The sequence below is a fragment of the Cololabis saira genome, chromosome 16 (genome assembly GCF_033807715.1).
Source record: "Cololabis saira isolate AMF1-May2022 chromosome 16, fColSai1.1, whole genome shotgun sequence".
Lineage (NCBI taxonomy): Eukaryota > Metazoa > Chordata > Actinopteri > Beloniformes > Belonidae > Cololabis > Cololabis saira.
The window spans coordinates 2,830,449-2,902,518 of NC_084602.1; the positions used below are offsets into that span (position 1 = coordinate 2,830,449).

The 72,070-nt window shown below is 43.5% G+C and overlaps 2 protein-coding genes across 4 annotated transcripts; one reads left to right on the forward strand and one right to left on the reverse strand.

Moving 5' to 3' along the window:
• The first annotated feature begins 1,705 nt into the window (after positions 1-1,705).
• Positions 1,706-33,892, forward strand: LOC133462060 (uncharacterized). Of its 3 annotated transcripts, none has more exons than XM_061743170.1 (20): positions 1,706-1,920; positions 4,166-4,442; positions 5,195-5,318; positions 6,057-6,193; positions 10,388-10,557; positions 12,374-12,569; positions 14,690-14,934; positions 15,645-15,730; positions 15,822-15,883; positions 19,427-19,665; positions 20,725-20,911; positions 21,781-21,822; positions 22,947-23,067; positions 23,868-24,009; positions 25,147-25,296; positions 26,448-26,550; positions 28,876-29,285; positions 29,377-29,497; positions 31,746-31,815; positions 33,173-33,891. In XM_061743170.1, exons 3-20 carry the CDS (start codon positions 5,195-5,197, stop codon positions 33,505-33,507), a joined length of 2,940 nt encoding a protein of 979 aa, XP_061599154.1. In that variant the 5' UTR covers positions 1,706-1,920; positions 4,166-4,442; the 3' UTR covers positions 33,508-33,891. The 3 variants fall into 3 exon arrangements, with proteins under 3 accessions (XP_061599154.1, XP_061599155.1, XP_061599156.1); XM_061743171.1 differs by having other exon boundaries at positions 29,380-29,497; XM_061743172.1 differs by lacking the exon at positions 1,706-1,920 and having other exon boundaries at positions 4,278-4,442; positions 33,173-33,892.
• A 4,321-nt stretch (positions 33,893-38,213) lies between these two features.
• On the reverse strand, positions 38,214-51,380 carry im:7136021 (uncharacterized). Its single transcript, XM_061744059.1, has 4 exons — positions 50,575-51,380; positions 42,302-42,505; positions 40,517-40,727; positions 38,214-39,674 (listed from the first exon to the last, which is right to left on the reverse strand). Exons 1-4 carry the CDS (start codon positions 51,275-51,277, stop codon positions 39,422-39,424), a joined length of 1,371 nt encoding a protein of 456 aa, XP_061600043.1. The 5' UTR covers positions 51,278-51,380; the 3' UTR covers positions 38,214-39,421.
• Between the last annotated feature and the right edge of the window lie 20,690 nt (positions 51,381-72,070).

Consider the following 72,070-nt stretch of genomic DNA (forward strand, 5'->3'; position numbering starts at 1 on the left):
GACCGCAGACCAGACCCCCCAATGCTAAACATCTGTTTCTGCCCATTGTCTTCTCTCAACAAATTGTATGTGTATTGCTAATTAATTTAATTGGAAGAGCCAGCTTCAAGGAAAGTTACCTTAAGGTGTCGCCTTTTTCCCCCGTTTCCTCTCCAACAATATGTGTATTGTATTTCACTTCTAATCTAATTTAAACCTTTTGCTCTTAATCAGAATGAGATTACTTTGAAGAGAGAGCTTAGACAGTTTTGAGCTTCAATAATTTCATTAAATCCTAACAGATATTTGAGTTTTCTTAAACTGTAAACCATGATCAGCAATATTAAAATAATAAAAGGTTTGCAATATTTCAGTTGATTTGTAATGAATCCATATGACCTTTTTGTTTTTGTAATTGCATTGCAGAAAATCACAATATTCTAATTTTCTGAGACAGTCCTGTATAAATACGGAACAATTCCGTTTTTCCAGGGACGGGTGCAACCCCCCCTCCCGGCCAGCAGGGGGCGGCCGACGGGCGGCGCACACCGGAAGGGAGCAGCACTCAGTTGGCCCTGGGTTACAGCAGCATTTGTAACCTGCGTCAAGCCCGCACGACTGTCAAGACGACAGGGCGTGGCTGCGACAGCGCTTCCGTTTCAGCAGCCGTCCACCAAAGTAAAAGCGCTCAACCGAAAGACCTCGGACATGTATGTTGGTTTTCCTCAGTCTTCAAAAGGTTTAATCCGGATCAAATTGATCCGGATTTAGTAACCCTTTTTTTTTGCTATCCAGGATCACGTAATCCAGCTTACTTTTGAGCCGGTTTTTCAAAGCAACATCAGATTGGATCAATCTGATCCGGATAGAAACTTTTCAGGATCACCAAATCTGGATAACCAGTGCTCAAATAGGGTAGGAAACACAATGTAGAACTATAGATATGTAAAGAGCAACAAGTAGAATAGCCAGTGTGGGGTCAATAAAGTTTATTTGTATTTGAAACGAAAACACACACACACACACACACACACACACACACACACACACACACACACACACACAAAAAACACCCTCTTCTGGCAGTCCGCTCATCTGAGACCTACAACAAATAAATAAAAACATTACTCACAAACACTGTACATTGAGGATATTTTGAACAAGTTTCAAATACGCTTTGCATGCCTTAACTACCTGAGAGCAGAACCACAGAAAGCATGCAACATAACCCTTGCCTGTATTGTCCTGCACAACATCGCTACCAAGCGCAATGTCCCTGTCTGTGCTGACAATGCTGCACCTGAGCCCCTTGGAGACCCTGACCAACCTCCTGCATTCTGCCAGAACGAGCAAACAGAATATATATATATATATATATATATATATATATATATATAAACTAAATTGTATACAATTTTGACTAAAATATACATACACATACATACACACACACACATACATACATACATACATACATATACATGCACACATATACGTACACATGTCCATAAGTACATGCCCATGTGTATTATACCTGTGTTTTATATGTATCAAAACAAAGGTATACCTTTGTTTTATCACCTTTGCATCATGATTTTTTACAACCAGTTTGGATATAGTGGAGAAAGAGAAAAAAAACAATGCTGATAATGATTTACTTAGCATCTCACATTTATTTTGAAATGTGCTCTTCCGGAAGCGAAGACGTGCCTGCTGGTAGCTTCATAGTCTGCGATGAATCAAACGCTGCATTTAGCCACTTATTTGGCCTAAAATGCATTTATTTTGAGAAAGAGTAGTTATGCTTAGTTTAAAAAAATATATATAATTAGTTTAAATTGAGCATTAGAGTAAAAGCGATGCAGAGAGTGGCTGTGTTTGCTTGAAAGTTGACGGTGGTGTAACGACGATTGTTGTTGACTGGACTGGCTCGTTCTGCTGGTGAGTGAGTCCAAGAACCACAGTCTGCTCCTCCAACATCCACTTTTCTTTTCTCTTTTTTATTTACATCAGTTCAGATTCTCTACAGCTTTAAAACAGTCAATGCTGATTGAATATTTAATAGCTTGAAATCTGATACATCTAAATAAATGAATACATAAACTATTTTATAAGTGGGCAAATAATGCATGATCTATGTTCTAGAATTTGTAATTTATTGGCACTAACAAGATAGATTAGAATTTGTAATTTATTGGCACTAACAAGATAGATTACAAAAAAAATGATTTATACATTTTGAAACCCCTAGCTAATTTATAAGTAAACAACGTGTGTGGAAAATTGGCCTGATTGATGAAATGGTTGTTAATGAAATGTTGTAGGTTTGTCTCATCATCTCCATGTGCTGGAACACATGGAGATCATTACAGGCAAAGATAAATCAATCGGAATATCCTCACTCTTGACTCCCTCAATATGTTATATCCAGTACTCGAGTTGTAAAAAAGAATCAGGGGGGTGGTGGATTGTATCCTATGGGGACAGATAATTTGTGCTGATTACAAATAATATAATATATTACAAATAATAGCAGTGACCAAAACAGCTGCAGAAATACTGCAGGAATGACATAGCAGCAGTTAAATGCAGCCTTCTGTAAGCTTTAAATATCCACTGGGCTTACATCAAATACATCAAAACACAACAATAAAAAACACTTTTCTGAACTTATCAATATGACTCTGTCCTTCACAGGATAAGTAACATGGATCACTGCAAAAACTCACAATCTTAACAAGAATATTTGTCTTATTTCTAGTTAAAATGTCTCATTTTAGTAAAAAAATCTCATTACACTTAAAACAAGACTCATCACTGGAAAAAACAAGATTTTTTTGCTTGTAATGAGAAGATAAATCTTGTCCCACTGGCAGATTTTTCTACTTATTTCAAGGAAAAAGGACTTGAAACAGGTGAAAATGGTCAAATAAGTTATTTTTCTGGTGTTATTTTTCTGGTGATGACTCTAAATGTTGAAATAGCAGTAAAACCACATTCAGTCCGATCTCTTTGCTGCATGTAAACGTACTCCCTCAATATGTTATACAGTTGCTTCATCGTCCCATTCATCACTTATTGTGTGGAAATCTGGGGAAATACATACAAAACAATCACAGACCCCATTTTTATCTTACAAAAAAGAGCCATTAGAGTTATAAACAAGGCAAGGCAAGTTTATCTGTAGAGCACAATTCAACACAAGGTAATTCAAAGTAAATAACAAATATAATGAAATAAAATGATAAGAAAAGAGGTAAAATAATAAAAAGCACAAGTTGTTAAAAAATAAGGGCAGTAGAGTACAGCAGGTAAGTATTTAATTAAAGAGTAATGTTTTTATCCTGATTTAAAGGATCTACAGTTGCAGCAGACCTCAGGTCTACAGGGAGTTTGTTCCACCGGTGAGGAGCAGAAGAACTGAACGCTGCTGAACCTTGATGGTTCTGGTTCTTGGGAACAAATAGATTATTCATTAATTCAAATGTGCTTAAATTCAGAGATTTAGTGGACCTTAAAACAGCACAATTTATGTTTAAAATCAACAATAAAACACTTCCTGACAGCATTCAGCAGCTCTTCCAAAGCAGAGTTAGAAATATGAACTAAGGGGACGTTTATGTTCAGGAAAACAAAGAACCAACGTTAACCAACGATGATCTCAGTGACAGGATTAATCTGTGGAACAGCTGAGATACAGAAATGAGAATGTGGAGCACGTTATTACAATTCAAAAGCACCTATAAATACAAAATGATTAATACATATAAAACAAAGGTATAATACACGTATATATATAATATATATATATATATATATATATATATATATATATATGTATGGAATGATATTTAGTAATGACGTGGGAATATGCTGTATATTTGTGTAGTTATTTTGTTTACTCAGGCAACTTCTCATGGATTTATTTATGTATTTTGTTTCATTCTCTAAATCCTAAATGCACTAGTTTTTAAAAGCTAACTTTTTTTTTTGTTAAAAGGGTAGTCGTCATAAGCTTTGGCTTCAGTCTGCACCTTTTGGTCCTTGGTTTTTAGTTAAAGTTGGGGATATATACCTATAAAATTATATTTTTCTATTATTACACTGATGATTTACACCTGTACTTATTATTTGTGGAAATTGAAAGGGCCGGATTTAACCTGCCCCCGTCTCTGCTCCACTGCAGGTTGTTCCAGTCATGCCTAACTGTCCAGTGCTTTTCCCTGCGCTGATCAGCTGCTGCTGAGCTGGCCTGACCCCGACCCCGACCCTCGTCTCTGCCCTGGATATGAGCTCACCCTTCTGTCCTGGACCCCGAGCTCGGCCTTCTCCCCCCTGGTCCCCTCTGGTCCCCACCAGCTCGCTCTGCAGCTCCTCAGCTCAGCCCCGGCCCTGCCAGCCCCGGCCCTGCCAGCCCCGGCCCTGCCAGCCCCGGCCCTGCCAGCCCCGGCCCTGCCAGCCAGGTAATCCAGCAGTGGCGGCTTGTCAATAGGGGGCGCTAGGGCACCGCCCACCCTAAAGATCGATTTTTTTTTTTTTTGTTCATCATTACATTACAACGTTTGGTATTTTTTTGTTTATGCCCAAAAAAGGAATATTTTGTTGGACACAAGCATAATTAGTGCCATATTTTTGCTTTTCAATATGTTTAATGGTATGAAAACATTAAAGTTTTCAGTTATAATTGCATAAATTGTCTATATTTCTTTGCTTTATATACTGTCTTGGGGTTACATTTGCATAAAAAGCTAAAAACCAAATTCTCATAAATGGGGAAAAAATAAAACTGATTTCATCCGTCTCTGTTTCCTCCCTGGATCTGTTTGGTAATTCTGCCCCACGATGTTTCTGTTTCAGTTCTATCAGCATTCTGGGAGCTGATTGGTCCTTACAGCATCATTAGCTGCTAATACTTGCTGTTGAATCTCAATATAATACTAGTATTAATATGTTGCAGAACTACAGTCATATCATTCATGCAACAGCTGAAAAAACTGTTTTAATAACACTAACCCAAATCAATATCGGAATCGGATCGAATCAAAGCGTGATAATAGATTCTGAATCTTAAGAATGGAATGGAATGGATTGTTGACACTTGACTGGATCCTCCACCACACCGGGACATTCAGGCCAACACACACTCTGCTGGCTTCTCTGCTAAATAATGTCCGTGTTGACGTGTCTCCCTGGTCTCTCACCTCTTCACCTGCAGATGCCGTCCTACAGCTTTCTGGATAATGTGGAGCTGCACGTTCAGACGGGGAAGTTTCCTGTAAATGCGTCCAAGAGCTTAAGGAAGGTTATCAGAACGGCCAGCAAGAGCTTCATCTACAAAGGTAGTGAACCCGGACCAACACGAGCAGGGCCTCCAACCGACACCACTCACTCAGAACTGTGGAAACAAACTAGCCACACTCACTTACCATGCTCCATGGTTGTTGTTTTTTCCGGGGTACGGAAGAGGAAACTCCTTCCGTGTTCATTTCTGACCAATGCAACAGTTGGTTCAGCATGGCTGCTGTAGCTTTGAAGCGCTACAGCAGGGGCGGCTCCACAAATGTTTCCTAGGGCTTAAGAAAACTCAAATATCCTATCTCAAAAAATTTGAATATTCTGGGAATCTTAAACTGTAAGCCATAATCAGCAATATTAAAATAATAAAAAGGCTTGCAATATTTCAGATGATTTGTAATGAATCCAGAATGTATGACATTTTTGTTTTTATTAATTGCATTACAGGAAATAAGGAACTATATCACAATATTCAAATTTTCTGAGACAGTCCTGTGTGTGTGTGTGTGTGTGTGTGTGTGTGTGTGTGTGTGTGTGTATATATATATATATATATATATATATATATATATGTATAAAATTTATTTTTTTTATTATTAGGCTCAGAAATACTTAAAGAAACTCCGACTGATATGAATTTGGCCCAAATGATTTGGGATGAAACGCATAACTGACGATAGAATCTATGTGACCGGCAAGTGTTTCTTTTTTTTCTTTGACTGGTTTCCTGAGGAGCCAGATTAAACATGTGTATCCCGTGTAAGTGCAGCTCTGTGTTGCAGATGGCTGTCTGCTGCGATCCTACCGGGGTCGCCTCCTCCACGTGGTCAGGAGCGAGGAAGAAGCTCGGGAGATCCTGGCCCGTTACCACGACAACAACCACCACGCCGGCCGGGTGCGGGCGGTGAAGGAGATCATGGTGGGTGCCGACCGTGTTCAGGTTTAGGCAAAAACGGTGGTGTTTTCATGTGTTTTGTTCGTTCGTTTACACGAAAACGAAGCTCAAAGTTTCCAAAAACCATCATTTCTGAAAACTCCGGCCAAAGTGGAGATTTGCAAAACCTCCGTCTTCACGTTTGCGTGTAAACGGAGGGAAACTGACATTTAGGCTTCAGAACGTCACATTATGAGACAGAAACGTCACCAGCGTCATGAGTCTAAAGTTCTAAAGTCACACTTAAAGCAGCACTATGTAACTTTTCCACCTTAATATCATATTTCATCATCATCATTGTGATGGAACATCAACTTCCAACAGGTTTAATGAACCTCTGTCATGGTCTGAGGGGTCTGTATCTCCTTCACTGGCACTATGTAACTTTGAGGAGCATGGTAGGAACCCTGCCACACTAAAAAACTACACATTTTTACAGCTTTGACTGCTTTACGGCATACGTCACTTCCCCCTCCTTCCCCATTCGTAGTGGAGACAAAGCTGGGCGGGGCGTGGAGCGCAGAGCTCAGCAGAAGCTGGTGTCATGGCCCAAGCAGCGGAAAAACCCAAGAAAATAAAAGTTTTATCGGAGGAGGTGAAAAAAAGAAAAAAAAAGGAGAGTAACAAGCTAAATGCCCGGACAAGAATAAACATTGGCCCGGCGTTCACTCGCTGGCGTGAGCTGAAAGACGAGGAGGGATGTACAATACAATTGAATAGAAATACAGCACTATCTGGTCTTCACTATCCATCCTGCAAACAACCGCTGAAAACAGAAAAATAGTTTTGAAAGTCCGTCCCGTCTTATTTCATTCACTATCAAAACAAATGCAGCGACAGGGACAGGAGTTTTCCGGCAGTACGCGCTGGTGCTCATGGGAAATGTAGTTCTTTCTGGTAAAGCACTACCGCTTTTGTCCAAAGGAGCCGCCAAACTCAACAAAGACTGAAAGTTACATTGTGCTGCTTTAAAAGTAACTCCACTTCTCTGTCACTCCAAACGAAAGACTCTGGTTCATCTTGGAAGTTACTGGAAGTTACTCGTGTCATTTGTTGATGTTTTTTTCCAGGATTCTGATTGGCTAGCATGACTTTATCTTCTCCTTACACTGCCCCCTGTAGGTTTAGCTGCTCATAGCACCTTAACAGATATTTATGCAGGTTCCTGGAAATGATGGTATTTTTCAAAACGTAGAGGGGGAAATATGAATGAATGAATGAAGTTTATTCAATCATGACAACACAAAAACAACACAACACCAAAAAACATTGTGCACAGCATTAACATTTCACACAAAACCAATAATCATGTGTTGAACAATGATTGAAAATGCATAGGCTGAAGCAGACTGCTTATAAAAGCCTGTCCTACATTACCAACTTTCTTTTTGTGGCTACCGACCTCCAGAAAACCAAAAAGAGAATAGAAAAGCAAAGAAACAACAAAAAAGCAAAGAAACAACAGAAAAGCAAAGAAACATTAACAGATAGTCAATTGCACTTATAAGCTTCAAAAATAGCTTTACAAACCATTTTCTTAAAAACCAAAAGAGAATAACATGTTTTTAAATGTATGTTTGCATCATTCCAGAATGTTACTCCAGTAATGGAGACACGTCTCCTTTTCAGACCTTTTTTAGCTTTTTGTTCAGTAAAATTGCAGACACCTCTAAGATTATATGGAGTTTCCTGAATTGAAAAGAACCTCTGTATTGAATCAGGGAGCATTTTTGATTTGCTCTGAACATAATTTGCATGATTTTTATAATAAAATATCTGTTTTTGTAAATACCAGGCTACGTGTAAACGTGGCCTCAGATGATTTATCTTGGATGAGGCCGACGAGGAGGAAGCAGACCGTGTGCTGTTTATTTATTTATTGTTTATTGTTGGCTTATCTTGAACAACGAAAAATCACCATCAAATTAAAAGTGTCAAAATGTAAAAAAAAAAAACAACAACAATTTAACAGTGTCATCCAGAAATAAAGAACAACAGCAAAATAATGTGTTGGAGAGGGAACAGGAGGAAGCAGAACGCTGATATATATATATATATATATATATATATATATATATATATATATATATATATATATATATATATATATATATATATATATATATCACTGTTTCTTCAGAGTCGGGACAAAACATGTGCACTGTAGAAAAGTCTAATTCAAATAAAAAGTAAAGAAATGTGTAACAATTGGCATGCTTACAAAGTTAGATCAAGAGGAATTCTGAATGCTGATGATAAGTTTAAGCCTTAAAAAAAATTTTTTTTGAGGGTATTTGTTCAAATGTATGACTAGTAGTAAGCTCACCCATGTTAATTATTTTGTCACAGTCAAGGGGTCTCAGTATTCAATTATTAAAAAAAACTTCAAAAACCTCTTAAATTGTGAGAAAATTCATATTAAGTTAAAGATAAGGGTTAAAAGTATTTAAGACAACATAGAGTTTTAACATAAAAAAAGATTTTCCATAAAAATATGGCCATCGAAGTTGTGTCACACTTTTTGTCAACTCCATCATCGTTTTCATTAACCTCATTTAAATCAGATAATAGCATGGTCAGCTATTTCCCTGAGCACCCCTTTTCATTCTCCTGGCTGTGGTGAATGCAGCAGTAGCACACATGCTCTGGTAAGTTTTACATTTTTTGATATTTTAAACAAACAATGTTAATTTTTGCTATGGTCACAGCCAGAAAATATCAACTCCGTGTATCCATTGTGAAAGTTTTAAAAAACATTAGTGGATTAAATTTAAGTATTTTAGTGAAGACATGTTGACAGCTAGCAACTGACAAAAAAGTAGCTAGCTAGCTGCAGTGTATTTTTGCGCAGAGGAAAAAAACATGCCATTTCGTCAACTCCGTCATCGTCAACTCCGTCACTTTTTATCGATGACGGAGTTGACATATCATTTTATTGTAACGTTAATGACAGTTGTTATGACTCAAGATGTATGTTCAAGCAGGAGGAGTAATACTCTGTTCAGTAAAGTAGGTAGCATATCCTCAATAAATTTTAAAAGATAAATTGTTCTCCTTTGTCAACTCCGTCATTTTTTGTCAACTCCGTCATCACGAAATCAGCACAATGAAATGTATATTTTTGTTATTTTTTGGCGGGAATCAAATTCGCTTTTCAGATTTTTGTTGGTACAGTAATAAAGTATCATCAGATAAACATGTTGTTTTGTCTTATTTACTTTTAGAATGTTTTCAAATACTATTAAAATCAAATATGAAGTATGAAAATGCAAATATTTGGGAATTCCTGTACGAAGAACCCTGTGTAATTAAGCCAGAAGTATTTATATTGTATTTTCCTGCCTATTTCAGTGACTTAACACTATAAGAACACAAATCAGAATGTTAGATTCTTGTTGGGATGGAATAATAGTAATTAAACACTTTTTAGTGTCAGTGACGGAGTTGATAAAAATCAAGGCATTGTGGTATATATGTGAATTTGTCAAAAATACATAAATACCTACAGCCTGCACCTTTATTTGGTTAAATAGCTCACATCTTGATCTTCCTGAATATACAACTCATATGAACATAAGGACAATTTTCAAAAAAACAATTTCAGAATGCATTTTGTCCCGACTCTGAAGAAACAGTGATATATATATATAAATTAAAATAAGAAAAGAAAGAAAGGACAAAAAAATAAATAAATACAACACAATTACTAAACAAAGATTAAGGCATAATTAAACTAGCCTCCTACGATAACCTAAACTGAAAAATGTAATTTCCAGTCACTTCTTTGCTGATCCATGACCAGCCATGAATGCAGGGAGTTACATTTGTATCGTATATGATGTATCACATAAGGAACAGAATAATAATAAAAGAAATACATACAGAAGGTAAATTGAGTTCTTTAGAGGTCCTTATTTTTATATTTGTCAAGAATTGTTCCCCTACACACTGATATTTACATGCTTTTAAGAGCAGTGCGTACACAAGGTTGTTTAAAATGTAGTTTTCCTCTTAGATGATATTTTCCTTCTTTATCTTGAAACATTTTTTGATTGTTTTCAGGCATTATTCCTTGCTTTGAACATTATTATTGCTGTTCTAATTTTCACTAAGTCCATAAATGTCAAATGTAATGTAAGGACTAGAGGATAGTTGTGATGGAGGTGTGTGTTTGTCCAGCGGATGTACTACTGGGTGGGAGTGACGGAGTCAGTGAGGAAGTGGATCCTGGCCTGTTCCGTCTGCCAGAGCCGACTCCTGCCGCCCAACCACGAGCCCCCGGTCCAGTTCTGCCTGGTGTACGGCTGCGACGCCTCCAGCTACGCCAACCCTGAGCTCAGCTTCCACCGGTACCAGACCGCCTTCCACTCTTCTGACCCTTCTTTTTCAATTCAAGCAAGAAAAACTCCCCTTTAGGAGGGAAGACACCTGGACCTGGACCATAAGGGGGGACCCACCTGCTGAAGGTGTTATGCTGGGTTCAGTATGCAGGGTTCAGTATGCAGGGTTCAGTATGCTGGGTTCAGTATGCTGGGTTCAGTATGCTGGTTCAGTATGCAGGGTTCAGTATGCTGGGTTCAGTATGCATGCTGGGTTCAGTATGCTGGTTCAGTATGCAGGGTTCAGTATGCTGGGTTCAGTATGCATGCTGGGTTCAGTATGCATGCTGGGTTCAGTATGCAGGGTTCAGTATGCATGCTGGGTTTAGTATGCAGGGTTCAGTATGCATGCTGGGTTCAGTATGCATGCTGGGTTCAGTATGCATGCTGGGTTCAGTATGCAGGGTTCAGTATGCATGCTGGGTTCAGTATGCAGGGTTCAGTATGCATGCTGGGTTCAGTATGCATGCTGGGTTTAGTATGCAGGGTTCAGTATGCATGCTGGGTTCAGTATGCAGGGTTCAGTATGCATGCTGGGTTCAGTATGCATGCTGGGTTCAGTATACAGGGTTCAGTATGCTGGCTCAGTATGCAGGGTTCAGTATGCATGCTGGGTTCAGTATGCAGGGTTCAGTATGCATGCTGGGTTCAGTATGCAGGGTTCAGTATGCATGCTGGGTTCAGTATGCAGGGTTCAGTATGCATGCTGGGTTCAGTATGCAGGGTTCAGTATGCATGCTGGGTTCAGTATGCAGGGTTCAGTATGCATGCAGGGTTCAGTATGCAGGGTTCAGTATGCATGCTGGGTTCAGTATGCATGCTGGGTTCAGTATGCAGGGTTCAGTATGCATGCTGGGTTCAGTATGCAGGGTTCAGTATGCAGGGTTCAGTATGCATGCTGGGTTCAGTATGCAGGGTTCAGTATGCATGCTGGGTTCAGTATGCAGGGTTCAGTATTCATGCTGGGTTCAGTATGCAGGGTTCAGTATGCAGGGTTCAGTATGCAGGGTTCAGTATAGAGGGTTCAGTATGCAGGGTTCAGTATGCAGGGTTCAGTATGCATGCTGGGTTCAGTATGCAGGGTTCAGTATGCATGCTGGGTTCAGTATGCAGGGTTCAGTATGCAGGGTTCAGTATGCATGCTGGGTTCAGTATGCAGGGTTCAGTATGCATGCTGGGTTCAGTATGCAGGGTTCAGTATGCAGGGTTCAGTATGCATGCTGGGTTCAGTATGCAGGGTTCAGTATGCATGCTGGGTTCAGTATGCAGGGTTCAGTATGCATGCTGGGTTCAGTATGCAGGGTTCAGTATGCAGGGTTCAGTATGCAGGGTTCAGTATGCAGGGTTCAGTATGCATGCTGGGTTCAGTATGCAGGGTTCAGTATGCATGCTGGGTTCAGTATGCAGGGTTCAGTATGCAGGGTTCAGTATGCATGCTGGGTTCAGTATGCAGGGTTCAGTATGCATGCTGGGTTCAGTATGCAGGGTTCAGTATGCATGCTGGGTTCAGTATGCAGGGTTCAGTATGCAGGGTTCAGTATGCAGGGTTCAGTATGCATGCTGGGTTCAGTATGCATGCTGGGTTCAGTATGCAGGGTTCAGTATGCATGCTGGGTTCAGTATGCAGGGTTCAGGCCCAGATCAGGGTTTTACTGTGGCCCAGGTGTTGTGGGCGTCCCCCCGGGGACTTTGCCCCGGGGACGTCGTGGTCCCGAGGTCGTCGTGGTCCCAGGGTCGTTGGATCCCGGGAACGGTCCAGTGAAACCCGTCTGGCTCCGTGTTGCAGGTTCCCCAAAGCCGTGGAGCTGCGTCAGAAGTGGCTGGCCGTGGCCCAGAGGGACGAGGGCTCGCTGCGAACACACTCCCACATCTGCTCGCGCCACTTCCACACGTCCAGCTTCACGCTGGGAGAGGACGGCCAGCAGACGCTGTCGCCCGTTGCCGTGCCGACGTTCATGCCCGTGGCGGTGCCGGGGAATGAGGTGACACAACACAACACAGGCTTCAAATCAAATCAAATCAAACTGTATTTATATAGCACCTTTCATGCATAGAATGCAGCACAAAGTGCTTTACACAAAACAATAGACAAACATCGTCAGCAAGCTGAGTTCTGTAATCATTGTAGGTTATACATGTTCTTTTTGGGAAGACCAGAGAGCAGGGAGTTACAATAATCTAAACAACAGATAAAAGCATAAGCACCTCCGTACTGGCCTGAGAGAGAAATGGGCGGACTCTGGCTATATCTTTATCTTTTTGATATGTGGAATAAAAGTGAGCTCAGAGTCAAAAATCAAACCCCGATTTTTAACCGGTTTTGAGGGTTTAAACTCCTGTAACTTGGGTAAAAGTTTCTCTCTCTGGCCTTCAGGACCGATGAGTAAAACCTCCGTTTTGTCCTGGTTGAGCTGTAGGAAGTTCGCTGCCATCCATGACTTGATGTCTAAAATACAGTTAAAAAGGACATCAATTGGTCCAGTGTCATCAGGAGACATGGCCATGTACTGTTGCGTATCGGCAGCGTAACTATGGAAGCTGATGCCCTGTCTCCTGATGACGTCCCCAAGGGGCAGCATGTACAGATTAAAAAGAGTTAATAATAATAATAATGACTTTCAAGAAACTCAACGTCGCTTTACAGAAAACCAGAAAAAAGAACAAACAAAACAAAAACACAACCGGGACAAAACAACAGGGGGGAGGGGACCACTTAATGGGGAAAGACCAGGGTGAAAAGGTGGATTCTGAACACCACCGAGACAAACAGCGGTGGAGCGATAACAGCTAAACATGTCATCGCTGGTCAGATTGGGGAGGGGACCAGAGAAATCTACAGAGTCCGACATGGTTTTGGCGTAGTTACACACCAAAACAATATTCATTCTAGTGACTTCCGACTGGCGAAGACGGGAGTCATTAGCTCCGACATTGATGATAACTTTACCAAATTTACGATAAGTCTTTGCCAGCAGCTTCAAATTTGCTTCAATGTCGCCCGCTCTGGCCCCCGGGATACACCTAACTATGGTCGCTGGAGTCGGCTTCACATGCCTGACTATGGAGTCTCCAATCACCAGGGTCGGCTTCTCAACGGGTGTGTCGCTGAGTGGGGAAAAACGGTTAGACACATGAAGCGGGTGGTGGTGTTCCCTGCGCCCTTTAGGACTACGCTTCCTCCGAACCGTCACCCACCGGCCCTGACTGGCCAGCTGCTCGGGAGCTGCAGGGGAGCGGCTACGCTCAGCTGCTACGGGCCGGTCCGCCGCTAGCTTAGCCTGGTTAGCTGAGGAGGCTATCGGACTATGGTCAAATTGGCAGAACCGGACCTCTAACTGACTGAGCCTCGCCTCCAGCCCTGCAAATAAACTACACTTCAGACACTTACCGTCTTCACTAAAGGAGGCAGAGGAATAGCTAAACATTTCACACACTGAGCAGCAAAGAGGTGAAACGGTGGGAGAAGAGGAGGCCATGCTAAGATGCTAACAGAGGCTAACAGACAGAAAATGTACCGGTGATTGGTGACGATGAAAGTTACGGAAGAGAAAAATGTGCGAGTGTTGAATTAAAGACGGAAGTTTACCAGATATAGTACTATTTTACCAGAAAACAATCTTAGTTTAGACAAAAAAGTCTGGAGAAATCAGAGCATTCAACACCATACAACGGCAACAGACTGCAAACAACAGGAAGTGATGACACAATACGTGACGCAATATATTACCCAGTCAGGATCAGCTTAAATCTAGGAGTTATGAATATGCCTAAATATACAAAACCCGCAGGAGACCACTTAAAGGGAAAAGAAGGTAAGGCAGCTGGTATCAAATTAAGACTCCCCATTGGCATGGCTTCAGACTTGGTCAAATTAATTTTATACCCAGAAAATATGCTAAATAGATCAATAATCAAAACATCATCTACATAGAGACTTATCTTGTTTTCATAATCAACTAGCAGACCCCGTTACGAACTATGGTCGCTGGAGTCGGGGAAAAACGGTTAGAGACGTGAAGCGAGTGCTGGTGGTTCATGTGCCTTTAGAACTTGAACTCGAGCGGGTCGGTGGAACCAGGTAAAGCTTTTCCTTGGCCTGCAGGTGCCCGTCCCCTCAGAAGACCACTTCCTTTACCCCAACGCCCTGGAGGACGCCCTGTCCAGCGCCATGGCTGCTGCGCAAGCCGCGGACCCCGGGGGTCCGGCTGAAGGGGCCGCCAGGGCCCACGAGCACCAGTACTGCCTCCAGGCGCCCGCCCCGGACTTCAGGGCTGCCAAGACGGTGACGGAGGACCAGAGGAAAACCGTTGTGGAGTCCTGCTTCATCACATACAACCACATTGCAAGGTACAGTAATCCCTCGCTATAACGCGGTTCACTTTTCATGGACTCGGTGCTTCACGGATTTACATGTGCATCGTGTTCTGCATTCTGATTGGCTAAACAGTCTCCCCGCTTCTTCACTTCCTGTGTCAATAACGTTGGTTGCTTAGCAACAAGCTGAGAACGGCCAATGAGCTTCAGCAGCAGCTCAAGAACGGGACCCTTTGATGAATCGTTCATTACAGTCTCAGATATAATCCAGTCATGTTGGTTTATGAGAATCTTTTTACCCAGAAGAAAAAAGAGCGACAACAACGACCCATAACTATGTTCTTCCCTGGAAAAACACACCTGCACCGTGGGCTTTAGGAGAAAAAGACGCTACAGAGCGAGTCAGGATGCAGCGGCTCAGAAGAAAAGTGAAATACACACCAGTCACAATTTGTCCTACTGCACTTATTGTATTTTTTTTTCATAATCATTTTTCATTTTCTCCCGTTCAAATCCAATTAATCGGGTCGCGGTGGGGCGGGGCTGATCTCCGCAATTTGAAGCCTTGTATAATAAGTGTAAAACAAAACAAAAAAGGTTGCTACTTCGCAGATTTCACTTATCACGGGTTCTTTTTTGAACATAACCCCCGCCAAAAACCAGGGATGACTGTATCCTTAGCGGAGAAGTGGAAGCGTGCAGCATGACGTGCATGTCAGTGAGCGTGTGCCCTGCGCCCCCAGGTACCTGAGCACCAGGGTGCTCCCCATGCAAGGCAAGAAAAGGAGAGCTGCTCTGAAGAGGATGGCCAAGCGCTTCGACCTCATAGGTGAGAGGGAAGCCGTTTCAGAGTCGCTTCGTCGTCAATACTGGTGTTTGATGGAGATGAAAAGGTTTTGGACGTTTGTGCTTTTTTTCAGACGGAGTGCTGATGTACACACGGGTGTCTCCTCCCCTCAGGGTGCCGCGCAGCAGAGAGGAGGTAACTACCAGCTTGTCTGTTTACAAGGGCCACGCCCCCTGGAGGGTTCAGATCAGCCTCTTAAGCCACAGATATACTTGCTGTTGGTGCTTGCGTTTGCGTCCGTTCTCCTGCACCACCAACTGCAACGTCGCTCCCGTAGTACACGAGGAGAGCGCATCGTACCGGCAGTAAGCAGAGCAAGAGTTAGAAAAGTGATTAAATATTTAGTAGTAGTGGTAGCAGCAGTAGCAGATTAGAACAACAAACAAGTTAACATGTCAACATTGGATGAAGAGGAGATTATAACATTGCTTTGGTTGCGATCTCAGCAAAGGAAACGGCGCCAGCGACCTCTGCGTCGTCACTTGTGGCCAGCTGGTGTCAGACTGGGACCAGCTGGTATCAGACCGGGACCAGCTGGTATCTGACCAGGACCAGCACCACTCGCGGGCAGAGCCAGAACTGCAGGTCGCTTGCGCGTTCAGTGTCTTTTTGAGAACGTGCACGTCGACGCATCAAATGAACGCAGGATACGCGTGATGCGTACACGTTCTGAACTGCAAGTATATCTGGGCCTTTAGGATCCATTAGGGTGCACCAGCGTGCACCGGGCTGCACCAGGGTGCACGCACAGGAAACGCAGGTTTCCTGTGTGGAAGTCCAGCAAGATGAGGACAAGTGCAGAGTCTTGACAGTCTTGACGGGGTCTTACAGCTCGGCAGATGTTTCCAGAACTGCAACAGAATCAGAATCAGAATCAGCTTTATTGGCCAAGTTTGAACATTGTCCAACAAGGAATCTGACTCCGGTTATTTCGCTCACTGTACCCAGATTTAAAAATAGCAAACACTAAATAAACAAATGTGGCACTTATTTACATATATATGATAAAAAAAATGGAAAGGTGCAGCAGTATGAGGTAGACATGATTATTGTTGGAAGGTGTGTTGTTACAGCATATGATAGTGTTATTATAATTACTGTTATTATTGTTATTGCACGGTGATTCGTTTCTCTGAGACTATTAATTGTGAGAGTTCATCAGAGCAACAGCTTGGGGGAAGAAACTGTCCTTGTGTCCGGAGGTTTTAGCGTACAGTGCTCTGTAGCGCCGTCCAGGGGGAGTTCGGGGAGGCCATGGAGGAAGACTTTCGGTCGGCCTCGAGGAAATTCGGACCGTTCGGCGCCTCAGAAGGGGGAAGCAGTACTCTGCCGGCACCGTTTACGGTGCAGGTGGGGAGCTGTTGACCTCGACTGGGGACATTGTCAGACGGTGGAAGGAATACTTCGAGGATCTCCTCAACCCGACACACATGACACTGAGGAAGCAGAGAGTGGGGACTCTGGGGCGTGCTCATCCATCACCCAAGCCGAGGTCACTGAGGTGGTTCGTAAGCTCCTCAGTGGCAGGGCACCGGGGGTGGATGAGATTCACCCTGAGTACCTCAAGTCTCTGGATGTCGTAGGGCTGTCTTGGCTGACACGCCTCTGAGACATTGCATGGAGGAAGGGGACAGTACCGCTGGAGTGGCAAACCGGGGTGGTGGTCCCTCTGTTTAAAAAGGAGGACCGGAGAGTGTGTTCCAACTATAGGGGGATCACACTTCTCAGCCTCCCCGGGAAAGTCTACGCCAGGGTAATCAGCACCTCCAAAACTGAGGCCATGGTTCTCCACCGGGAAAGGGTGGCATGCCTTCTCTGGGTGGGTGGAGAAGTCCTGTCTCAGGTGGAGGAGTTCAAGTATCTCGGGGTCTTGTTCACGAGTGAGGGAACGATGGAGTGTGAGATTGACAGACGGATCGGTGCAGCGTCCGCAGTTATGCGGTCGATGTACCGGACCGTCGTGGTGAAGAAGGAGCTGAGTCGAAAGGCGAAGCTCTCGATTTACCGGTCAATCTACACTCCTACCCTCACATATGGTCATGAACTTTGGGTAGTGACCGAAAGGACAAGGTCGCGGATACAAGCAGCCGAGATGAGTTTCCTCCGCAGGGTGGCTGGACGCTCCCTTAGAGATGATTTTCCTCCGCAGGGTGGCTGGACGCTCCCTTAGAGATAGGGTGTGGAGTTCGGTCACCCGGGAGGAGCTCGGAGTCGAGCCGCTGCTCCTTCACATTGAGAGGAGTCAGCTGAGGTGGTTTGGGCATCTGTATCGGATCCTCCTGGACGCCTCCCTAAGGAGGTGTTCCAGGCATGTCCCTCCTCCCTAGGGAGGTGTTCCGGGCATGTCCCTCCTCCCTAGGGAGGAGTTCCAGGCATGTCCCTCCTCCCTAGGGAGGTGTTCCAGGCATGTCCCTCCTCCCTGGGGAGGTGTTCCAGGCATGTCCCACCTCCCTAGGGAGGTGTTCCAGGCATGACCCTCCTCCCTAGGGAGGTGTTCCAGGCATGACCCTCCTCCCTAGGGAGGTGTTCCAGGCATGACCCTCCTCCCTAGGGAGGTGTTCCAGGCATGTCCCTCCTCCCTAGGGGGGTGTTCCAGGCATGTCCCACCTCCCTAGGGAGGTGTTCCAGGCATGACCCTCCTCCCTAGGGAGGTGTTCCAGGCATGACCCTCCTCCCTAGGGAGGTGTTCCAGGCATGTCCCTCCTCCCTAGGGGGGTGTTCCAGGCATGTCCCACCGGGAGGAGACCCAGAGGAAGACCCAGGACACGCTGGAGAGACTATGTCTCTCTACTGGCCTGGGAAGAGCTGGAGGAAGAGATGGAGGAAGAGCTAGAGGAAGAGATGGAGGAAGAGATGGAGGAAGAGCTGGAGGAAGAGCTGGAGGAAGAGCTGGAGGAAGAGATGGAGGAAGAGCTGGAGGAAGAGCTGGAGGAAGAGCTGGAGGAAGAGCTGGAGGAAGAGATGGAGGAAGAGCTAAAGGAAGAGATGTAGGAAGAGCTGGAGGAACAGCTGGAGGAAGAGATGGAGAAAGAGCTGGAGGAAGAGCTGGAGGAAGTGTCTGGGGTGAAGGAAGTCTGGGCATCCCTGTTGAAGCTGCTGCCCCGCGACCCGGATAAGCGATGGATGGATAGATGGATGGATGGATGGTTGGTTGGTTGGTTGGTTGGTTGGTTGGATGGATGGATGGTCGGTCGGTCGGTCGGTCGGTCGGTCGGTCGGTCGGTCGGTCGGTCGGTCGGTCGGTCGGTCGGTCGGTCGGTCGGTCGGTCGGTCGGTCGGTCGGTCGGTCGGTCGGTCGGTCGGTCGGTCGGTCGGTCGGTTGGTTCGTCGGTTGGTTCGTCGGTTCGTTGGTTGGTTGGTTCGTTGGTTGGTTGGTTCGTTCGTTCGTTCGTCGGTTCGTTCGTTCGTTCGTTGGTTTCATGGTTGGTTGGTTGGTTGGTTGGTTGGTTGGTTGGTTTGTTCGTTCGTTCGTTCGTTCGTTCGTTGGTTTGTTCGTTGGTTCGTTTGTTGGTGCGTTCGTTGGTTTGTTCGTTGGTTGGTTGGTTGGTTGGTTGGTTCGTTGGTTCGTTTGTTCGTTGTTTTGTTGGTTTGTTCGTTCGTTCGTTCGTTCGTTCTGTGTGTTAGCGGGCCCGGGCTACCCGGGATACCTGGACCAACTCTGCTCCGTCTCATCTGCAGGTCAACTCCATCCTGCAGCAGTTCCACGACAACCAGGGCCACTACGGCCAGGGCCTGTGCCAGCCGGCCATCTCCAAGCACTTCTACTGGGCCACCCTGACCCGGGACCTGTCGGGCTGGATCTCCAGCTGCCACACCTGCCTCAGCAGGACCAAGAGGAAGTGGCTGCGCTGCAGTGTCTACCAGTGCAGCAACTGCTGCGGCCCGGTGGAGCGGGGGCTGGGCCTCACCTTCCACAAGTACGTTTGGGGGGGGGGGTGCGCGGACATCACATTTTTAATCATCTCTCCAGTCTCGATGCTCAGCTTCAGACAATTGGAGTCTGGAGCTGACCGTGGCATGCCGTGGCAATTATTCTGAGTCCAAATCCCATGCAGTATATTCCTAAATTGAGTATTCCAAAACGAATAATGCAAACTACAGATCACGTCATTGGCACCCCAGAATGGAGCGCCACCGAGGTGGCAAAGCTCAGTGGAGTGACCTCACCTCTACCAGCCTTATAGGTCTGGGAAATGTACTGTAAATATCCAGTGTGACAGTCTTTGTGAGGAAATATCTATTCTTCTCTTTGCACCTTCAAAACAGACAAACAGTTGTTGCGTCTCTCTCATGGAAGGTGAAGCTCCTAAACCCAAAGCGCGCGCATGATGAGATGAGGTCTCTCCTCCTCCTCCATTTGCACAAATTGATGAAACCAAAACAAACTAAGCAAATGTAATTCATTTGGTAGATAGAGTCCAGTTACTACACTACAGAATAGCCTACAGTTCAGTTGAATGGATGAAATTCGTGCTTCAAACCGGTCACTTACAGTCTCCAATCAGTGCAGTTGGTGCGTAGCAGCCAATGGAAGAAGCCCATATGCTGCACATGCTTGTTGTTGACAAGGCTGTTTATGGCTGTTGAAGAAGAATAACGTTACACTCCCCGAAAAAGTGTGGGGTCTGACACATCCACAGCATTAACCGGCTACTGCCGTTTTTCTACATTAGCCGCCCTGACGGTTATTTTGCACATTAGCCGGCTATTTTGCAAAATAGCCATTTTTCTACATTAACCGTAACATATACATGATCACAGAATTATTCTATTTGGATTTAAAATCAGAATAAACCAGCCACTTACTTCAGAATTAAGTTTAATTCAGAATGGCCATTTTCATTGGGAATTAGGTGTTTACATGGTAATTTTAATAATTTAAAATCGGATTTAATTTTAATTCTGAATTAAAGAGGATTTAAACTCATGTAAAGGCACTGATTGTTGTAGATGCTGTTAACCCTTTGCCCCCCCAGGTTTCCTCTCCACAACCAGGCGGTGCTGACCCGGTGGGTCCGGGCGGTGGGCCGCTCCAACTGGCACCCCCGGCTCTGGTCCTCCATCTGCTCCGCCCACTTCAGCGAGGACTGCTTCCTCCGCGGCGGCCAGGAGGTGGCGCTGCGCCCGGAGGCCGTGCCCACACTCAAGGTCCACGACTCAGCGGTGAGGCTCCGGGGTCTGGTCCGGTTCTGGTTTTGGTCGGTACCCGTTAAAGCCATGGTGTACCCAGTACTGGATTTGAGGGGGGATGAGGGGGGACGGCATCCTCCTCTGAAATAAAAATGTTCCAAATCATCCTCCTCTGAAATAAAAATGTTCCAAATCATCCCCCCTGTAAAACTGCCATCCCCCCTTTCCATCCCTTATGTCATTTCATCAATGAATGTGGTTTTACTGCTATTTCAACATTTAGAGTCATCACCAGAAAAATAAATTATTTGACAATTTTCACCTGTTTCAAGTAAATTTTCACTTGAAATAAGTAGAAAAATCTGCCAGTGGAACAAGATTTATCTTCTCATTACAAGCAAAAAAATCTTGTTCCACTGGCAGATTTTTCTACTTATTTCAAGTGAAAATCTACTTGAAACAGGTGAAAATTGTTGTTTTTTCCAGTGATGAGTCTTGTTTTAAGTGTAATGAGATTTTTTTACTAAAATGAGACATTTTAACTAGAAATAAGACAAATATTCTTGTTAAGATTTAGAGTTTTTGCAGTGATCCATTTTACTTATCCTGTGAAGGACAGAGTCATATTGATAAGTTCAGAAAAGTGTTTTTTATTGTTGTGTTTTGATGTATTTGATGTAAGCCCAGTGGATATTTAAAGCTTACAGAAGGCTGCATTTAACTGCTGCTATGTCATTCCTGCAGTATTTCTGCAGGTGTTTTGGTCACTGCTATTATTTGTAATATATTATATTATTTGTAATCAGCACAAATTATCTGTCCCCATATGATCAAATCCACCACCCCCCCTGATTCTTTTTTACAACTGGAGTACTGGGTGTAACGCTCTGCTGTCTCCACAGACGCCCTCCAGGGGTCCGGCCCGGGGGCCAGCAGGGGACGAGGTGAGTTCCAGCGCTGCTGATGCTCACCGCACCGCTGATCTCACCGCGGTTGGACTGGTGGGACAGCAGCGAAAAAATTTCCCTTACTTTTAAATCGTCATCAAAATGCAGAGAAAGATTTACGACATATTTAAGAGAAAAAGGGAGTCCGTCTCCGAAGTTAGAGATGAAGAAAAGAGGGAGGAGCAGCAGCAGAAAAAGATCAGGTTGACTATTGCCAGAATAAAGGGCCAACTAACTAAATAATGTTAAGTCTAAAAATGTTAAAATTTACTCTCTCAAAACATACACACATAACATTTCACTGGAAATTTTTTTTTTTTTTTAAATACATTTTTATTTATTTAGATGGGATAATGCATATTGATGGCCACCACATAAAGCAGTGTAAATACACCGGATTAGCATAAACCTTTTAATTTATGTAGGCTATTATCTAGCTCTGTGCAGCTCTCATCTAGACCAGAGGTTTTAACTGGTTTTGTCCCAGTCCCACCATTATAACCAAGAAGCAGCTCGGGGACCAACTGCTTTTGGGGATGTTTGTTTTATTTTGCAACCTGCTTTTAAATAAGAGTATGGGCCTATATATGCTATTTATTTGCATCAGTGTCTATTTTTATTTGCACCTTTTGCTATAAAAAAAAAATGAATGAAATCAATGAAAAATGAACAATAGGAAGCCAAGAGGGCTTATAATATTACAAAGTTCACTCTCACTCATTTGACATAATTTGGATGGGTAAAATATTCACAAAAATCATTAGTAAATGGAAAATAAATTGAGTCTAAAGAATAAATATATATTTTTTAAATTATTATTGTTAAATTACCATTTACAATTTCACGGACAACCTGCAATACCGCCACGGATCACCAGGGGGCCGCGGACCACCGGTTTACAATCCCTGATCTAGAACATTACATTTCTATTTGAGAATAGCCTTTTTACAGTTAGGCTTACTCTAAATTCGGTAAACAAGACTAGTTTTAGTATGCTTATAAACTACATAATACAGTCATTTTAAAATTGTAAAAGCTTAATTTGCGTCTGAGGTTGGGCCCGTGGGGGGGGATTAGTTCCTACAAGAACTTTCTCCTACTTTCCCTCCTGCTCCGAGCAGGCCTTCTTCGCCAAGTACGACGCGGTGGAGCGGTACCTGAACCGGCGGCTCTACCCCGCCGGCCTGAGCTACGTGGAGAAGAACACCTTCAGGAGGTTCTGCAAGAAGTTTGTCATGAAAGGTGAGAGCTGTTTCCCAGGGTGCACCTCTGCACCCCCATCGTGACATTTCCCCAGAACCAGGGGCCGGATTCACAAAACATTCTTAAGAAAAAAAATCTTCTTAAGTGTCATTTTTTTCTTAAGTTCTGTCTTAAGAAGAAAAAAGAGAAGAAGTCGTATTCTCCAAAAAGGTTCTCAAGTATTTTCTCAACTTTCTTCTTAAGTTTCTTCTTAAGAAAAAACTTAAGAATAAATGTTATTCTTGAAATAAAAGTTCTCAAATTTGTACTTGACTTTTTTCTTAACTTTAAGACAACCTTGACCTGTCTTAAAATGTCTTCTGTGAAAAGATATACCAAGTACGTAGAGGTGCACTAAATAAAACCCCAAACATATGTAGCTTAATAAAATAAAATGAAATTCAATAGACTGATATGTTCATTTTGATACATTTATTAAAATTGTGACGGCTCTGATGTACAGGCGTACTGAATCCTTCATTTAGTATGCAGTATACAGTACATACTGATGCAGTATACAGTACATACTGATGCAGTATGTAGCATGTAGTACTTAGTATGACATTTCAGATACAGCCATATTTTAAGAAGTTCTTAAGTAGGAAAAATAAGAAATTCGTAATAAATGACAGTTCTTAAGACGGTTCTTAAGAAAATATTGAGGAATTGCACTTAAGAACTTTCTTATGAACTTCTTAATTTTAGATCTTAAGACACTTCTTAAGATCGTTCTTAAGAACATATTGGTGAATCCGGCCCCAGATCTAGTGCCGTCCCCTGATCTCAGCCCGGTCTTGCAGACTCGGCCCTCCACATGGCGCGGGGGGAGCAGGTGCGGCTGGTGCTGCGGAACCAGCAGCAGGTGGAGGCGGCGCTGCTGGAATACCACAACGAGCTGAACCACCTGGACGCCAACAAGTGTCTCCGGCTGCTCAGCGAAAGGTTCCTACACCTCTCTTTTCTTTTGTCTGCATATATATTAATGGTTAATACCAAGTTGGTAAAAACCTAAGGCATATGCATATATATATATATATGTATATATATATATATATATATATATATATATATGTATATATATATATATGCATTTTTAATATATAATATATATCATATGTATTTTAATATATCATATATATATATGGGTCAATGACGAATAAGGATTTTCAACAGGTCAATTTTAAAATAATAAAAAAAGAATATCTATTGCAGTAGTTCAAACATTAAGAATGTTGTGTACACATACATTCATATAAAAATTTTAAATTAAGTGATATCAGAATTTTTTGTGAAGATAAATTGGCACTAGCTTTAAAAAAGGTCATGTGGTGCAACCACGATTCATATTAAAATCAATTAATTTTCTTAACATCTTGACATCTTTTTTTTTTTACAAGTTTTCAGTGTTATACAAAAATGGTTGTTATTTTAATGGTCGCGCCACATGATATTTCATAAAATGGACATCAGTCAAACTGTGTTTGTATATTATGATGGAAATATAAATACAAATGTGGTGCAATCTTACACACTACAAGACACTTCAGAAATCATGCCAGATAGAAGAAGATTGATTTAAAACATTTAGAGTGATTTCAAAAAAAGTTTTCAAAACCAGAGTCCTGGTCGGACGGTTGCACCACATGACATTATGACGCCTAAAACAACAACAAAATCCCAAATAACTAGTATTTTTTTGTAAAATTCAAGTGAGTCCATATGTGGGACAGGTAGTTCATATATCTGGTATTTTCTTATCCATTTAAACCTTTTTTGAATTGAAAAAAGGTCTGTTTTTCAGAAAATATAGGCTTCACGTCATTGACCCACATGTACGTATATATATGTATGTATGTATGTATGTATGTATGTATATATATATATATATATATATATATATATATATATATATAATTTTTATGAGAACAGGCAGAGACACAAACAGCAACCATTCCAGGTCCCTGAGACTGAGTCAAAGCTAGCTTTAACAGCACTTCCCTTTTCCCCAGTCTGCTCAGTGTTTGGACTATCAGATGTGTTGAACTGTTTGTGTAAAGTGAGCTGGAACTGACTCTCCAGGTACTTCTGGAAGAGCATGCGGCCTGACGTGGTGCAGTGGATCAACAACTGTCCTCTGTGCAACCTGAAGAGACTGAAGCCAGCAGACGCTGGAGCAGAGAGAGCCGAGGAGCTGCTGCCGGGGGCCACGCCTCCTCACCGCGCTGACAGGTACGGAGCTTTTCCACCAGCACCTACTCGGCTCGGCTCATCTCAGCCCGGCCTGGTTTCTTTTCCATAACAATCCAGCACCTGGAGCAGAAGTAGGAGGTTGGAGAGAAGCTGCTGTGACGTATTTGATTGTGTATCTAAACAGAGAAGACAACAGTAAAGATGTAGAACCTGGAGGAGATGATAGATGTGCTGCTGGGACTGTGGCTTGAGTTTGATATCAAGTTAAAAAATGAGAGTGAGAGAAGATTCAAGCGCGAGGCTTATTATCTCCTGGTGGATCTGGTCGTTCCTTATCTCCGTCTACATCCCTTTTTTAATTCTCTCCTCAGCACCATGTTTATGAACATCTGCACCTCAGAGTTGGATCACCAAACAGACGTTTGCGCTGTATAATAAAATCGCCGTGAGTAGTTCTCGCACTGACTCCCGCTTCCTGATTCAAACGTCTGACGGCCCCCCGACCAGTCAGTGGTGGAGGGTGATGACGTCAGATATAGTGCTGGCTCAGCCCGGTTAGAACCTCGGCAGAAAAGATACAGGAAAAGTATCTGCTTGGCACGGCTCCACCCGCCTCGGCCCGTAGTGGAAAAGAGCAAGACGGGGGCGTGGCGGGTAGAACCGAGCTGAGGTGGTACTAGTGGAAAAGGGCCAATATACAACAAAAGTTGTCTCTAGACGCTTTCCAGAGACCCAGAACATGAACCCCCGAGCAATTATTACATAAACAATGGCAAGAAAAACTCCCCTTTAGGAGGGTAGAAACCTGGACCAGGACCTGGATCATAAGGGGGAACCCTCCTGCAGGGGGCCAGACTGGGGGTCGGGGACGTCAGCAGCACAGCAGGCAGGTGGAAGCAGCAACGGAGCCGCTTAGAACCTCAGCAGAATAGTTACAGAAAAGTATCTACTCGGCATGTTAGACCTCTAGTGGAGAAGAACCAAAGCGAGTGGAGGAGAGTCGGGCTGAGTAGGTGCTGGTGGAAAAGCGCCAATCGTGGGGACATCAGACGAACTTCTGGTGCAGCGTTTAACTTCTTTAATTAAAAACAATGGAGATGATTTCATTAGTTCTGTTCAATGTATTCAATCCAACAAAGGGAAGTGGGATGGCGGTGTACAGAAGGCTGACTCTGTTTCCATGTCAACAGTGAGACGGACGAGGACACGGATGGATATGAAGACGAAGGGCCCGGTGGGGGAGGTGAAGCTGGCACCGACGGACGGCAGACGGACCAATCAGCAAACACGCTAGTAAGTTCAGGAGTTTACCAGAAACTCTATTTGCCCGAACAACCTTAAAGCAGATGAGTGTTTTTCTGTTGTTGGAATTAAGTTATGGAATTCATTACATTATGATTTAAAGGGCTGTATAAACATATTTCAGTTTTAAAAGAAATTTAAAGAGAAAAAAATAGCAATGTAGGGATGAAATAGTTAAAATTTATAATGTATGCGTATGGAGACAATCTATCTTTGATTTTTTTGTTTTTCTTTCTTTGTGATATTAACTAAGTAATTGTGCAGACCATCTGTTATTATTGGGGAGGGGCAGGTAGAATAAATAAATCATTTTCTTCTTCCTGCTCCTTTCTGGTTATGGAATCTGCTTTGATTGTGTTGTCATTTTACTTGTTTGCATATTTCCATGATCGGAATAAATAGAAAATTAAATGAATGAAAATGAAATGAAATGAAACCTCCTGATTGATCTGGGACGCTCTGATCCAGTTCTGATCCAGTTCTGATCCAGTTCTGATCCAGTTCTGATCCAGCTCTGATCCAGTTCTGATCCAGTTCTGATCCAGTTCTGATCCAGTTCTGATCCAGTTCTGATCCAGTTCTGATCCAGTTCTCCTGAACTCACCTGACTCTGTGTTGATGTTTCTGATGGAGCTTTTCCACTAGTACCTACTCAGCCCGACTCCACTCGCCTCCATTTGGTTCTTCTCCACCAGGGGTCTAACGTGCAGAGTAGATACTTTTCTGTAACTATTCTGCCGAGGTTCTAAGCTGCTGAGTCGGCTGTATCTGACATCTAGTGGACAGCGCCATAAGAAGGACAAGAGTATTCTTTCTGTATTTTCTGGTATTTTCATTTCATTTCATTTTATTTTATTCTTTATTTCATTCAAAAAATAAAACAAACAATTCAATACAAACACAAATGTTCATAAATTGTGAATGAAAAGGGAGCAGAAAGAAGAAGAATCTTATCTAATCTGCCCCTTTTTCCAAGAAATAAATTCACAAATAACATAAATTAATAATTTAAAAAACAACAACTAAGTGAATAAAAAAATAAAATAAAATTACCGCCGTCTATGGGTATATCAATCAAACTTAACTAACATTTCATTATTTTTACTTAACATACAGGCTTTAATTGTTCTTTTGAATGTAATGTTTGGTTTGGAATCTTTGTTTTCTTTATTCAGATTGTTCCATAAACTGATTCCTTTCACAGAAACACAACTAACATCAATTTAGTCCTGAATCTTGTTTTTTTTTTTTAAATCTCTGTTCCTTATAAGTTATACTTGCTTTCTCTTTTTTTCGACCCGAGATGCAGGAATAACAGCCATAAACATCAGCAGGTCGACAGATATTCAGTCTCCACCAGTGTTGTGCTAGTTACTGAACAATAGTAACTAGTTACCGTTACTAGTTACTTCATTAAAAAAGTAACTCAGTTAGTAACTCAGTTACTTAGACCAAAAAGTAATGCGTTACTATGAAAAGTAACTATTTAGTTACTTTAAATAAAAACATATTTTAAATGCTCCCATTAATCCCCTCTAGCCTTCATTTCAGCAGGTCCTGTATGGATTTACATTGTGCATCGTGTTCTGCATTCTGATTGGCTAAACAGTCTCCCCGCTTCTTCACTTCCTGTATCAATAACGTTGGTTGCTTAGCAACTAGCTGAGAACGGCCAATGAGCTTCAGCAGCAGCTCAAGAACGGGACCTTTGATGAATCAGTCATTACAGTCTCAGATATAATCCATGGTGTTGGTTTATTAGAATCTTTTTGCCCAGCAGAAAAAAGAGCGAAGACAACGACCCATAACTATTTTCTTCTCTGGTAAAAACACTCCTGCACCGCGGCTTTAGGAGAAAAAGACGCTACAGAGTCGAGATGCAGCGGCTCAGAAGAGCAGTGTGAGGCGGTGCTGATCTCTGCAATTTGAAGCCTACTATAATAATTGTAAAAATAATGTCACTTATCACGGGTTCTTTTTGGAACGTAACCCCTGCGCAAAAACAAGGGATTGCTGTAATGACAATATCTCCACGTTGTGAAACTCTCCTTCTCTTGGCTCATGACCGTCATGTTTTTGAATAAACACACACGCCCACTACGTTTCCTCTGGTCTCCACGTGTGGGGAAAAAAGCTTCACTGTAGCTGCAGAAATAACGGAGTAACGCACCTTTGGTAACGGTAACTGCGTTACTGAATTTAAAAAGTAATGCGTTAGAGTATTAGTTACCGCAAAACTAACAGCATTACTGTAAGGCGTTACTAAATAACGACCAACACTGGTCTCAAGCCACTCTTCTGTCATGTTTCCTCCAGATACCGTCTCCAGGTCTCCTCCAGACGAGGCCCCCCCTGGGCCCCCGGCCCGGTGGGGGTTCTGGGGTCCACCGGCCCGGTGGGGGTGCTGGGGTCCACCGGGGCGACCAGAGCCACCCGCCCCGGCTGAAGGAGAACCAGGAAGAAGCCAGAGACCCTGAAAGCAGCAGCGTCCAGATGCAGGACTGCCCCCGGCTCCAGGAGGCCCCGCCCCGGGCAGGGCAGCCCCCAGAGCCCGGGCCCCGGCCCCGGGCCCGGCGCTGCCTGAAGAGGGCCCTGCCTCCAGCCAGGGGACAGGACAGCTGTGGTCTGGAGCCCGTGGTGGCCCCCAGCACCAAGCCCTGGCCCGTCTTCACCATCGCCAACGCTGCCCCGCCCACGGCAGCCCCGCCGCCCCAGCAGGTGGACAGGTAGGAACTGGTGGGGGGGCGGGGGGCCGGCGGTACCGGTGGTACCGGTGGTACCGGTGCTGATCCAGTACTCCTGCTCCCTGTGTGTCAGCAGCCCCCCCCAGGTCCGGAGAGCCAGGACCCCCCGGGCCCGGACTGTCGTCCAGCAGTGCAGCCAGGCCAAGGTCAAGGTCCGACCGGCGCTGGACGGGGCTGGAGCTCAGTGGGTGGAGGTGGGTCCTCCGTCCGTCCTCCGTCCGTCCGTCCATCACACAGTCAAATGTGCAATGTTGGGAGGTGGTGGAGGCCCGGGCCGGGCCGGGCCGAGGCGGCCGAGGGGAGGTGGAGGACGCCCGGGCGCTGCCGTTGCTGGTTGAATAAAATGAACAAGAATCCGTCAGAGTCTCTTTCTCTGATTTCCTCCTCCTGACTCAGACGTCTGACTCCAACCCCCCGACCAATCAGTGGTCTGTAGTGTGATGATGTCAGATACAGCCGACTCAGCAGCTTAGAACCTCAGCAGAATAGATACAGAAAAGTATCTACTCGGCACGTTAGACCCCTAGTGGGAAAGCACCATTACCGACCAGAGCCTCCATGTAACCACCTCTGCATCGGCCTGGGCTCCCCCGTCTGGTGGTGTTCCACAGGGATCCGTTCTTAGACCCATGTTTCCTTTGTATATATTGGCTCGTGGACACATTGTAAAGTTTAGCAACCTCTCCGACCGTCTTTACGCTGACGATGCACAACTTTCCTGCTCTTTTCACCCAAGCGGCCCCTTCAGCAGCCTCGTCATGTTTCATTGTCCTGGTTAGCTGCACACTTTCTACGGTTAAGAAAGTGTGAAACTATTATTGTCTTCCTACACCACCACAATGGATTTGAAACAAAACAGTTGTGGTATGTTTAAGCAGCTTACATTTCTTGGGGCTCCGAAGTATTTAGATGGTTGCTTAAAAAAAAGGATCCAGGCCCTGAATCAGTTTACGCTCCAAACAAAACATTGTGAACATAATTACAACTTAAAGAGCTATTATGGCATCTAATCCCTATTTTAAACAGGCCTTGAATGTCTTAAAAACAAGCTTTTGATTGTTTTTGCTAAATAAATTAGAAATTCAGCCTCTGATCCATGTCTTTATCTTCCCATTCTCTAACCTCATTATCTATGCAGGATTCTGAGTGGGCGGGGCTATGATAATGAGGCTCTGTGCTGATTGGCTGCCTGAATGACGCGATACACCGCTACGAAAAAATGGAGGAAGCTGCGGCCGGTGGAGTTAGTTGTTGTTCCGGCCAGAGTTAGTTGTTAGTGGTTTCACGCATCGGAGGCCAACCGATGTAAATCACATTTTCGTTCTGTAACGACGGGAGCAGAATCTTATTGTCTCGTAGATCCACATGACACTGGAGGATCATCCGGGCGGCTGTACAGACACTGCAGAATCTGGTTACTTTCCTCCTTCTCTGAGTTGTCAGGCTGAGGGGAGACCACTTTATATATGTTAAAGCAAGAGAAAACCTGTTTTTGTAATAGGTTTTAATACGTTGTTTCTTCAGACATTCTTCCCTCACCTTTTTAACCCTTGTACTGTCTTTGGGTCAAAATGACCTAATTCTCCTGTTCCTTCTTTCCTCCTGCTCTCTCCTTCCTTCCTTCCTTCCTTCCTTCCTTCCTTCCTTCCTTCCTTCCTTCCTTCCTTCCTTCCTTCCTTCCTTCCTTCCTTCCTTCCTTCCTTCCTTCCTTCCTTCCTTCCTTCCTCCTGCTCTCTCCTTCCTTTTTCCCTTCCTCTTTTCCTCCTTTCTTCCTTCTTTCCTTCCTTCCTTTCTTTCTTCCTTCCTTCCTTCCTTCCTTCTTTTTTCCCTTCCTCCTTCTTTCCTCCTGCTCTCTCCTTCCTTCCTTCCTTCTTTCCTCCTGCTCTCTCCTTCCTTCCTTCCTTCCTTCCTCCTGCTCTCTCCTTCCTTTTTCCCTTCCTCTTTTCCTCCTTTCTTCCTTCTTTCCTTCCTTTCTTTCTTTCTTCCTTAATTTTTCCCTTCCTTCCTTCTTTCCTCCTGCTCTCTCATTCCTTCTTCCCTCCCTCTTTTCTCCCTTCCTTCCTTGTTTTCTCCCTTCCTTCCTTCCTTCCTTCCTTCCTTCCTTCCTTCCTTCCTTCCTTCCTTCCTTCCTTCCTTCCTTCCTTCTTTTTTCCCTTCCTTCCTTCTTTCCTCCTGCTCTCTCCTTTCCTTCCTTCCTTCCTTCCTTCCTTCCTTCCTTCCTTCCTTCCTTCCTTCCTTCCTTCCTTCCTTCCTTCCTTCCTTCCTTCCTTCCTTCCTTCCTTCCTTCCTTCCTTCCTTCCTTCTTCTCTTCCTCCTTCCTTGACCTGAAGACAGCACAAAGGTTAAATGAAATGTCCTACTGTTAGTTTTCCCTGCTTTGGTCTGGCGAGGGAGCTGATTCCTGATCATCCTGATTATTGATCTTCTCCTCTGCGTCCTCAGATCCAGGAGGGGATGGTCGTGTACGTCTGCTTCTTCCACGGCGCCACCGAGGACGTCGTGCACGACATGGGTGAGTCACGTGCACGGAGAGATGGGGCAGCGGTTCATTAACTCCTCTTCCAGCACCGTTAACATGACCAGTTCTTCAGAGCCCTCTGACGCCACAGCAGTTCTGATTAGGCCTGTGTTGAAATAATCCATTTTCCAATTCTAAATCGATTCTCATATTAATTCCTAAAAATCGATTCGTATGTCTAAAGATCGTTTTATTTATTTTTTTCATCATTACATTACAACTTTTGTTTTTTTGTAGTTTATGCCAAAAAAAGGAATGTTTTGTTGGACACGAGAATAACTGGTGCCATGTTTTTGCCTTTAAATATGTTTTAAAGTTATGAAAAGATTAAAGTTTTCAGTTATAATTGCATACATTGTCTATATTTCATTACTTTATATACTGTCTTGGGGTCACATTTGCATTAAAAAAATTTCAAAAATTAAAAACCAAAATAGACCGAAAATGTAAACCGAATCTGGGAAAAAATTTAAACCGGTTTCATCCGTCTCTGTTTCCTCCCTGGATCTGTCCTGTAACGAGGCTGTTTTTAAAATGTAAGGAGTAAAAAGTACAAATAATTGTGTGAAAATGTAAGGAGTAAAAGTAAAAAGTCGTCTGAAAAATAATGACTCCAGTGAAGTATAGATAACCAAAATTTCTACTCAAGTAAGGTAACGAAGTATTTGTACTTCGTTATAGGGCTGGGGATCGATTCAAATGTCAAGATTTGATTTGATCCGATTCCGATATTGATTTGGGTTAGTGTTATTAAAACAGTTTTTTGAGCTGTTGCATGAATGATATGACTGTAGTTCTGCAACATATTAATACTAGTATTATATTGAGATTCAACAGCAAGTATTGCAGCTAATGATGCTGTAAGGACCAATCAGCTCCCAGAATGCTGATAGAACTGAAGAACAGAAACATCGTGTTCCATTTTCGGTCTATCTTGGTTTTTAATTTTTGAGCATTTGGTTTTTATCATTTTTTGCAAATGTAACCCCAAGACAGTATATAAAGTAATGAAATATAGACAATTTATGCAATTATAACTGAAAACTTTAATGTTTTCATACCTTTAAACATATTTAAAGGCAAAAACATGGCACCAGTTATCCTCGTGTCCAATAAAACATTCCTTTTTTGGGGATAAACAAAAAAATAAACAAAAGTTGTAATGTAATGATGAAAAAAAAATACATAAATAAATAAAAGAAAAAAAAAAAAAATCGATCTTTAGACATATGAATCGATTTTTAGGAATTAATATGAGAATCGATTTAGAATTGGGAAATCCATTTTTTCAACACAGACCTTCTTGGTTACTTGACACCTCTGCCTGTAACTGAAACTCTCTCTCTCCCAGCCAGCGGCCTGCTGAGCACCAAGATGTTCCGGAAGGACACGGGTCACTGGGTGTCCCTGCTGGACCTGCCGGGCAGCGTGCTGCTGGTGCCCCAGGACTCTCTGCTGGGGGAGCCCCTGCCCCCGCCCAGCCGCAGGGTGGGGTACCGGGGGGGCTGCGAGGCCTGGTGGGGGGCCCAGCTCTTCTCCAGCCTGGTGTCGGCCTGCGGCCGGCTGCTGGCCGGCTCCGCCAAGTGCAGCCGGGCGGGGGTCCGGGTGGAGCACGGCCTGTACGGCCAGAAGCAGGAGCTGGTGCTCAGCTCCCCGGAGCCGCTGTCCATGGTGCTGGAGTTCTGAGGCCCGTCTGGACCTGGGGCGGGGGGGGGGGGTACCTGGGACTGGAGACTGTCGCCACTTTTTAAAAATCAAACAACCTTGGTGATTAAAGAAACTGCGTTGCAGATACGACGGTGGGGTTCGTCTGTCTGCAGGATTGCCAGCGTCAAACAGAGAACAGAGTTGCTCTTTGATACATTTATAGCAGCAGTTACCAAATAAAGAGTTCTGTTGGACCCGGCGGATGGTTTCTCTTTTCTAGGGGGAAGACACATGGAGGACCAAAATGTACGGTGGCCGACAAGGGCCAAACGCACTGCAACGGCCTAATGCGTCTCAGTTCAGGAAAACGGCTTCAAGTACAGAAACCATTCAAATTCACAAACTCAAAACGAGGTACGAGGATCTACAACAGGCAAAAAAGTGATTATGTACATTCACTGAGTGAATATTATGAAAGTAAAATATATATTTCTCGCTAGAAAAGTAATCAAAACTCATTTTTATGCAGAAACTAACTCAAAATATTGATTTTATTCACTAAAAAATAAGAAATGTCCGCCATGTTTTATTTTTGATTCAGTCCGCAAATGACGACGAAAAGCATTCTGGGAAATTTTTCTGGCCCTAGATCAGCGAATCAGCATCTGAAATCCCTCGCTCTGAAGGGACAATTCATAGCCACTGGCCCTCGTTTTCTCCACTCCCCCTAGGTGAAAAGAGGAATTTGGACACCACTACCCTCACGGGAACACGCAAAATTTAGGGGAAGGGATGAAAACGAGGGGTAGTGGGAGTATTGGGACAGGGCGCTACTAGTGGAAAAGCTCCATTTGTGAAGCTCCCAGAACGGCTGCTCTGCACAGACCACATATCAGTTCATGCTCTTAAACGTCTGTGTCGGCTCTGCGGTGCTGACGGGGAAGTCAAATTATTGGTTTAAGATAAAACAGCACAGCCACAAAGCCAAATAAAGCAAATGGAGTTTATTAAGTCGTCGGTTCAAATAAAGAAACCAAAATATTGTTAGTGGGTGACAAGGATGGGAGCATTTTACTGAGAACCAAACACTCGGGTGAAAACAAAAGTGAAACCTGACACAAGAGACTAAATGCAGCATTTCTGACGTCTAAAGCTTTTGCTGACGCCGTCAGAGGAACAATACAATCCAGTCAAAGTGGCGCTGCAGTTTTCAAGCGACTGCTGATCTCCGTCCTGCGTTTGGAGAGTTCCATACGTGTTTGTGTTCAAGCGGCGCCATGTGGAACCAGTCGTGAGGAACGTGTGTTTCACATCTGCAGCTCCCAGATGTGCAGGGGGAACCTGGTGAAGGGAAGGGGATTTTCTGGCCACCTTTGATTGAAGACTCCACGTTATTGCAGAGGAGGCTCCTGCTCCCACGACAGTTCCTAGGGGGGCCTTGGTGGGGGTGTGGGGGGGGCTGCAGCTAGAGTTGCCAACCATCCCTTGAAAAACAGAATTGTTCCGTATTTAGAAACTAAAGTCCCGTATTGAGCTGAAAAGGGACGCACTTTGTCCCGTATTACTGTGGAATCAGAAAATAGTCCTAAAATGCCAATGGAAAATGTACGGAAAAGTATTAGGGCCATGCAGGAGAAAATATATTTGAGAGGGGAAGATTTTGTTTTATTGTGCACTTTGAGAAAAAAGTCAAAATGTCGAGAAAAAAAGTCAAAATTTTGTGAATAAAGTTGAAATGTTGAGAAAAAAGGCCAAATTTCGACTTTATTCACGAAATTTCGACTTTATTCTTTAAATTGTACTTCAACAATAATCTCGACATTTCAACTTTTTTCTCAACATTTCGACTGTTTTCTCGAAGTGCCCAATGAAAAAGAAATCTTCCCCTATCAAATATTTTTCTCCTGCCTGGCCATTATACTGGCATGAGCTGTTGAGTTCATAAGTTATTTTGTTCTGTTTTACTACAACTGTAGCTACAGTCATGGCCTTTGAGGCACAAATAAGTTTACAAGTTTTCTACAGTTTCTACAGTTTTTCTGCTTTCTTTCTATCGTTTTATATTAATTTATACAATTTTAAGTTAAGCAGGACAGGTTTCTGTTTAAGAAAGATACTTATTTTATTCAATTCATTTAGTTATTTTGTATTAAAGTGAATAGCTGGATAATAATTTGTTTTCCATGTGTTCATGGCATTCAGAAATATGCATCTAATTCAATTCAGGTTTGAGTCAAATAGTAAAAAAATCGTTTCACTCACAAAAAAGGGGCTAAAAGAATTCACCACGCCAGGAAGGATGAAGGCAACCGGGCCGGCCGGCCCTGACGATGAGGTGTAACTTATTTATTTCTCCGGGAGTTGAACTCTAGCTGCAGCGTCCGACCCCACCATGGCTGAACCGTGACGGCTCTGCTGCAGCTCGGCTACGGGTCGGACTAAACACTCGCAAACAAACAGATGCATTAGGTTTTACATCTAATACATTCTTGAAGCTAAATGATACAGTTCCTCATGTTGAGACATGCCGTAGAAAAAGGAGGGAAATAAACACTATTTCTGCCTGGTTAGTCTTAAATCAGTAACAACATTCAAAACATCACTGATTCCAGGAGCAAGTTCATGACTGTGTTTTTATTCAAAAAAGGACCCGTCTCAGAAGTGCTGATGGGAATGACTGAAGCTCTGGAGCTCCTTCGTTGGGAACATCCAATCAGCTATTCTCTTAGCTGAAAACATCCAATCAGCTGCTCTCATAGCTGGAAACATCCAATCAGCTGCTCTCATAGCTGAAAACATCCAATCAGCTGCTCTCATAGCTGGAAACATCCAATCAGCTGCTCTCATAGCTGGAAACATCCAATCAGCTGCTCTCATAGCTGAAAACATCCAATCAGCTGCTCTCATAGCTGACAACGTCCATTCAGTCCGTTTTAATACAAAAAGACTTAGCTGAACTCAGTTCCACTTCAAAGTTAATATCTTGTTACTTTTTTTCATTTTATTTTTGCACAAAATCTGTAAGTCCAGGGGCCTCATGTACAAAGAGTGCGTAACATCGCAACATCACAATCAGCGTGGATTTGAGTGACATGCAGGAGCACGACACTCCGCCCGGTCTCCTCCCTCAAATACACACATCTGAATATGATAATGAGGATAATTATCCATTAAAAACCGCTCATCCTAACAAGGAACTTGGAAAAACAAATTAAAAAACCATCGGCTATGAGCGGGAGACAGTCCTGTCGGAAGTTAGGGCTGGAAAAAATAATTTATTTGGGGCATTTCTTCCGATTTAAACTGCATTGCATTATGGGTAATGCTGTTCTTTGCTTTGTGTTGCGTTCCGTGAAGAGTTGTGGTTTTATTATGATCGTAAGGGTTTGTGAATGTTTATGGGCAGCGTTAGTGCATCTTTACACTCTCCTGACACCAGAACTTAAGTTGGGACAAAAATTGGCTCCTCGTTCCGCTTTACTGGCGTATTATATACTAACGGATTAAGCCCGATGTACACGTTTATTGAGTCTTACACATTGTGGATGTCCGGGACCACTCTCATAAGTATAACAATGTTTGTCTGTTCAGACACAGTTATGGGATATTTTAAGGATCCGGCTTATATCTCCAGTCCTCATTCCATACGGTCGTCATGGTGACAGAGATGTCCGACCTGTAGCAGCTCCAGCTGAAAGATCATGTTGGTCTGAACTGGAGCAGCTGGTCCAGTTCAGGACAGAGATCCAGAAGATCCTCTTGTGGCACTTTTCCACTAGTCTCGCTTCAGCCCGGCTCGGCTCGGCGCGGCTCCACCCGTGTGTTTTTGCACAGCCAGGGGAGAAGTGGGGGGGGGTTGGGGTGAATCTGCTGTGACGTACTCGATTGCGCAACACCTTTGTTTGTGTCGGCGCAAATGAGAAATCAGCTGGAGCCGGTAGCGGCTGAGAAAAAAACAGCCCGTCTACATCGCTTTTTTAATTCTCTCCTCAGCCACCAGGTTTATGAACATCTGCACCTCAGAGTTGGATCACCAAACAGACGTTTGTGCTGTATAATAAAATCGCTGCGAGTCGCTCTCGCGCTGACTCCCGCTTCCTGATTCAAACGTTTGACGGCCCCGCCCCCCGACCAATCAGTGGTGTCGTCAGAAAAAGTCCCGGCTCAGCCCGCATAGAACCTCGCTCGAATGGTTACAGAAAAATGTATCGGCTTGGAGCGGCTCTACCCGTCTCAGCCCTAATGCAAAAGCGCAAAACAGGTAGAACCGAGCTGAGGTGGTACTAGTGCAAAAGGGCCATTGGTACCTGAACCAGCTGATGGTCCAGACTTAGTCCTGGACCAGCAGGTCCAGACTAAACCAGCTGATGGTCCAGTCTTAGTCCTGGACCAGCAGGTCCAGACTAAACCAGCTGATGGTCCAGTCTTAGTCCTGGACCAGCAGGTCCAGACTAAACCAGCTGATGGTCCAGTCTTAGTCCTGGACCAGCAGATCCAGACTAAACCAGCTGATGGTCCAGTCTTAGTCCTGGACCAGCAGGTCCAGACTAAACCAGCTGATGGTCCAGTCTTAGTCCTGGACCAGCAGGTCCAGACTAAACCAGCTGATGGTCCAGTCTTAGTCCTGGACCAGCAGGTCCAGACTAAACCAGCTGATGGTCCAGTCTTAGTCCTGGACCAGCAGGTCCAGACTAAACCAGCTGATGGTCCAGTCTTAGTCCTGGACCAGCAGATCCAGACTAAACCAGCTGATGGTCCAGTCTTAGTCCTGGACCAGCAGGTCCAGATTAAACCAGCTGATGGTCCAGTCTTAGTCCTGGACCAGCAGGTCCAGACTAAACCAGCTGATGGTCCAGTCTTAGTCCTGGACCAGCAGGTCGGTGTGATCTGATCATCAGCAGGTTCCTCTAACGGAGCCAAAGCTCCATCAGGATTTGCAGGTTCCATCGTTGAGCTCCTTTAGTTGTTTGTTCAGATCATGTGGTTGATTGTGAGGTTGTTGCAGCTCCACTCTTGTGTAAATTATCTGGTGATGTGGGGACTGTCGTGTCCTTCATGTGGTTGTGAACTTATTGTTGACGTTACGTTTCTTCATATTCTGCACTTCACTGCATCACCAGTGAGTGTCGCCAACGGACAAAACCTCAGAAAAGTGCGTACGCCAGACTTGATGTGTATGTGAAGGACAGCAACTTTCTACGTTCAAATCACTTTGTGAACGTTCGACCGTGAGCGTAGGAAGTGGCGTACGCAAGTTTTTTTCTGTGCGCCGCACGTTTTGTACATGAGGCCCCGGCTTTCAGACCTGCCACCCCATCTGGGGACGTCCCGACACTGCACTCTCTTTTCCTATTTAAAATGTTTCCTACTGGCTTGGACCCGGCTAGTGCACGAGCTGATGATGCTGGAGACACGGAAGCAGAGAGAACAAGGTTGGACTGAGCCGAGCATAGGACCCCTGGAGCCGCTCGGTGGTGCAGTGGGTTCAGCAGCGGCTCAGATACTGAGGCTACAGTCCTGCAGCGGTCGCAGGTTCCAACCCCGGCCTGCGCACCGTTGCTGCATGTCATTCCCATTCTCTCTCTCTACCCCCTTCCTGCCTGTACACTTTGAATAAAGGGCCACTAGAGCCCCAAAAAAAATAAAATGAAGCAGAACACGGAGCTCAGGTCCAGCTGGTGGCGCCGACCCCAACGCCAGGACAGAGCGTCAAACACGCCGCGGCAGAGCCCGGCACACCAGCCTGTTATGCAGTCAAACAAACAGTTCATTTATTTTATTTCTAGCTCGTGAAGGGCGTTAGGGGGAGGGGCCTCAGTCCCACCCAAACGCCTTCAGAGCTCCGTACATTTTAGTCCAGAACAGCAGTCGCACTACCAAGCGTCTCTGAGGCGTTAGCGTTAGGTGACTAGCTTCTGCTAGCTCCTGCTAGCTCCTGCTGGGTCCTGCCGGCTCAGTCTCCCTCCCAAACACAATCACATTCTCTTAGAGGGTTCCGGTGGCGCATGGTGGTGATGACCTTGATGCGGTTCTGGGACAGCTGGCGGAGCTCGTTGATCAGCTCCTGCACGTAGGGGCTGGGCCAGGGGTGGCCGTTGAGGTAGTCTCTCAGGATGAACGAGCGCTCCACCAGCAGCTCCAGCTGCACCAGGTGCCGCAGCTTGTGGAGGCACAGCAGGTCCTTCTCCGGCTCCCGGCGGAAGAACCTGGAAGACACAGGAGGAAGTGGTGGGTTGTTGTGGTGGACGTGCCTGCGGTCGTACAAACTAGGCCTGTGTTGAAAAAAATCGATTTCCCAATTCTAAATCGATTCTCATATTAATTCCTAAAAATCGATTTATATTTCTAAAGATTATTTTTTTTTTTTTGGGGGGGGGGGTTAATTTTCTTTTATTTATTTATTTATGTATTATTTTCTTTTCATCATTACATTACAACTTTTGTTGTTTTTTTTGGTTTATCCCCAAAAAAGGACTTTTTTTTTTATTGGACACGAGAATAACTACTGCCATGTTTTTGCCTTTAAATATGTTTAAAGGTATGAAAACATTTAACAGTTAAAATTGCATAAATTGTCTATATTTCATTACTCTATTTACTGTCTTGGGGTTATATTAGCAAAAAATGCTAAAAACTAAATTCTCAAAAATTTAAAACCAAAATAGACCGAACATGGAACAAATAAAAGCGGAATGTAGGAAAAAATAAAACCGATTTCCTCCGTCTCTGGTAATTCTGCCCCACGATGTTTCTGAAAGCAGTTCTATCAGCATTCTGGGAGCTGATTGGTCCTTACAGCATCATTAGCTGCAATACTTGCTGTTGAATCTCAATATAATACTAGTATTCATATGTTGCATAACTATAAGACTATAGGCATAAAACTGTTTTAATAACACTAACCCAAATCAATATTGGAATCGGATCAAATCAAATCTTGATAATCAATTCTGAATCTTAAGAATCGGAATCGAATCGATTCTTGACATTTGAATCGATCCCCAGCCCTAGTACCAACAGAGAGATGGCGTCTCCTCGCCGGCCTCACCGTATCCGGAGGGTCCGGAGCTGTGGGAACAGCATGGGGATCCGTCTGCAGAGGCTGCCGCTGGAGCGGTTCTGCTCGATGTCCAGATGTTTGAGTCCTGGAAGCTTGGGGGCGATGGAGTCCATGTCTTTGAGCGTGATGGCCACGCGCAGGGTGAGCCTGGTCACGCTGGAGGGGATGGTGGTGGTGTAGGTGGACAGAGAGTTCCCTCCTGGAGGCCAGAGAGACACGCCGTTACCAAAGGACGGGTGCGACGCGGCCCTACGGCAAGGACGGGTGCGACGCGGCCTCACGGGAAGGTCGGGTGCGACGCGGCCTCACGGGAAGGTCGGGTGCGACGCAGCCTCACGGGAAGGTCGGGTGCGACGCGGCCTCACGGGAAGGTCGGGTGCGACGCGGCCTCACGGGAAGGACGGGTGCGACGCGGCCCTACGGGAAGGACGGGTGCGACGCGGCCTCACGGGAAGGACGGGTGCGACGCGGCCTCACGGGAAGGACGGGTGCGACGCGGCCTCACGGGAAGGACGGGTGCGACGCGGCCTCACGGGAAGGACGGGTGCGACGCGGCCTCACGGGAAGGACGGGTGCGACGCGGCCTCACGGGAAGGACGGGTGCGACGCGGCCCTACGGGAAGGACGGGTGCGACGCGGCCTTATGGGAAGGACGGGTGCAACGCGATTTTACCGATCACAGCAAGAAATCCATAAATTCGCTAGCTAACAACGCGTTTAACCCGATGTCTTCTACAACAGAAAGCGGCTGATGAGCAAAGCATATGTTGAATCCATTCCATTAATTGACGATGTAGTTCTTTATTTTTCTTGCTGTCATTTATAGGTTTCTGTTACAGGTGAGTTAGCGGCGTGACTGGACCTCCTGTTCTGTCTCTGCCTTAGCATCAGCTGACTATGGAAACTCAATATACTCCTTCGTGTGAGAAACTTCCAAATGTCTTATCAGCTTCATTGTGTTGAAATTCTTTTCTAACATTCCTCCTCAGGGTATCTCCTTTGGACACACTTTGCAAACTGCAAATTTGTTGTCCTTTTCAGACATTATAAAACTCCCATACCGGCGAGGCCGATCACACCCCCTTAGGACCACTCGGTCTGAGATGTGGGAAGGCAGCGCAGGCGGCGTTTGTTGTTGTAAACGTCATCAGATCGGCTCTGAACTATTATTTTCCGATCAAAACCGATAGGGACATTATCGGGCCGATACCGATCAGTTGCCGATCAATCGGTGCATCTCTACTTACAGGAAGGACGGGTGCGACGCGGCGTTAAGGGAAGGACGGGTGCAACGCGGCGTTAAGGGAAGGGCCGGTGCGACGCGGCGTTAAGGGAAGGGCCGGTGCGACGCGGCGTTAAGGGAAGGGCCGGTGCGACGCGGCGTTAAGGGAAGGGCCGGTGCGACGCGGCGTTAAGGGAAGGGCCGGTGCGACGCGGCGTTAAGGGAAGGGCCGGTGCGACGCGGCGTTAAGGGAAGGGCCGGTGCGACGCGGCGTTAAGGGAAGGACAGGTGCGACGCGGCGTTAAGGGAAGGACAGGTGCGACGCGGCGTTAAGGGAAGGACAGGTGCGACGCGGCGTTAAGGGAAGGACAGGTGCGACGCGGCGTTAAGGGAAGGACAGGTGCGACGCGGCGTTAAGGGAAGGACAGGTGCGACGCGGCGTTAAGGGAAGGACAGGTGCGACGCGGCGTTAAGGGAAGGACTGTGTGACGCGGCGTTAAGGGAAGGACAGGTGTGACGGGGCGGGCGGTCAGGCTGCTGTTCCCACTTACCGATGATGGTGAGGGAGTCCAGTTCCTGCAGGGGACTCAGCCAGGACCGGAGCCGACACTCGATGCCTTCTCTGATGTACCGGTAGCGGACCGTCAGAGACTTCAGTTGAGTCAGACTCCTCAGTGCATTTTCAGGAAGGGTGGTTTCTGGGTAATCCACAAGCTCCAGGCTCTCCAGTGCTGGGCCGCCGTACGAGTCGGTTCCTGAAGGACACAAAGGAGGGTTTAATCAACAACACGTCAGGTTACACACTCGTCCAAATACCAGACACACACGGCTTGGTGTGTGCCATACACCCACCCACATTCATCCAACCCCACCACCCACATCCCCGAGTTCTCTGTGAGCTAGGAAGATCGCCACAGCTCCTACTTTAGCAGGAAGAGCTACTAGCTACGGGCCGGCCGTCTTCATGATTGTGACCGAAGAAGCGCCTGTCTGCAGCGCTGCAACGAGTGACCCGCAAACGTTATGAGCCCCAGATGAGCCGAACGAGGGAGCCTTGCATGCCTCGACGTGAACGCCTTTGGACCGACTTGGATTCACACAGACCGTGGTAAATTATACCAGGGTCTGTGTGAATACTCCATTCTGATTGGCTGGCAGGTGTAGGTTAAAAGTGATAATCTCCACCTAGAAAACAAGTTCAGTCAAATTGCCTGATATCTAATATCATTGCGCTGGATCAACTACCAGGTGGTAACCACGGCAACAGAGATTCAGAGAAGAGCCGGCTACCGCAGGACGACGACAGTAGTGATTTTGTCATTTCTTTTAATCGATTTGGTGAATTTAACAATTTTGATGACTGGGATGCAGAAGAGGAGACAAAAGAAGATAGCCGAGCGGAGCTGAGCGGACAGGAATATCTCCCATTACCAAGGAATCCGAGTTATGGCCTGATTAAAAAAAACTTACCAGGTTACAACAGCTGCAGACAAGAGATTAAATAGTCCACTCAGCCGCGGCTTTTTATAAAACTAATGATTTAAACGGAAAACATGAATAACTGATTTAAAATGTATGCTTTTTGGTAAGTGACCGTGGTATAAGCGGGATAATGCCCTTCGAGGTGACCATTAACATAAATATATGGACTTTGTCCATATATTTCTGATAATGTACACCTCGTTGGGAATTATCCCTTACATAATTGTCGAACTTTTTACAGAGGTGTATAATCCAGGTGCCATAAAGTAAAAATCCAGTCCAGCAGTTGTTCCAACAATCACTAAAGCAGCTCCTCTGCAGGTAAATGGTTGTTAGTGAAAACCCCTGTTCTAAATGTACAGGCTGATCCAGAAACATGGCAGCATTTTTACTTTATGTCACCTGCGTTATACACTTCTGGAATGTGCTTTAATGTTTGTTTTTGTTTTTTACAAACTCAAAAATAGTTTTGAATCAATCTTAAATTAAGACCAATTTTGAAATGGGGTCAGTCCCAAAGCACCATTAATAATAATTTTCTTTACATTAAGCTGATATTTGCTCATTAAAACATACCTGTGGATCAGCCTGTACATTTAAAACAGGCGTTTTCACTAACAACCATCTACCTGCAGAGGAGCTGGTTTAGTGACCGGTTGGAACAACTGCTGGACAGGATTCTTACTTTATGGCACCTGGATTATACACCTCTGCTTTTCAGGGTTCCTACACATTTTTCAAGGTCAAATTCAAGCACTTTCAAAATCTTCAAGCACCTTATTGCTGGGGTAAAACATCTACAGGAATATATATATATATATATATATATATATATATATATATATACACATATACATACATATATACATACACACTCAATTATTTTTTCCACTTTTTAATCACAATTGTGTACATTTTATCGTGCTGTAAACATCTAGTTATGTTACATCTTACTGATTTTATTTCTCCTTGTAATAACTAAACTATACAGTCTGATCCCAATTTTGTCAAAGACAGTTATAATTTCAAGCACTTAAACTAAGGGTTCTTTCAGACCTGTGGCCCGTTTGTTTTGTTCCGATTCAGGGTCTAAATCAATAGTTTCGTTTCTCGTTCGTGGGGTTTGTGTTTACAAGGCAACCGCCTATAGCGGTTCAAAGCTGTTAACAAATGCCATGCGCGAACCAGCTGCTCTCTGATTGGTCAAATGAACGCGGAAGGAGTTTCCTCTTCTTCCGCACCCCGGTATAAACAACACGCCCCTTTCACAGAGAGGGTGCAAAGCGCAGACCGCCGCCGGCTTTAGGCTGATTTATGGTTCCGGGTTACACTACTAATAATAGGGTTATAGGCATCACAAGTAGGCCTGTGTTTAAAAAAAAAATCGATTTTCCGATTCTAAATCGATTCTCATATTAATTCCTAAAAATCGATTCTTATGTCTAAAGATCGATTTTTATTGTTTTTTTTTTCTTCATCATTTTCGCCAGGTGAACTTTAATCCCAGTAGTCGGACACACAGTTTGTCATGACACTTAAAATGCCAAAATGCCACACTGAAAAATGCCAGGTGCTTCATGGCAATATGTGTGTGTGGTGACAGAATAAATTAGATAAGCTAAAATGATTTGTTTACTGCATGAACTGTTGCAATTTCTTTCTTTTTTGCACTTTAAATGGATATTGAAAGGCCTGTTTGAGTTATTTATTCCTTAGTTATTTCACAATAATTAGTGAAATTATTATTTCACTAGTTATTTTACAGTCATATAATTCAGGCAACAGCTCAAAAAACATTTTAAATAACACTAAGCCAAATCAATATTGAATCGAATCAAATCATGATAATCGGTTCTGAATATTAAGAATCGAATTGATTCTTGACATTTGAATCGATCCCCAGCCCTAATCACAAGCTCAGGCTTCAGCTACACCTTTTTGGTCACATCTTTTTGAACCATCTCTGTAGTTCCTAGGGGTGTAGCAATATATCGTGCCACGAAATTTCGCGATACAAAAACGTCACGATACGTGTCGTGGAGGTGACAAACTGTATCGCGATATTGGGTTATTAATATTAATCTATTGTGTTGACTAGTAACGCGCATCTGACCGCGAGGACCAAAATCTTACTCCGCTCAGAAGAAACTAGTCCCGTTTTGCAGTCCCGTTTTGAGCTCTGAACTTTTACTGATGTAAGGCTGGTGTAGAGTTAAGCCTTACCTTATTAAATTAAACCTTTTTGGGGTGGTGAGTAGGATAAACACGGGGACAACTTCTGCTGAGTTCCAGTGTACTTTAATGTCCCTCAACAGTGTAGGATTTTAGAACATCAACACAGCACCTAGTGCCGTACTGTGGCGTATCACTCCGCCCAATCTAAAACAGACTAATCACTACAGATAAACTGACTAGTGTCATTATAGTCCCTGATTTACATCACAATATATTTATAAAATAATCAACCCTGAATTACCAAAATAACCTTCTTAACAAAAATAAATCTCCTCTTACACTTATAAGGTGAGCATGAATCAATCTTCTTTATAATGTAAAAATGTATTTATTTACTTTTATTTATTTATCTATTTAATTTTAGTTGTTAAATTTCTGGAAAAGAAAAAAGTGAAATCATACATGAGAGAAACTATTCCGTTTGTGGCAAACTATTTTTACTTGTATGAAACTGATGCATAATACAAACCTGACATTTACTTTTAGTTCAGTTTGTGGAAAATGGCTCTCTTTAAAACTTAAACACTTATAAAGAATTACAAACTATAACAATAGGGCAAACATATAAGGATAGCTCATCTTAATATATGCAGTCTTAAATATAAAGTTCATGAGGTGTCATCCTTATTAGAAGATGAAAATGTACACATACTTGCTATTTCAGAAACTCACTTAGATCAATCAGTAGATGTAAGTGAAATTGCTGTTTCACGATATAATGTTTTCAGAAATGATAGAAACAGCTATGGTGGTGGCGTGGCAATATACATCCAGAACCATATACCTGTTAAGATAAGAGAAGATCTTTTAAATTCAGCTATTGAGGCTCTTTGGATTCAAATACACTTACCTCACACCAAACCATTTCTTATAGGGTGTTGCTATAGACCACCTAGTGCAAATGTTCAGTACTTGGAGGATATATGTTACATGTTGCAAAAAGTCACAGACTGTGATAAAGAGATGTATTTATTAGGAGATTTAAATATAGACTGGCTCTTGGTAAAGTGTTCATTGAAACGGAAACTGAGTGATATTGCAAAGGTGTGTCATTTATCTCAGATGATGACAGTACCAACTAGGGTGTTTATTAATTGTGCAGGACAGAAATCAGCAACTTGTATTGACCACATTTTCACCAATGCAAAAGAAAAGTGCTCTAAAGCTATATCAGTGCCAGTTGGTTTCAGTGACCACAATTTGGCGGCTGTTGCCAGGAAAGTGAAGGTGCCAAAAGCTGGACCTAAAATTTTTGTCAAAAGGTCTTTTAAATCTTTTTGTGAGAATGATTTCATTAGGGACATTAATAAGCTGCAATGGAAAAATGTATGTACAATTGATGATGTTGATGAAGCACTTGAACTCTTTACAAATATGTTTTTAGAAGTAGCTGATAAACATGCTCCCATTAGGAAATTCACTGTAAGGAATAAAAAAGCAGCTTCGATTGATGATGAACTGAAAGCATTGATGACCCAGAGGGATGAAATGAAATCTGTGTCAATTAAATCAGGTAATGTAGATGATTGGAAGTCATATTGTGCACTAAGAAACCAAGTAACAAGAACTAATAGGAAAAAGAAAAGCATGTTTTATCAAAAGAGGATAAATGAGAGTATAAATGATGGAAAGAAACTGTGGAAAACATTAAATGAGCTAATGCGAAGATCAGGGGACAACACTCCCTCCTTTGTAGAAGCAGAGGGCTCATTCATAACTAAGCCTCTCCATATTGCTAACTACTTTAATGACTTTTTTGTTAGGAAGATAGAGAATTTAAAAAACGAGACGACATCATTGCATAACAACTTTTCAATTCAATTGATTAACAACAAAATCATGAGAGATAAGGATTGTGAGTTTGTCTTTCAAACTATACAGGTGGATAAATTAAAACATCTCTCAGTAGTATAAATGGCCAAAAACCATCAGGATTAGATAACCTGGATGGGAAACTCTTGGGTATGGTTTCTGGCTCCATTGCACTGCCCATATGCCACATATTCAATCTAAGTTTACTGAAAGGTGTTTGTCCACGGGCATGGAAAGCTGCAAAAGTTATACCACTACCCAAAAACAAGAAGGACATGTTTTCAGGCGCTAATAGCCGTCCTATCAGCATTCTTCCAGTGCTAAGCAAGCTCATGGAGAGAATTGTGTTTGACCAGATTTCATCGTATTTTTCTATTAACAAACTAAACTCTGAATTTCAACATGCTTACAAAAAAGATCACTCCACGAGTACTGCCTTAATGCAGATGACCGATCAGTGGATGAGTGAGATAGACAAGAAAAGGATTGTGGGTGCTGTTCTTCTCGATTTTAGTGCAGCATTTGACTTGATTGATCACAAAATGCTCTTAAGGAAACTGGCTGCTTATGGTTTAATAAGGGGACTCTTAATTGGATGCGGAGCTATCTATCAAATAGAACACAAACTGTCTACTTTAATGGTAGTTGTTCTGCAGTAAAGGCAGTACTGTGTGGAGTCCCACAGGGAAGTTGTTTGGGTCCATTGCTCTATTCTATCTTTACCAATGATATGCCACTTGTCCTGAGTAAAGCAAATATAGCCATGTTTGCCGATGACTCCACAGTCTATATGTCATCAAACAAGATGGATGAGCTGAATGTGTTGCTGGAAAATGACCTGAAATCAATTTTGGCATGGGTAACCGAAAACAAATTGATTTTAAATGTAGTAAAAACTAAATGCATTGTTTTTGGCTCAAACCATGCTTTAAAAAGCCAAAACCAATTAAAAATATCCATGAACGGCAGGTGTATAGAACAGGTCACTGAAGCTAAACTTCTTGGAATACTTCTTGATGAACATCTGTCGTGGCAGAATCACATAGACAAGTTAACAGGCAAACTGGGGAAAGGCGTATCTATGATTAGAAGATACTCCTTTTTATTAACACCAATTTACACTCCGACAGGTTATTCAAACTTTGGTATTATCACACCTTGACTACTGCTCAGCTATCTGGTCAAGTGCAGCGAAAAAAAATATAAACAAACTTCAGATAGTGCAGAACAGAGCAGCTCGCCTTGCACTCGGGTGTTCTATGAGAAAGGGTGTTGACCAAATGCATTGCGATCTTGCTTGGATGAAAGTAGAGGACAGATTAACAAACAATTTACTTACATTATTCAGGAATATAACTGTGTCGAAACAACCAAACTGCCTGTACTCAAAAATAACCTTTTCCGAAAACAGACATGAGCACAGGACAAGACAAGTTAGCTGGGGTCATATTTCTATTCCATTACCGAGATCAAATGCAATGAAAAGAACTTGTATGTACAGGGCCATCTCACACTGGAACAGGTTGCCATTTACCATAACGAAAGCAACAAGCAGAGACAGTTTCAAAAAGCAACTAAAAAGGTTATTTTTGGGTACAGACATAACAATGGTTAATATATATGGTTGATATACATTTTAGAGTTGTCCCGATCCGATCACGTGATCGGAAATCGGGGCCGATCACGTGATTGCAGACTCGATCCGGACTCGGACGTTATGAGCCGATCAGGAATCGGATATATATATATATATATCAGGGTTTCCGTTGTCCGGTAATTGCCGGACTTTGTCCGGTAAAATATGCCGAAGTCCGGTATTTTATAATCTCTCCGGTCAAAATGTCCGGTGAAAATACTCACTGGCGCCGACATCCACGTGTGCGTTGATTTATGGTTCCGCGTCGCACCGACGCAGAGTCTACAGCGTAGGGTTCGCGGCGACGCGCACCCTACGCCCGACCCTACGGCGTAGGCTCTGCGTTGGTGTGACGCAGAACCATAATTCCGGCTTAAAAGTAAACAACATGCGCCCAAGTACCCGTGCATGACAGGCAGACACACACGGGGAGAAGAGACAATTTCTTTAATTTTTTTTTTTTTAAAAAACTTTATCCTTATGAACGCAATTGTTATATACGGTAGTCCAACTTTCCTTATTTTAATCAGAACACTTTTTTTTTCCTCTTCGGCGTGGAGTGGTGGGCTTGGAGCGGCAGCCATCGGTTAGTTTTTTCTTTTTAGATCCGAGGCTTTGCGTAGAAGGTGGCTTCCGCAACTTTCAGGCGCTTTTTCTGCGTAAGCAAGCTTTATAGATGAGGCCCCAGGACTGAAGCATAATACATCCATGGACTGAAGCGGAGCTGCGGCGCCGACATTATGGTCCGCGTCGCGGAAGGCTCTGCGTTGGTGTGACGCGGGACCATAAATCAACTTACACGTGGAGTAGTAGGCTCGGAGCGGCGGCCATACACCGCATGCACGCAGCAGAGCACGCCTGTTTGTTTTGAAGCTGAAGCAGCCCTATGCTTAAAAAAAAAAAGAAAAAGAAAATAATTTTTTTTATACTGACTTAAGAATGTTCAAGCTGCCTACCTCCTATGTGCTCAGTTTACAGTACACATGTTAAAATATAATAAAAGGGTCATCCTGCATAATTTTCTTTTCTCTTCATTTTTTATTGTTTTATAAAAGTATCGGATCGGGACTCGGTATCGGCAAGTCCTCAAAATCAAAGGACTCGGACTCGGACTCGGGGGCAAAAAAACCTGATCGGGACATCCCTAATACCACTACAGTGATGTTGCTGGTGTAATGATGTGGGTGGGATGTGGGTTTAATGGAGTGATGTAATTGTAATTACTTATGTATTAAGTTTTGTATTCATACATTTAAAATGTAAAGTACTATAGGAAGTATATATATGTATAATTGTGCTTTTATATGAATGTATTTTAATTTTCATGGACCCCAGGAAGACTAGTTGGCGTTTTGCGTCCGCTAATGGGGATCCAAAATAAAAAACAAAAACAAAACACACAGCATTGTTTTGTATTTTGTGTCTTTCAAATAAAAGACAATTTTTTCCAGTCATATGGTCCTCATTCAAGGTTGTTAAAAAAATAATGCTCGTTATCGTGACCTCAATATGGTGTATTGTACCGTATCGTGAGATTAGTGTATCGTTACACCCCTAGTAGTTCCTCTCTGGTTCTGCTGTTTTCCTCATGTGTGCTGTATGATGATGGTTGCACCGATGTAACATTGTTACCCCCCCCCCCCCTGTCCCGGGTCTCACCTGGCCGGTTCGGGTCCGGGGGGCTCAGGTAGTCCTCGGGCAGCGGGTCGGGCGGCTCCCCCTTCATGCCCCAGGACAGGTGTCGGAGCTTCCCCAGCCCCAGCAGCAGCTGGTGGAACCCGGCCCGGGGCACCGGCCGCACCGTGCCCAGGCCGTAGCTCTCCCCCTGGTGGTGGAACAGCAGGTATCGCAGGTTGGCCAGCTGGGCCACGGTGCTGATGAACGTCACCGTGCACGGCAGCCGCACGTTGCACACGCTGAGGTGCGTGAGCCGCTCCCGCAGCTGGCGGGTGAGCGCGGGCCCGAGCAGCGGCTCGTCCCACGTGGCGTTGCGGACCCCCAGGTCCCGCAGGTCGGGGAACCTCTGCAGGTTGTCGCTGTACTTCTGCTTGTACTGGCGGCCTCCGTCCACGAACACCAGCGCCGTCAGGGACGGCAGGAACTTGACCAGCCGCCGCCACTCCTTGCGCCGCAGGTGCCGCACGGCCACGCGGGTGAGGCGGCGGCGGGACAGCGTGTCCCAGAAGCCGTAGGTGTAGCGGCGCAGCTCCGTCAGCACCACCAGGTGCTCCCGCCACAGGCCCGGGTGGTCGGCCAGCCGCCGCAGGTGGCGGCACACGCTGCGGACCGCGTGTTTCTCCTCCGTGCTCAGGTAGCCCAGCACATGCACCCAGATCTCCGGGGGCAGCTGGGGCCCGTCCATGCTGCTAGGGCCCGCTAGGGACGGGGGGACCGGGACGACACCAGCACCGACACCAGCACAGATGTTTACACCGGAAGGAGCTCCGCACCGGCGAGGAGGGATGACGTCACTGGCCCGCGCTTCTGCTGCTTCTTCTTCTTCTTCTTCTACGCCGTTGATGCAGGTTGTAACTTCACGAGCTCATGCTGCTCTCTACTGGGACTGCCTTGGACTGCCTTTACTGCAGGTGTTTCAGTCATATGGGCGTGGTTTGGGGCGTGGTTTGACTGTACGCAGCAGTGCACGCTTCAGCAAGCGCTTGACACGCGCGCCCGTGACTTCTCTTTCGTGAAAAAAACATCCAATAACTTTATCACAGTTTCATCGAAAGCAAGGACTGTCAAATGTTAACATTTTTACTTTTACTTATTTTATGGCATTATCAGGTCGTAAGCCTCGGTACATCATCGTCTGCCTCCAGAGTCCTGTCTGTTCACTCGATGGTTCACTCGAAGGTATAATGCCATGTTATTTTTGTGCAAATTATCCTATGACTTTTTCCAGTTTGACTTAACGTTAATTTTCACACATTGCCTGCTTTTAGAATTATTCAGTCCAAGTCTCTCCTCCTCATACCCCAGTTTGTTCACTCAAGGAATAATGCTACGTTGTTTGTTTGTCTGTGTGCCCACTTATTATTTTTCAATGTGTTTCAAATAAACTGTTGATATTGCATATCATGCCGTAATGTTAATTCTGTATGCCAGGGGTAGGCAATTCCAGTCCTCGAGGGCCGGTGTCCTGCATGTTTTAGATGTTTCACTGCTTTAACACACCTGATTCTAATTAATCATCGTCATCAGCTTGTCATCCAGGGCTGCACAATTCTGTTAATGACACAGGTACTTTTATCACGGTGTGTTAAAGCAGGGTAACATCTAAGACATGCAGGACACCGGCCCTCGAGGACCGGTGTCGTGCCAAAAAGTGATTGCCTGCCAGAAACGGATTTCTCCCCTGAAAATGGGTCTTTTTACCTGCCAAATATTGATTGAAGGCCAAATACAGTTAATGAAAAGTTGTTTCTGCCCAAATACGACTTGATCTCATTCTTGAGTTTCATAATCTGAAAATCTGACGTTTTAGCGCTCTCGCTCAACGGGCTGCTGTGCGCGCTCCCGTGGCCACAAATCAGAAGAAATCAGATTCTGGCAGGAAATCCGTTTTTGGCACAACACCGGAATTACCTACCCCTGTTGTATGCATTACTTCTATGTTGCTTTTCATATGTGGGTATATTCCTATATAAATATACACAAAAGGATTTGAAACTGTCTTTCCTCTGCTAACTTAAGGTGAATTATTAATATAACCTGATGGGAGTCATTTGTGTAATTATTGCACAAACTTATTTCTATTAAAATGCATACAATATGATAGGGGGGGGGGCACACATTTGAGAAAGAGAACACAGCTGATCATCATAGTCTAATTTTAGTCTGCAAGTACTATTATTATTATTATGCATCCGTTTGCCCAATTAATATGCAGTAACCTACAGTTGTCATTGCTGTACATTATTATTATTATTAAGTCTTACTCTAATACATTTTACACTGTGACATTTTATAATATTGGGCGAAATATATACTATAATGTAACCAGACTACAATTATAGTACATGCATTGATGCATTTGATGAGTTGTTTTTTTTGTTTGTTTGTTACACCAATATGCCCATTTAAACTTTAAATACCAGCTATAGAGATTAAATTAACCTAAATTATGAATTACAATGACTATCAAACAATTAGTTTGGGTGACACTACAACGTAGTATGGTGTCTACCGCAGGTTTAACTTTTGTGTCAAGAAAACCTTTTATAAATAAAACAACTTTTCATGTTAGGGACTCGCTAGCATGTTGCTAACGCTCCACGGCTAACAACGAGAACGCGCATCAGACAGAGTGTGACGTAGGACGTAACTCCGCCCTCTGACTGAAACACCTGCAGTAAAGCCAGTCCCGTCCTCTACTGGTCATGATTTATATGGATGGTCTGTCAAAGAAGGAATCCAAGATGGTGAACATCATTCTCATTATGGGAAAATATCATATATATAAAAATAAATGGAAAAACAGCAAACCCTCCATAGTCTGTTTTAAAAATGAAATAAAAAAATATATAGATTCCATGAAGGTACTATCAGAAGAAAATCAGTCTATAAATAATTTATTTGACACCATGTCAAAGTCTCTTGATCTTTAAGTTACAATCTTGTGTTTTTTTATACGCTTAAGCACTTTTGTTGAAATGTCAACCCCTATGATTATTTTATTTTTATTTTATTTAATCTTTTTTTTATCCTGTTTTCTTGTCCTGTTACCAATTACAAATACTGTTGTTAAGATGTATACAATATATCTACACGTAGATGACAAATGTATAGGTATACATATTTGCTTATGTGTTGTGAGCTTGTAATGTTTCAGATGCTAATGTTTCCTCAAAGAAATTTTGTAAATTGAAATGTTAAATAAAGTTTAAAAAAAATGCTGCCCTCTCATATGTCTGCCATTATCTCTAATAAGATCAGAGAAATTCATTTGAAATTTTTACACAATATTTATCCTTGTAACAAGTTAATATCCAAATTTGTTGATTGCACTTTTTGTAAGTTTGAGCCTGAAACTCCCGCACATTTGTTTTATCACTGCTCACTCTCATCTGCACTTTGGACTGATTTTGAGAATTTTATACATAGTAAAACTAACTTTTCAATAACAATTATTATGGCTAACGATGTTATCACTCAGTTTGAATCTGACAATAAACCATTAAGTTACATAATAAATCTTATGATTGCAATTGGTAAATTTCATATACACAAAGCAAAATTCTCAAAATCACTCCCAAATTTCAATGCTTTCCTTGGAGATATTAATTTATATATATAGACTCCCTTAAACTTATGTCAAACCAAAAGAGCGAACACACATTGTCATATTAAAGAGACCTTTTTTCTGTCTTGCTTGATTAAGCTAAATTAATTTTATAGATTTTTTTTTTTTATATTCATTTACCGTATACATATATATAATTTTATATTGTATACTGTATTGCACACGTTTTTGTGTATTGCATACGTTTTTTGTGTATTTATGTTTGGCTGAATGTCTGTATGGTCTAAATCTCTAAAATGCTCAAATTAAAAAAAAAAAAAAGTCTACCATTAAAATGTATATTTTATTAGGAATTAATTAAAATTAATTAAAATTATTAAGATTAATTTTTTTTTTTTTTTAATATTTTTATCCCTGTTTTTTCCCCATTTTATCACCCAGTGCTCCTACTTAACAGTCCTGGGCATTGCTCCCTCTACCAACCCAGGGAGGGCCCCGCACTGAGCTCAGGTCTCCTCCTTAACCTGAGGAGTGAGCAGGCCGCATCTTTTCACCAGACAGGGTGGGGCTTCTCCGGCCGGACGTAGCTGTTGTACATTGTTTGTATATTGCAAACTTTCAATAAAACTTTAAAAAAAAAAAAAAAGACAAGTCTACCATTAACAAATCCCACTAAAAAGATCTCACCTTATTAAAAACTACGACCTTGGTGGTCTGAAAGCCATTGAATTTGAATCTATGAATGGAACTTTCACACTGAATTGGATTAAAAATGACTTGGCAAAGCCTGATTCTTTATGGTTCCACAGACCAAGCAGCCTATTCCAGAAAGTTGCAGGGATAGAATTTGTGATGAGTTGTGACTTTGAAATCTCTAAATTGCCTATCAAATTATCAAACTTCCATAAACAAATTTTGCAGTACTGGAAAATTATATTTACACATAATTTTACACCACATGCCACCACCTTGTGGAATAACAGGATTATTACAATCAATAGGAAAACCTGATTTAATCAACAATGGTATCAGAAAAATATTTTATTTGTTGTTGATCTAATGGATTAAAATGGCCAATTCCTTCAGTTTCATTCGTTTATTGAGAAGTATAATATAAATTGCTCTCCCAGAGAATTCCATCGTATTCTAAAAGCCATCCCACTTCCTTTAATACACTTAATACAGAATACATTAATATACTCAAATGTTTCAGTCAAAATTCCAGAACTAAAACTTGATGAAATACACATTAGTGACCAGAAATGTAATAACAAGGTTAATAGAAAAGTTCTAAAAGGCAAAATTTTTTTACTTTAACTCACCAGCCAAATTTTAACTGACAAAATAACAATAAATTCTGTAAATGTATCAAATGGCCAATAGCCTGAAAGTAAAAGAGATGCAATTTAAGATATTGAACAATGTAAACCCAGCTGCTGAATTTTTGCGCAAAAGATGTAACTTTGTAGTAGAACCCTGTGGGTTTTGCCTAGAAGACCCGGAAACGGTTGAGCATTTATTTGTTCTACTCTTTAATCTCATTACAATTCTGGCAAGAACCTAGAGCTGGTTAAACACTGGCATTAACCATCTTTTGACTCCTATCAAATCTTAATTTATATAGATAATCGTCCAAGAAATATATCAAACATGATTTACATGGTCATTTTACTGGGTAAATATCACATACATAAATGCTAATGGAATAACAGCAAACCCTCCATTGTACATCTGAAAAATGAATGTAAACTGTACTTTGCGTCTCTTAAACTGATGAAAAAACGATATTGTCAAAAGCTAATATGAAACGATGCCTTTGTTTCTTAATTTTTTTTATTAATACACTTCCCATAGTACGACGGAGTATTAGGGCCAAACTAAGACAAAAAAAAATAAAGTCATAATATAATGAGAATAAAGTCGTAAAATTACGAGAATAATGTCATACTGTTGTGAGAATAAAGTCGTAATAGAATAAAGTCATAATATTATAAGAATAAGGTCGTAATATTATGAGAATAAGGTCGTAACATTACGAGAATAAAGTCGTCATATTACGAGAATAATGTCGTAATGTTGCGAGAATAAAGTCGTAATAGAATAAAGTCATAATATCATGAGAATAAGGTTGTAATATCATGAGAATAAAGTCGTAATATTATAAGAATACGGTCGTAATATTACGAGAATAAAGTCGTAACATTATGAGAATAAAGTCGTCATATTACGAGAATAAAGTCGTAATATAACAAGAATAAAGTGGTAATAGGGCTTGGTCACCAAGGTGCATTCTGGAACGCCGTGTTGGCAGCCTCGTGAGTGTAAACAAACAGCAGTGTAGTAGCACCAAGTGAACAGACGGAACACAAAAAAAAGATGTTAAAATGCCGGAAAGGAACTGGAATTTACCGGGATACCTTAAACAAGGAAGCCAGGGAGCGGTATATGGAGAAAATAATGATTATTAACGGTTTGGATCCATATGAAATCCCTACTAAAGAGTGGGGCTCCGACTTACTGCCGCAGTTCTGCACAACCAACGTCTTAGGCTACCTTGTTTAGGAGTGTTTGGCAGCTGCTTTGGTAAAGGTTTGACTCGTCATGTGTTTCAATAAATTTGTATAATAGTACAACATACAGTACATGTTTTGTATTACTCTTACTTTTTTCTTTTCTGCTATATTATGCGGAAGAGGCTCAGAGACGTGAGCAATATTTTTGTTTTCCTCGTGAGATTATTTTTTTCCTCTGCAGCTACAAATAGAGTTAATATCTTTTCCTCAACAAACTAGTTTTATCTGCAGATTGGTGTTAATCGCACCACAGAGAGCTGGCCAGCAACTGCGTTTAGCTGGAGAAGTGGGGAATAAAACCCATGTGAATGATCCGACCCCGGTCTGTGTGAGTGTTTGTTTGTAGTTTAATGTGGAGCGTTATGTTTGGTCGTTACAGCTGCGATCCAACCGAGCCGACGACTCTTTTACTCTTTTACTCTGTTATCTCAGATACTTGGTCTCCGTGGTTCTGCCTCCGTGCAGGAAAGCAGTGAAAAGTTAAACCATTAGCGATCTTTTCCCCACGTCTGTTATGTGTGGAGCTGCTGCAGCCACAACACAGCAACAGGTTACCATGGTTACAGAATAATGGAAAGTAACGATTACAAGTGCCGGTGGGCTAAGACAAAACGAAGAGGGAGCACGTCTGTACACAGTGCTCAGTGGTCTGAAGAGCAGCTAAGGTAGCTTCCAACATGGCGGCTCCGCCAGGTGATGACGTCAAGACGACCAAGCCCTATTTATGAGAATAAAGTCGTAATATTAAAAGAATAAAGTGTTAATTTATGAGAACTGTAACAGGAAGTGTGTTAAAGTGTTGAATATTGAGCATCTTGTAAAGTTATATTTATATATTTATAATATATTTAATATTACGACTTTATACTCGTAATATTACAACTTTATTCTCGTAATATTACGACTTTATTCTCGCAATATTACGACTTCATTCTCGCAACATTATGACTTTATTCTCGTAATTTTACGACTTTATTCTCATATTATTATGACTTTATTTTCGTAATTTCTTTTTTTTTTTAGTTTGGCCCTAATACTCCGTCTTACCATAGCTTGTCAGTAAATGTATCGTTTTTTTCTCTCAACACCCCCCAAATGTTGAATAGCTGTAGATAATTGTTTTGTTTCATGTGCCCTTTATTGTATACCCTACAGAATTTTGTTGAATAAAGTTTGGAGAAAAAAAAAAGACGTGTTTACCGTTTGATTTAGTTTTCCTCCATATCGAAAGTATGTGTGGAAGATCCGAAAACTACCCCGACGACGATATCAAAAAAGAAACAGCAATAACAATGTATCTTTACTTTGATGTAAAGCACTTTGAAAGACCTTGTGTTGAATTGTGCTACATAAATAAACTTGCCTTTTACTTGTACTTGTACTTGCCTGTACGTCCAAACGAGCGGGAAAACGGCGCCAGACCGGAAAAACTTTTTTTTCGGTCGCCAAGCAACTTGCAACAAATATGTACGCGATGCGTGCATGTGCGCCCTGCTCTGCGCGGCGCAAACCGCGTTCTATGTGAAAGCCCCTTTATTATATATATTAATTATTATATGGAGCCTCAATAGTTCCACAAGTGGCATTGATCCCGTTGATTTCAGTGACCGCACGTCGAGAAACTCATGAAGTAAGGCGATGAAATATCGAATTTTAAGTCATTATGTATGTTTATTATATCGGAGGCGCTTTTTATGTTAGATATGATTTTTTTCCATTTTTAAATTCATACATTTAATAGGCCAAAACATTGCACAGTGGTTTAAACACTGTGGCAGTACCGGTTACCACGGAATTATATATTGTTAACCTCTGATTCAAAATAAATATTACAGGGGGCACGGTGGCGCAGCAGGTAGTGCGGCCGTCTCACAGCAAGAAGGTCCTGGGTTCGATTCCCGCCGGGGACGCTGTGGGCGCTGAAGTGCGTGTTAGTTCTCCCATGACTTCAGTGCCCACACCCTGGGTGGGGTTGGCGAAAGGATCTTTCTGTGTGGAGTTTGTATGTTCTCCCCGTGTTCCCCTGGGTAGCTAATGGGAGCTACCCTCACAAAAACATGCACACAGTCCTGGGCTACACTGCCCCCTCTGGCCAACCGGGGCGCCAGATGGGGTGGGGAGGATCCGGCCGGAATAACGTGATCCTTCCACGCGCTACGTTCGGCCGGAGAATCCTCACCCTGTCTGGTGAAAAGAAGCGGTCCGTCACTCCTCAGGAAAAGAAGGAGACCTGAGCTCAGTGTAGGGCCCTCCTTGGGTTGGCAGAGGGGAACAATGCCAAGGACTGTCTAGGTATGAGCACTGGGTGATGAAATGGGTAAAAAATCAGGGATAAAAAAAAAAAATATATATTTAAAATAAATATTACATGGTTATATGGGATGTTGAGTTTAATTATTTTAAAGGTAATCCCGGACGAGCCTTGTGATGCTGTCAATAGACTCCACAAGTGGGGTAGCTATAAATTACATGAGCAGCAAAATCATTTTGTGGCTGTTCCTTTTCTTAGTTGTGTATGCGAGTCATGTTTTCTTCTTGCAGGGTTTGCTGTTCCTAAAGCGATGCCTTCTCCACCTCCAGGAATGGGAACAAAGTGACCGCCCTCTGCCCATCTGCTTGTCTTGCTTTTCTTTTATCAGAGTACAGTGGACGTATTTTAATGTGTGTTTCTCCCTCACAGGTCCCAGGTTCTCCGGCCCAAGATTTCTAGTCATTTCAATTCAATTCAATTTATTTGAACAGACAAAAAAAAACAAAAAAAACAGATTATTTAAATGTCAGTTTCCACAGTACTCCTTGGGAAGACGAGGATCCTGCTCCATCTCATCCTTGATCTGCAAATAGAAATATAATTTATTTTCCTGCTCCACTAACACAACTAGTCATCATCATACCATGGTATGATCACTGTTCTAAATACAATAATACATGTAAAAAAAAAAAAAGCATGTCAGACCTCACCTTGATTATTATTAACATTTTGGATTGACTGAGAGCACTGCAGTTGTTAAATAATAAAATTAAACCTCAAACCTCAAAAATACAACTTGCCTAATAAATTGTTCATACAGTGTAGATGAATACATTGTAGTGGTGTAACACAGGTTTACTAACACTAACTAGATGATTACTAACACCAACTAGAGGTTTACTGAACACTAACTAGAGGTTTACTAAACACTAACTATAGGCTTTACTAAACAGAAAGTTTTTAAGTTTAGTTTTAAAGGTGGAGGTGATGTCAGCCTCCTTAACCCAGATTGGAAGTTGGTTCCATAGTAATGGTGCCTGATAGCAGAACGCCCGCCCTCCAAATCTACATTTAGATATTCTAGGAACTACGAGTAAAGCTGCACTCTGAGAGGGGAGAGCTCTGCCAGGAACATAAGGCACTATCAGGTCTTGCAACTATTGTGGAGCTAAGCTGTTTTGGGCTTAATACGCAAGTAATAAAATTTTAAATTGGATTCTGAATTTTACAGGTAGCCAATGGAGCGACGCTAACACTGGAGAGACGTGGTCTCTCCTGCTGATTCCTGTCAGCACTCGTGCTGCTGCATTTTGGATCAGCTGGAGCCTATTCAGCAAATTACTTGGACATTTTGCTAACAACACATTACAGTAATCTAGTCTAGAAGATACAAACGCATGAACTAGTTTTTCTGCATCACTCTGCGAGAGGATTTTCCTAATCTTTGCAATATTACGGAGATGGAAAAACACTATTTTATAAACCTGATTAATATGCTGTTTAAACGACAAATCCTGATCGAAAACAACTCCAAGGTTTCTCACAGTTGCACTGGAAGCCATCGCAACACCATGTAATCCCTTCCTAACATGCTCTGGACCAAGAATGATAACCTCTGTTTTATCTGAATTTAGAAGCAAGAAATTTCCGGACATCCAGTCCTTGATGTCCCTAAGACATGCCTGAAGTTTAACTAAGTTCTGTTTCATCCGGCTTCATAGACAAATAGAGCTGCGTATCATCAGCATAACAATGAAAGTGTATGCCGTGATTCTGGATTATACTTCCCAACGGCTGCATGTATAAACTGAACAAGATTGGCCCTAGCACTGAACCCTGCGGAACACCATAACAGACCCTTGACTGTTCTGAAGAAACCTCATGTACATGAACAAACTGGAATCTGTCAGATAGATATGATTTAAACCAACATAGAGCTGTCCCTTTAATCCCAACAACATGCTCTAACCTGTGCAGTAAAATTCCATGATCTACAAGTGTCAAAAGCAGCACTGAGGTCCAGTAGAACCAGTATGGACACTAATCCCTTATCTGAGGCCATAAGAAGGTCATTTGTGACTCGAACCAGTGCTGTCTCTGTGCTATGATGCATTCTGAACCCTGACTGAAAGACTTCAAACAGATCATTTCTATACAAATAGTCACATAACTGGCTTGAAACTGCCTTTTCCAGAATTTTAGACACAAATGGAAGGTTGGAAATTGGTCTATAATTAGCTAAGGTGTCTGGGTCAAGAGAAGGTTTTTTAAGTAAAGGTTTAATTACTGCCACTTTGAAAACCTGTGGTACATATCCTAAGCTTAGGGATAGGTTGATTTGGTCCAGTATTGTCGTACCAATAAGAGAAAAAACATGTTTGAATAGTGGAGTCGGGATGGGGTCTAACATACATGTGGTTGACTTAGCTCTATTAACGAGTGAAGTCAGCTCAGGGAGGTCTATAGGATCAAAACAGTCTAGAGGCAAGTCAGAGACTAGGGAAGTCGCTAAAGCTGAAGAAACACCCACAACCGGCTGGTTGATTTCTTCTCTAATTCTCTAAAAAAAGATGCGGCCTGAAGATGCGGCCTCCTTAACCCTCAGGTTAAGGAGGAGACCTGAGCTCAGTGCGGGGGCTCAGTGCGGGGCCCTCCCGGGGTTGGTAGAGGATGGCAATGCCCAGGACTGTTAGGTAGGAGCACTGGGTGATTAAATGGGGAAAAAACCGGGATAAAAATATTAAAAAAATAAATAACTAAATAAAAAAAAGTCAGAGCCTAGGGAAGTCGCTAAAGCTGAAGAAACGCCCACAACCGGCTGGTTGATTTCTTCTCTAATTCTCGTGATTTTACTGTTAAAGAAGCTCATAAAGTCCTCACTACTGAGAGCTGCAGGAATGCACGGCTCCACAGAGTTGTGATTCTTTGTCAGCCTGGCTACAGTGCTGAACAGAAAACGTGGGTTACTTTTGTTATCCTCTATCAACGTTGAATAATAAGCTGTTCTGGCTTTACGAATGGCTTCTTTATATACTATTAGAATATCTTTCCATTCACGATAAGAGTCTACAGACTTACAAGAGTACCACTTCCTTTCCATTTTACGCACGTTTTGTTTCAACATGCGGATATCTGGATATCCAAGATGGCCGCACGCACGTCTCTGTGTCTGTTTGTGCTGTAAATACAGTAGTCTCCCTGTGAATTTGCGGTATCTTGTTAGTGAAATAGTTGTCTGGGTACTTTGTACTGTGAATTAAGTGTCTTTTATTATTGTTTTACTGTTTTAAGTCGATCAGTCGGCGAAATCCCGGCTTTCACCGCTATTCCTACCTCTGGCCAACTACTGGGGTGGCCCTCCGCTTGGACCTCAGCTGCTGGCTCGCTGCTGTCCGCTGGCTGCCGCGGACTGTCTTCCCGGCTGTGTGTGCCTGCTGTCCTGGTTCTCTCCATCCGCGCTGTCAGTGTGTGGCAGTTTCGGTTTTTCCACTGTCGGCCTCCCCCCTCCTCGCCGGCTCTCCTTCTTTGGGCCTGCTGCTCTGCTGCTGATTGGGGTGCCGACCTGTTGTCGTCCTGCCGCCAGCCCCTGCCATGGAGTGTTTGCGTGCTCTTGGTGCTGCTGGCTGCTGCTGGCTCTCTTGTGCTTCTGGTGTGCACTCCGCTCCTGTGGGCCTGCTGATCTTCTGCTAGCCGGGGTGCCGACCTGTTGGTGTCCTGCCATCAGCCCCTGCAGCTGGTCAACCTCTGAGCAACCCTCGAGCTGGCTCCTCTGCTGCTGGCGTCGCTGTTAGCTAGCTGTTAGCTACAGCTTGACATCCATCGACTGCGTGGACCCGTGGACCTGCTGTCCCTGCTACCAGCCGTGCTCTCAGCGTGACATCACAGGTGCCTCTTTCCCTCCTCCTCACCAACACTCACTTACACATGTAATCTGAACTGCTCGCATATCCCGAGCTGCCTTCAATAACAATGAAAATGCTACTTGCACTGTTCATTGCGTTCTGCCTGGGAGCTTCAGACCTTAATCGGGGCTGTGCGCCTGGGAAGGTGCTCTCTCCCCCAGGTCTGCCCAGTGCGGCCACTAGCGCTCTGTTACCCCACCGTGAATTGACAGTACAGGTGTTGGGTTTCTCTTATGTGCTTGTTTTTAACTGTGAGGAAACTAAAAAATGTTCATTCTGTACTGCCACTAATGGTTTTCAAGCGAAAATGTTTTGTTCTACTATTACTCTTACTCTCAGGCAATATCCAACCAAACCCAGGCCCTGTTCTTGATTGCATCAATACTCCTGATGATTTCAAAGCTAGATCTGGCCTTGGTGTTATTCACATTAATGTCCAAAGCTTGATCCCGAAAATGGACCTTGTTAAAATCTGGATCCAGTCAACAGATACAGACATCCTTGTTTTGTCCGAAACATGGCTTAGTAAACCTGTCTCAGACAAGGATATTTTCATAAAGGGCTACAATGTTTTTAGATGTGATCGCCCCAGGAAGGGTGGTGGCGTTGCAATCTATATAAAAAATAAATTCCATGCCAACATTGTAACCTCTGTGTCCATCAGCAAGCAGTTTGAACTTCTTGCCCTGAGGCTTGAATTCACTCAGGGTCAGTCTCTAACAGTCGTTGGGTGTTACAGACAACCATCAGCCTGTAATGCAGCCTTTTCTTCTTTAACACAATATGTAGCCGGGCTTGAATCAAACGAGATTCTTTTTGTTGGGGATCTAAATTGTGACTTGTGGTTCTCAGCATCTGACAGCCTTAAATCTGTGTGTGATTCCTTAAATCTGACTCAATTAATTGATAGTCCAACTCGTCCTAACATCAAATGCCCTGAGAGATCATCCTTGCTTGATCTATTTCTAACGAATGCTCCTCATAAGTTCACAAACATAGGTATCTTTGCTAATGATCTAAGTGATCACTGTGTCATTGTAACAGAAATGCCAAACTCCCAAAGTCCAAGCCACGACTTCTTCTTAAAGGGAACCCTGCATATTAAGACATGTAGGTCTTAAAAGATAAATGTTGGTATCAATTATAACAATGTGATATAAAAAACCTTGTTGATGTCTTCGTTTTTATAAAATTTGAAAATATAATTTAACTCGTAGGTCGCCATTGTTTTTTACGTTCTGGGTAGTACGTCACACGGTGGCACCTGCTAACCCCCGTCCACTGTTCTGACACCCAGAAACAGATGAAAACACAGCTAAACAGATGACGGCGCACCAGAAACACAGATGAAAACACAGCTGAACATTAAGGTGACGGCGCACCTACAAAAAAGTAAAATAAAATTAAAAAAAAAGTGCAGCCCCATACAGCATGAACTATAAAAACACCATAAAACTCAGATAGACTAACCGACCACACGTTTCAACTAGCAGATAACCGATGCTACAATAAAAACCCCAGCCAGATCTGGCGTCATTAAATTAAATAAAGATGTTCTTGCCTATTTGAAGCGAAGTCTGCGCCTCCCGTTTCGTCAAAGTCCCGGGCCAGTCCCCTCAGCGTCGGGTCTGTCATCACCCAGCACCGAGGCCGGTTTTAGGGGGGAGAGGGGGGGGCTATGCCCACTCAAACGTGCATATTGCCCACCGGCGTCTCCATCCCGGCGGCGGCAGCGAGAGCGGAGAGCGCAGAGCGGCGAGCGGGTGGCGGAGCGCTGCGGGCTGTAGAGCCCCGGCTACGCAGGCTACGGCGTAGCCTACGCAGACTACGGCGTAGCCTACGCTGTCTACGCAGGAGCCTAATGCACTGGTAAGATGCGCACAACATTGATCATTTTTGCAGATCTCCCGTGCATCACAGAACTTTGATCCAGTTTGCCTGAACCGAGACGTCTTATGGGCTCCCTCGTCAGCCTCCACGACCGGGAGATGCTGCTCAACTATGTTTTAGATACCTGTCCCAGTTAAACTAATGGGGCTTATCTTCCCAGAGCCACCGTCGTACGTCATCGCCCCCAGAATACATTGCGCAGGTAAAACATGGCGCCTCCCGCAGGTCAAAATATGTAATAAACATTGTAGATTTTTAAAGCAATTAGATTATTTTATGTGTTTCTAACAACATATTTTAGTATAAGAGAACAATTGTGGCTAATTAGGGACTACATGTCTTAATATGCAGGGTTCCCTTTAAAAGGGATCTTAAACATTTTTGTGAACAAGCCTTTTCTCCATGATTTGCCTCACTTTGAATGGAACAGAATATCTCTCATGGATGATGTAGAGCTGGCCTGGAAGTTCTTCTATGATGTTTTTTTGAGTCTTATCGATAAACATGCCCCGTTCCGTAAATTCAGAGTGAAAGGGCGCAACAATCCCTGGTTTTCATCGGACATAGGTAGCCTCCTTAAGGAAAGGGATATTGCTTGGGCCAGGGCAAGAAAATCTAAGACTGAGGCGGACTGGCTCAGTTTTAGACAGCTCAGGAATAGGTGCACATCTCTTATAAAGAGAGCGAAATCTGACTTCTACCTCTCTGAAACCTCAAAAAACCTAAACGATCCAAAGAAGTTCTGGAAAGTAATAAAATCCTCCTATGGCCATCTATCTGCTAATGATCTTCCAAACTATATCATAAACGATTCTTGCACTCTGACTGATAAAACAGCCATGCTTGGTTGTTTTAATGAGCATTTTATTTCTGCTGGTTTTATATTCGAATCCTTGTACCCAGAATTGATAAATTCTAATGTGCACGCGGATAATGTTTTTCCTGCACCAGGCGAAGACAGTAGGCCTTATGATCAGCTGTTTCACTTTATGCCGGTATCTGTTTTGGAGGTCCATAGAGCATTAGTACAACTGGACACTAAGAAAGCAGCAGGTCCTGATAAACTGGATCCCTACTTTCTTAAACTAGCTGCTGATTTTATTGCAGAACCTTTATCAGTTATTTTTAATCTTAGTCTTGTCAGTAAAGTGATCCCAAAAGTCTGGAAATCTGCCTTCATCCTTCCCCTGCTGAAAGGGAGTGATCCCTCAAATCTTAATAACTATAGGCCGATCTCCTAACTGTGCATTTTGGAAAAGTTATTTGAAAAGCTTGTTAGCAATCAACTCAAGAACTATTTAGACTCTAACAATATCTTATCCCAATATCAGTCCGGGTTTAGGTAAGAGCACAGCACTGTTACTGCTGCCCTCAAGGTGATAAATGACATAATTGAGGCGATTGACTGTAAAAAGATTTGTCTTGCACTATTCATTGACTTGTCAAAAGCTTTTGATACAGTTGATCATAGCATACTGATTGATATGCTCCACCATATCGGTGTGTCTAGGCAAGCAGCATCTTGGTTTGCCAACTATTTGTCTGCTAGAACACAATGTGTTCAGATGTCAGGATCTACCTCTTCTTTTTTGACTGTATCAAAGGGCGTGCCTCAGGGTTCTGTGTTAGGACCTATACTGTTTTCCATTTATTTATCAAATGCTATGTATCACTTTTATGCTGACGATACTATTATTTATTGTTGTGCATCATCTATTGTACAGGCCTTTGATTTCTTACAATCTGCGTTTGATGTTGTACAGTCTCGCCTGCAGAAGCTAAAATTGGTTTTAAACTCAGACAAAACCAAATTCATGCTGTTCTCGAATGCAAGTGAGCTGCCATCAAATCTTCCTAACATCTTAACTTTTCAAGGAAAAGAAATTGAATCAGTGTCAAGTTATAAGTACTTGGGCTTTCTTCTTGATCGCCAATTATCTCTCTCTAAGCTCTCTCTAAGCTCAGGGTGAAGTTAGGCTTCTTCTTTCGAAACGAAGCCTGCTACTCCCTCAGTGCTAGGAAGTATCTGGTAACATCAACATTCTTGCCTCTGCTGGATTAAGGTGATGTGTTGTACATGAATGATCTGCCCAGTGTCTGCGGTCACTTGACACTGTGTATCATTGTGCCTTGAGATTTGTCACTGGCTGTAAACATCTTACCCACCACTGTACCTTGTATGGCAAATCCACTTGGCCATCTTTATCTGTACGCAGACGTATGCATTGGTTGCGCATTATTTATAAAACCCTTCTCGGATTGGTCCCTGCTTACCTTTGCACTTCATTATTCCGCGTGTTCGCACTGAGCTGGGAAAAAGAGCTTTTACATTCGCTGCCCCCTTTGCTTGGAACTCCTTTCAGAAAGACTTTAAACTGATGGACCTGATATCCTTCAATGACTTTGGTTCGATCTTGAAGGACTTAGAGCTTGAAAGCATTGGACAGTGTCTCTGTACCTGATGGTAGTTATGTCTTCCTAATAATCTGCACTTTATATGATTGATGTGGTTACCTACTGTTAACTGGCTGTGACCTCCTATGCATCTGCACTTTATAAGATGTGGTTTTATCATTTTATTGCTTCTTTGTTCCTCTGTTATTGTTTTGTATTCTGTCTTTTAACCTTGTGATTTTATTTGTTTTGAAGCTGCTGCCTGCCTTCGGGGCGGCAGTAGCTCAGGTAGTAGAGCGGGTCGTCCAATGATCAGAAGGTCGGCGGTTCGAATCCGGCTCCGTCCCAGTTGCTGCCATAGTGTCCTTGGGCAAGACACCTTACCCACCTCTCCCCGTGTGAATGTGTATGAATGTGTATGAATGTTGGTGGTGGTCGGAGGGGCCGTTTGGCGCGGAATGGCAGCCACGCTTCTGTCAGTCTGCCCCAGGGCAGCTGTGGCTACGAAACGTAGCTACCACCACCAGAGAGAATGTGTATGAATGAATGATGATCTAAGTGTAGCACTTTGAGATTCATGAATGTAAAGTGCGTTACAAGTTAAATTCATTATTATTCCTGGCCAGGTCACCCTTGTGAAAGAGATCCTTGATCTCAATGGGCTACTACCTGGTTAAATAAAGGTTAAATAAATAAATAAAATAAAATAAAATATCTGAATTATACCAGGGAGTTAAGCTCCTATGGCTAGAAACCCTTCTTTTCAAAGGAGCAACTTCATCTAAAGCAGAATGCAACAAATCAGCAGTGTTACTAGCCAGTGTTGTGCATGAACGCGTTCATTGAACACGTTCATTTCTGTGAAAACGCTGAACTGAACGCAACATATTTGCAAATAAAGAACTTGAACGTGAACTTGTTCATTCTGCAGATCATGAACTGGAATTTGGATGTGAGTTTCAGCTTCACTGTTTAGGTCCCAATTATTACGGAATAATCCTTCTCATTTCACCAGCGGGCGGCGCGCACATTTAAAATACTCAACGAGCCCGGTGCAGTCTTTACGAATGAAGCCTGAATTATGGTTCCGCGTTAAATCGAGCCGTAGCCTACGCCGTAGGTTACGCGGCGACGCACAACGTACGGTGCGCGTCGACACGTACCCTACGCCGTAGGCTCTGCGTTGGTGTAACGCGGAACCATAAATCAGCCTTGACAGGTGAAGAGAGACGTTGCAGAAGCAGCGTCGGCGAGCCGTCAGATGATGATCCGTTTATCATTATTGAAGAAATACACTCCTCAATGTCAATTATTTTGTTTAATGACAGAGATGAAGAAGCCCTGCAGAAATAGTAAACAATAAACATAAGCAGGCTGAATCTCACATGAAAATAATATTGGAATTTGCTTAAAGGAGCTTGAGGCTCCTTTTAAGAAATGAGACTCTCTAGCGCCACCCTTCGCCACGATGGCCGTCGGGGGTACTGCAGCCAACAGTGAAGCCGGCACGGGAGAACGGGGAGAATGCTCATGCAGCGTCATGTGACGTCACATCCACAGGACAGCGCGGGAAATTCCGGTCACAATTGCAGCACATTTTGCAGCACACAGCCTGTTCAAGGCAACAGAGAGATACGCTAGAGGGCTCATTCTTTTTGGTTTGGAACGCTTCATCTGACATTATTACTAGAAAACTTAAAACGTATACGAATTTTTTTCATAAATCCTGCCTCAATCCTGCCTCATGCTCCTTTAAATAACATTATAATATATCTCAATCATTGTATTGTTTATATAACATATAAGTAAGCAAATCCTGAAATAAAATAACAAAATAAAGTAACAGAAACTATCCCATATGGTTTCATATAACCAATGAGCAATATATTGCAAACTTACAACTATAATGTGGAGAGCTCCCAACCAACACCACGTGCATCTCTGAAAGAACGTGAACCCCACACACAACAACGATGCCTGTTACTTCCCTACACGGTAAGGTTCATACTGCCCCCTAGTGGACGGCATAAAACCCTTCACCCCCCCCAGTCCGGCAAGCTATAAACCGAAAGAGATTAAAGGACTCAATAAAGCGTCCAACGTCCAGTCTCCAAGCCTCCTAGCGCGGCGCGGCCTCGCAGACAGGGGCAGGGACGGTGGCGACTCCGCCAACCGAAGAGACGTGTCCGGGACGATGGCAGAGGGAACAGGGTCGACCAGGGACCCAATGCCAGAAGGAACCGGGTCGCCCTGGGATCCGAGGTCAGACGCCACCTCAACAGACGGCACCGGAGGGGAGGAGCCCAAGCCGGCGCCATGGGGTCCATCCCCTGACTGCAGAACGACCCCCTGGGGCGCCGTCGGGCCCGGGCGGAAAGGCAGAGGCTGGTGTCCCAGGGCCACGGGTGGAGGAAACCGCGCCGCAGGCTGCTGCAGGGCACAAGGGGCCGTCGGGGTGTAGCCCCGGAGGAAGCGCCGGTTGCGCAAAGTCAAACGCCCCGACCCATCCACCTTAACTCGATACTGATCATGCCCAAGCAACTCCACCACCACCCCCACCTGTCCCACTTGTTAGGGCTGATTCTGATGGAACACCCTCTCACCAAGCACCAGCGGGCGGAGCGGCCTCGAGCGAGTCTTCAGGGACTCTGTGGTACGGGACATACGGGTCCGAAGGGCATCCTCCTTTGCCGCCCACGCCTGGCGCCAGAGCGGTCGGACACGAGGGTCTGAGAACTTCTCAAGCTTGTCGACGAAGGAAAGCGAGCCTCGAAGGGGGCGACCATAAATAATCTGCGCCGGCGAGAGGTTGCATTCGGGGTCAGGTGTATTGCGCAACTGTATCATGACACGCAGAAAATGGTCATGATCGAGACTGCCAGTTGGGCCTGTGATGGACATCAGGAGGCGCTTAGCAGTCTTCACTGCGACTTCTGCCCTCCCATTCGAAAAGCAACGGAGGACACACGATGCCGGACGTCCCACAAGCGGAGAAAGTCCTGTGTCTGGCCAGCCACAAACTCCGGGCCAACATCGCTAGAAAGTTCCACCGGTACACCGAAAGTGCCGAAGAATGCACGGAGGTGGCGAACCAGGCCGGCTGAGCCACCCAAATCAGTGCCTGCAGTAGAGCACAGGACCTCCACCCAGCCTGAAAGTCGATCCCTGACAACCAGATAATGGCGGCCTCCATAGTCAAAAAAGTCAGCAAACACCGCCTCGAACGGGGTGGATGGCAGTGAGGACAGCACAGGGGGCGTGGCCGCTTGCGACGGTGCATTGCGGTTACAGTCCGCACATCCATACCTAGTAGCACGGATGTCCTCCGACATTCCAGGCCAGTAGACTATGGCACGGGCATACTGCTCCATCGCTGAGACCCCCTGGTGGGCAGCATGTAGATTCCGGAGGACTCTCCCACGAAGAGATGGGGGGACCACGACTATAATGTGGAGTGCTCCCAACCAACACCACGAGCATCTCTGAAAGAACGTGAACCCCACACACAACAACCATGCCTGTTACTTCCCTCTACAGGACGGTAAGGCTCATACTGCCCCCTAGTGGATGGCATAAAACCCTTCAGTTTATGGTCCAGTCCAGTTTTTTGTTCAGGTGAACACCCAGGTACCTGTAAGAGTCCACTATCTCTATGTCCGTTCCCTGGATGTTCACCGGCGAGGGGGGGACTTTGGGCCGGCGGAAGTCCGCTACCAGCTCCTTCGTTTTCCCAGCAGTAATCTGGAGGCGGTTCCGCTGGCACCAGTCCACAAATCTGTGGTTCAGTTCTCGGTACTCCCTCTGGTCTCCGTTGTTGATGAGATCGACGATGGCGGCGTCATCCGAGAACTTCTGGAGGTGGCAGGTTGTTGTGTGGTGGGTGAAGTCGGCCTTGTCAGTTTAGATGTTTTAGATATTTCCATGCTTTAACGCACCCTGACCGACATGGTTGTGTCGTTAACAGAGTTGTCCAGACCTTGAAGACAAGCTGATGACGAGCATGAATTAGAATGAGGTGTGTGGAAACAGGAGAACATGTGCAGGACTTAGGTGTTGCTGGTCTCTGGTTAAACTCATGTACTTCCCTTGTTCCCATCTGTCCTGATTGTTTGCACCTTTGTCTTATCAGCCCCAGTGTGTGTATATATTGTCTTGTACTGTTTCCTCTTCATCTTGGCGTTTATGTATAGTTGGAATTTTTTTTTTTTATTTGTATAATTATTTCTGCCTGTGCAGCGCTCTTTTGTTAAATAAAGTTCTTTTTGTTTAAAAACTCAGCCTCATCCCTCCCATTCCCTGACATATGACAGCTACACATACGTTTTTTACGATGCAGTTCATTTCATCGTTTTGCTTCGTTGTATAAAAGACGTTCAATCTTAAGCTAACTTCTCTCTTGATAAAAACTATACATGCATTTTCTTTTTTTTTAAAACATGATTTTATTATATTTCCACATAATACACAACAACAACGCAGAAACTCCATTTGGCAGTACAACGCAAAAACACAACCAAAAACAAGACAAGGGTAAGGACATTAGAAAGAAAAGAAACACATTAACAAAATGAAAACAAGCTCATAACAGAAATCCTAATAACAGTCTAAATAGAAAAATTAAATAAATAAAATAAAAATACGAAGCATAATAAAAATGTAAGTATTTACTAGGTGTACAGGACTGTCTCAGAAAATTTAAATATTGTGATAAAGTTCTTTATTTTCTGTAATGCAATTAAAAAAACAAAAATGTCATACATTCTGGATTCATTACAAATCAACTGAAATATTGCAAGCCTTTTATTATTTTAATATTGCTGATTATGGCTTACAGTTTAAGATTAAGATTCCCAGAATATTCAAATTTTTTGAGATAGGATATTTGAGTTTTCTTAAGCTG

Excerpts from the sequence above, each read along its gene's own strand:
- LOC133462060 (XM_061743170.1), top strand. The coding sequence starts at position 5,195 with ATGCCGTCCTACAGCTTTCTGGATAATGTGGAGCTGCACGTTCAGACG. Across the intron at positions 6,194-10,387 it reads GGGCGGTGAAGGAGATCATG|CGGATGTACTACTGGGTGGG; the intron begins GTGGGTGCCGAC and ends GTGTTTGTCCAG. Across the intron at positions 29,498-31,745 it reads CTGGAGCTCAGTGGGTGGAG|ATCCAGGAGGGGATGGTCGT; the intron begins GTGGGTCCTCCG and ends CTGCGTCCTCAG.
- im:7136021 (XM_061744059.1), bottom strand. The coding sequence starts at position 51,277 with ATGGACGGGCCCCAGCTGCCCCCGGAGATCTGGGTGCATGTGCTGGGC. Across the intron at positions 42,506-50,574 it reads CCCGGACCCGAACCGGCCAG|GAACCGACTCGTACGGCGGC; the intron begins GTGAGACCCGGG and ends TGTGTCCTTCAG. Across the intron at positions 39,675-40,516 it reads CTCCGGACCCTCCGGATACG|GTTCTTCCGCCGGGAGCCGG; the intron begins GTGAGGCCGGCG and ends TGTGTCTTCCAG.